Genomic DNA, 72089 nt, shown 5'->3' with positions numbered 1-72089 from the left:
TTGAAAACGGGATCCACTTAAGGCTTACCTTTTTCTTTGTCTCAGGGCATAAAATTAGCAAAATTTCTCCTGCAGCCAATCACGGCTTTCTGCAGGCTTCATGCAGAAGTGCCAGCTGTCCCTCCATGGTTCACTGTACCCCGCTCATTCTAACCTGAATGACATGGGCCAAAATGCACTGGCCATCTGTCCTGCCTGCTTTGAATTCCCATCACTGTACAGCCCGATCTTAGCAGAGGCAGGCCTGTGCAGGGAAACAGAGCTGGAGGTTAGCTCTGACCCCTAACCTGCCATGTGATATTAGACGAGGTAGTCTGAGCCTCAAATTCATCAGAAAAATAGGAGTGAACACTATTAACATCTGCCCGCAGTTAGCATCAAATGAGGGAAGTAAGGTGCATGACTGTGCACTGAAAAGTGACAAGAGGCACAAGGGTAGGACGTAGTGATGGTGACGTGTATCTTTAAACACTGAATGCAGCGTCTCTCCTCCTCGAGAGACCCAGAGAATGTAAGTGTGTAAGGCAGCGACAGCATCTACGTTCCCAAGGGAGAGGCTGTGCATGAAGACATGATAAATAATCCCGCTGGCTCAAAATAAACACTGGTCTCCCAAAAGCACTGCTTCCAGCCCCCTGGTGTGTTGGGCCCTCCCTTTCTGTGTTCTACCTCCCTGCTCTTTCTATTTCTATGGCACCTGTCACCATGGTTTCTAGGTGCTCAAATGAACACATTAAGTTGAAAAGAGCCATATGTGGGAAGACACATTCCTTATTTCCCAAAGCTGAGCTTGGAAGAGGAGTGGCCGGATAGAACTGAGTCCCCAAATGGTGGAATCTTAAGCTTTCATGTGGGAGAAGAGAAGCAAATAGCAAATAGCTATCAAATGCCCACAGGGTGTAATACTTTATTAGCTGCCTGGAGATTCAGAGTAATGATTCCGTGTTCCTTGCCCTCACGAACTTATAGCCTCTAAGGCAATAGCAGACTCTCCAAATATATTGCTCGTGTAGGGACACTGGGTTATACCAGGGCTTGTCCTTGCCAAGGGTAGATGAATATAATACAGATGAGAGCTCACCTGCAGAAAAACGCAGTTCAGTCCAGAAGTGAACTCTGTCTCATCTCATACTGTGCCAGCCACATGAGAGCTAACAGGTGAAAGCCATCATTATGGAGATGTGTTAAGCGGGAAGAAGGGAGATGAGTAAAGACCTACAGGATGGAGCAGGCAGAGCTTGCTCCAAACCAAGAGATGGTTCTTGCATCTCGTTTAGGAAAGCTGACTCCTCTTGAGCCATGTTTGTAAAAGTCTCAAATAACATCCAGAGAGAAGTCAGATCCTTGGTTCTAGCTCCTCTTCTGCTACTATGTCATTAGATAATCAAAAGTGATTACTTAATCTTGTCTGGTAAATGTGGAGTTACAGACCTTCTGAGCTGGATAAAACCCTAAAATCTTGCCCATATTTTATGAGCCATAATCAGAATATATTTGACCAAACATCTTTATTCTGTTTCCAAAATCAAGAGGCTTTCAAAGGGTTATGGAGTTTCTGGGACATGTGATGGCTTATAGTCACCATCACAGGGAGAATATTGAAAACAGGACTGTTCCAAAAAGCTGAGACAAGGGATGGGAGGATTGGATGGCTTTCCATAAGGATGTTCCTTCCCAGAGCGACACCACATCGTCAGAAGCATCTCCTTGAATATCTCCATGGGGGCTAATTTTACTATTGAAACAAACAAAAAAATCCATTTCCTAGTAATTTATTTCTTGGTCCCAATTTTGCCCTCAAATCCTACACAGGAAAAAAAAATCTCCTCTTCCAGGAACATTCTAAATATTTAAAAGAGAGACTGGTCTTTGCATATCTTCTTTATCCTAAACCTAAACATCCTTAGTTACAGCAACTGTTTCTTGGTTCCCAGGCCTGTCATCCAGGATGACCTTTTAGCTAGCTGTATGCTGATGGACCAAGCATCTTTTTAGAGAGATGCTTTGACCAGAGTTGTGCCACACATCAGCCACAAGGGGGGCGGTCAAGGCCCCCTTAGTCTGGAAAGGAAGCATCTGGAACCTGGTCAAGGGTACAGAGTTGGGCATTCTGCTGACCTCTTCCACTCTCTTCTTTAGGCTCTCCATCCCACAGAAGCACATGCCTCTAGTCAAAAGGACCAGGACTTGCCCTCTGTGTGGGGATGGAACCTGCCCTGGCCAGCAGGACCAAGGTGAAGCCAGGTAGAGGAGATAGGGAGTGACTGACCTAGAGCTCTACTCTAGACCAAGAGCAATGCTGTGGTCCCTCTGCCAGGCCTTCTCATCAAGTAAAAAAGTTCAGATAAAGGGGGCCAATGAGGTTTTTCACTTATTTTGAGGGGAAAAGGGTGCTTGAAGCTCACCCAGTCCCAAGGGCTCTCCATCTCCTTCCAACAGAGTAACAGCTGACAACCAAGAAAGAATAAGTACACTACAGTGAGGTCATTACATCCCTTGGCCGAGATGCTGTGCTGCTGTTAATGCAAACAAACCTGGCATTTACCTATTTAACCAGCTTCTGTACTGGCTCATATCAAAACCACGGGTTACAGGGAATCGTGTTTTCCTAAATAAAAGCTAAGCCTAGATCTTGTAAGGTTTAGCATCAGAAAAAGGCAAAGAGGAAAGGCTGGTTATCTAAGGATCCCCGACTCCATCACTAAGCTCTGGGTGCTCTCACTTCAGGTACCAGGTCAACACTGCACTGGTACCTGGGGGCACAGCCTTCTGTCCCAGCTCTAGTCTAAGAGTAGAACCACACCTTCCCTCATCTGGTGATTTTCTCTCGACCTTGCTAAGAACAAGTGGCACTGTCAGTATGGAAGTTGCCTCCAACATAGACAATTTGTCCCCAGAGTTCACAGGTTCTAACCCAATTCACTCAGTATGAGAGACCTATATGCTTGCCCAAGGGGTCTGAAACAAGTCTTCATGAACCTCCCTTGGGTCTCTCATTTCTACACCATCCTCCAGCCCTGCCCCCCGAGTCCCCTCATTGGCAATCTTGACATCCTCTCTCTATATGCAAAGTGAGATCACTGGCTCTGCAGCCCACTGGAATATCCTCAGACAGCAGGATCAGATTTGAGAAACAGTCCTCCTCTTTAATGGAGTGACATAATAAATGACCTCACCCTTCAGTTAGGAACCTGCCTTTTCATGGAGAGGGGTGCCCTTAAGCACAGTAACACAGTGTTCACAAGTAAAGTAGATGGCCAGTAGTCTTGGGCCAGGAAAGGCGCCATAGACTTGAGCAGTCACTGAAGTATCTCTAGCAGGGGCCACCTTTGGGGGTTTCCCCCCCACCTCTGTGGCACCCAGGACCTCCTTCATGTAGTAGGAGGTGTGGAACCGCACATGGCCTGTGACCTGTGAGCTGAAGAGGGCCCAGCTTCCTTCAGGATGTGCCTAGCCCTATAGCAGTGCGGACCATAGGAACGGGAGCCTGTGCCGTAGAGGGCTGCCTTCCGGTTCAGGAAGCCAGTGAAGTCCTGGGAATTCATCTTGTATAGGCAGGCTAATGGGAGCGGGAGAATTGGTACCCAGACCCTTGCTCTGATGGGGGCTGCACCTTCTGGAGCACTGTGCCCTCTGCCAGGGCCCCAAAGCTCTGTTCTGCTCTCCAGTTGTGTCATTCTCCTCCAGCACCAGCGGGGAGGGCCGATCTGCCAGTCACAGGGTGTCAGAACCCGTGCAGGAGGTCCTCAAGACTGCTGCCGGATGCTGACTTCATAGGCCAGGGCCCTGAGGGGTCATCACACTTGCTCTCCACAAGACTAAGATGACTGTCGTGAGGGGGGACAATTATATGTCATAATTCCAGCTTTAATAGACCTTTCTGGAAAGAGGTGAGGTTATAAAGAAATAGGCATGTGCCTACATGGATAAATACATGAATTTTAAGTACTTGGAAATGATTAAGGGCTCATTTCAAGAGTCCTTAGGCAAAACCACCCCCTCTTAAATGTATTCCCTTTTCGAAGGTGGAGCAAATTCTGAGGGGAAGCCTGCCTCGGGCTGGGAAGGTGGCCTGGAAGGAGCAGAGCGCTCCCTCAGTGTCCGTGGCGGGAGACCAGATCGCCCTCCCGAGGCCTGCTCGGTTCAGACAAGAGTTAAAGGGCGGGTTTAGAGGTCTTGCACCTCCTCCGCCTCGTCTCCGCCCTGTGGAGGCGCCGCTATGGGGCTTCTGACCACCAGATGGCGCCAGTAGGCAGCCAGCGCGCCGCTCCAGGTGCGAGTCCCGGGACGGGGCGGGGATCCGGGGTGACCGGCCTTCTGAGCCAACCTTCCCCCAACCCCCTGAATGCACCTGGGTCTCGGTCCCACCAGCCCCGCGCCTGGGGCCAAGGAGGACAGACTGCTCAGCAGAGTTGCTGAACGGTCTTGTAAAAAAATTTTCCAACCGCCCACTCCTCCCAAATCAATTTAAAAATAAAAAAGAAACTGGTAAAGGAAGCTGGCGACAACGTACAGAACAGCCTGAACCCAGGCAACAGCCAGAGGTGCTGTTTAAGAAAGAGGGGACACGTGTATGCCTATGGCCAACTCATACTGACGTATGGCAAAAGCCATTACAATATTGTAAAGTAATTATCCTCCAATTAAAATAAATAAATTTAAATATAAATAGAGAAAAGGGGGGCGTGGGTGATGGGAGTTGGCGTTCAAATCTGCTTAACAATCTTGTGTAGGGTATTTAACCTGCATATCACCTCATTGCCTCCTCTGTAAATGCCACTAATTTACATTCAGCTTACCTCATAGGACTGTTGACAAGAATTAGATGAATTGATACACTGCCTAGAGGTGTGTATTTAGTATATGTATACTTTAAATTATATATATTAAATACATATGAATATCTATACATTACATAAAAAACATCATTATATTAATATATGTACATAATATAAAGCTATATGCCAAGCACAGAATGAGCACCGATAATGTTAGTTATATATTTTAGTATGCAACTTCTATGAATTATTTATTTTAAAAAAGAGCTTTCATTCAAACAAGACAAGTTATACCTTTGGGGTTTTTTGTTAACTTTTTATATGAAAATTTTCAAACGTTTACAACAGTAGAGAAAATAGTATAATGAACCCCCAAGGACCTATCACCTACTTTGAATGATTATCAACACATGGCTAGTTCTATGTCATCTGTACCCCACATCTTCTACCCCCAGTCAGCTGCAAATCCCAAATCTCATCTCATATCATTTCATCTGTAAATACTTGACTATTACACAGTATTTTTAAAGTTCAGCGTTATTTAATATTGTCTCTGTGCAATCTGTTGTAGTCATCAGTCCCAAGATTTCCCACAATACAAGAATCTTTTCCACATCAGCATCTGACATAGAAGCTGGAACTGAATGTTGAATCAGTAGCAGTTTCTTTGCTGGAAAAGTACTCCCATTTCTCAAGAGACGTTTTCTTTCTCTCTACTGAAGGAACCGTGTGTTCAGCCCCCGACTCCCTCCCAGGGAGAATCCAAAGGCAGCTCTGGGATCCATGGTGACCCACCCCAGGCTGAATTCTCACCATCAGGGAAAGAGCTGTCTCCTAAATAGTTAGATTCCTGCACACAGAGCAGGATATGATGCATTTTAAGAAGGAAACCACTTTTCCAAACACTTGAAGATTTTAGGATATACACCCAATATTTCCAGGTGGAACAGGGTTGCACCACTGGAAACACTGTCTCCTAGGGTGTTCTTTTTACAAAGTCAGTGTCACTTTCACACTGAAATTGTAGCCAGATTTTTCCCCTCAAGGCATCTTGGAACTGTGTTAACATTTTAAATTATTGACTTAAGACACAAACATACACACACACCCCTGCCTAATATTCCTTACATTACAGATCAAGAACTGCCTAATATTCCTTACATTAAGACCCTTTTGAGACAAGAAGACAGGAGCTAGACAAATAATAGGGTTCTCATTCAATTGTTTGAAATTCACACTACTGCTGGCCATGTCACTACATAATGCCTGACCGACGATGCTGACATGATGGAAGGCCGGATCAGGCAGCACTTAGCAATGTTTTTGAGCTTCTTTGAAAAGGGTTAGCTTATTTTCTGTGTAATTAGCAGTAGCCGGCATCAGGGTGTCTGAGACCTTCTGATATTTATATTACAAGACACTTTCAACAGAAAGACTATATTTAGTCCTCACAGCCGTGTGAAGTTGGTATTATGCCCATTTTGCAAAGGAGGACACTGAACAAAAAATGCAAGGGAGTACACACACACACACACACACACACACAAACACTTTAATTTGTGGTTTGAATAAGCTAAGTGGATTCCCTCACTGAATCAACAGTGCTCTACAAACCTTAGTGCTGTTTTTCTTATATTTATAAAGTAGGCATCTGTCTTCCTCTCATTCTCAAAACAGGAAAAAAACGTGACCACATTAAATCTAGCAGAGACTGCTTAGACCAAGGAACATGATTCCCAATCCCTCCAGTCTCTTTCAGCAAGCTGCATGCATTATCACAATTACACTTTTCACACTTGCAACACCTTTTCTGATAATCATTCTCTAGTATCTGGATTAGGATGCTGAGAGTGTGATAATGATACCTCTCCAATTCCTATGGCCTCTGCACCTTGGGGATGAGATTCCTTTGGGATCAAGAGAGCTGAGCAGTGGTTGACTCTTCTTTGAGTCCATCCTTCAATCAAGCTACTAAGAGGAAAGACAGAGACATGAAGGGCCAGAAAAGATGTCCAGGACACACTTCCAGGAGAGGGACATGAAGGTGACCTTTATGCCCCTGGCTGTTGGCCAATGTACTGAAGCCTAGATTAAGAACTCCTCAAGATCCTTTTCTTCTTTTAAAATCCAAACTTTTATAAGCTTGATCATTCTGATAGATGTAATCATTCTCTTTTTCCCATCACCATGGTGATCTGGGTACATTTCCTATGACTTTGCATTAGATTTGTTGATATACTTTCAGCTTCCCCACTAGATAATGAAGGTAAGCTATTTATCTTTTAATTCCTCAGTGCCCAGCCTTAGAGAAAGTAGGTCCCCCATAAACGTTGGTTGATTTGATTATTCTAATCATGGAGGCAACTTGCTGTTGACTTGACTTTGCTCTCTTGTATACCACCTGCAGTATGGTACATGTTGGAATTTTTGTGTGTGTCATTACAACTCACCATGAATTTTGTTTGAAATATAAGTGCTCCAAAGTTAAAGTGTGAGTCGCTCAGTTATGTCCCATTCTTTGTGACCCCATGGACTGTGGCCTGCCAGGCTCCACTGTCCATGGAATTCTCCAGGCAAGAATACTGGAGTGGATATCCATTCCCTTCTCCAGGGGATCTTCCTGACCCAGAAATCAAACCGGGTCTCCTGCACTGCAGGCAGTTTCTTTACCATCTGAGCCACCAGGGAAGACCCTCCAGATCCAAAACCTCCTTGCTAGGCGAGAGATGCACTAGTTTGAAGGTCTGCTGGGGTACCATTAACCGTAAAATTCAGCAACCACTAGAGGTAGAGCTGGTGAGGAAAGAGTGATTGTACAATGTAGCCCTGAACACCTATCATCTATTTTCTCCTCCTTGGGGTCAGTTGCCCTTGGGCTGAAGTGAAATGGCCCACCTTGGTCACTCACCTACAGTAAGATGTGGAAGAAGCCAGAACTGACCATCGGAGCTCAGCGTTGTCCTTCCCGTTGGAAGGAGCCTTTCTCTGTGTGATGGCAAAGCCCTGACAACAACACACAAGTGGAAGGGGTTATGGTCCACGGACTTCAGGGTTAGAAGTGGGAATCCCTCTGCTGACGACTGCACTCTGAGGGGATCTGTTTCTCTTGTTGGCTTCATCAGCCCAAGGTGTGACTGCCTTTCAGGAAGTGTCCCTCTCTATAGCATTTCTTCCTTCCACCCTATCCCACAAAGGCTTGTTATATCGGACATCACCACCCCCATCATTCATTCCCTCCCATGTCCAGCTGGGACAATGGCACGTCTTTTGAGTAAGACAGTGTTAAAAGGGGCTGAGGATAGGGTTGGGAGGCTTGCGTTTGGTGATTCTGGGGAGGGTTCAAGGAAGTGGGGCTCTGCTCTAGGTTGGATGTTTTCAGGAAGCAGGGATGATTCTAGGATTGGTACCTTATTACTATTTTTTAAATTTATTAGTTTAATTGGAGGGTAATTTCTTTACAATATTGTGGTGGGTTTTGCCATACATCTGCATGAATCACCCACGTGTCTCCCCATGTGTCTCCCCATCCTGAACCCTCCTCCCAAGTCCCTCCCCACTCCATCCCTCTAGGTTGTCCCAAAGCACTTGGTACCTTATTCTAAAAGGCAGAAGGAGCAAGCCCACAGCCGTAATTGGTAAAGAAGCCAGAGTCACTCATATTACCCAGGGTAGCATTTGGTGGCCATTTTTGTGGTCTAGACGATTTCTTGATTTTGATCATGGTCAGACATGATTCCAGAGGAGTCTTGCTTGTGTCTCCATCCATCAGGGTCACAAAGTGGTCTTATCTGACATGGACCCTTCAGTGAGATGGTATTTAAGGAGAATGTGCCCCACACTGACCAACAGTGCGGGGCCGGCTGCTCTTCCCTTTCTTACTCTCCTTCCACTCTGTTGATGTTGCTGGCATTACTGTGCACAATTTGATGTCCCCTGTCTCCATACCTCCTTCCAGCACCATCTGGACCCTAGATCTTGCCCTTTACCGAGTTTCTGCTTCCCCCTCACAACTGGTGGTTCAGCTGGTAAAGAATCTGTCTGCAATGAGGGAGACCTGGGTTCGATCCCTAGGTTGGGAAGCTCCCCTGGAGAAGGGAAAGGCTACTCACTTCAAAATTCTGGCCTGGAGGATTCCATGGACTATACAGTCCATGGGGTCGCAAAGAGTCAGACACGACTGAGTGACTTTCACTTCCCCTCACTTCACAACTTAGCCCTCATTGTGTGTGGACATGCCCATGGAGGCTGAACCCACATCGAGGGCCCAGGCATTTCTGAAGAGTGGGGCCGGACTGGGAGGGCTGATTGCTCAAGGAGCCCAAGTGGGCCCTCCACCGGTGACCACCCAGCAAAGGGTGATGGGGAAGTGAGAGGAAAGGCATTTCTCCTTCCCTAACAAAGATGCTTCGGGAATCCAAAAGGGAAAGGGCTCTGGCAGAGCGCTGAGCACTGCCAGCGCCCCCTCGCAGCAGGCATCTGCCTTGAAAGTAAAAGTGTAGTCGCTCAGTTGTGTCTGACTCTTTCTGACCCCATGGACAGTAGCCCATCAGGCTCCTCTGTCCATGGAATTCTCCAAGCAAGAATACTGGAGTGGGTTGCCATTCCCTTCTCCAGGGGATCTTCCTGACCCAGGAATTGAACCCAGGTCTCCTGCTCTGCAGACAGATTCTTTGCCATCTGAGCCACCAGGCATGTTAAGTTCTTTTGTTGTTGCTCCGTCACTCAGTTAATGTCGGACTTTTTTGGGAACCCATGAACTGTAGTCTGCCAAGCTCCTCTGTCCATGGGATTTCCCAGGCAAGAATATTGGAGTGGTTGCCATTTCCTTCTCCAGGGTTGTGCTAAAGTCTCTCCTGTGTTAAACAGGAGAGTCTGACTCTGAAACCACTGGGTGGGTTTTAGTACAGAGCTGAGGATACTGCAGAGTAAAAGATTGAACCATATGAACCAACATACACCCACACACTGGTGAGGCCTGGGGAAACAAAGGTTATGCTTTTTGTTTGTTTTACAAGAACACTTGTAAAAAGTATAATACACACTTATTATAACAATTTAAACATTTCAGATTACAGAAAGATTAGGGGAAAAAAAAAAAACATAAGGTGGCTCAGTAGTAAAGAACCTATCTGCTAATTCAAGAGACATGGGTTCGATCCCTGGGTCAGGAAGATCCCTTAGAGAAAGAAATAGCAACCCACTCCATCTTGACTGGGAAATCCCATGGACAGAAGGAGCCAGCAGGCTTCAGTCCATGGGGCGGCAAAAGACTCAGAAATGACTTAAGAGACTAAACAACAATTCTCCCTTCCTCTTCCGCCCAACCCCATCCTCTTAAAGTAACTGGTGGTAGGATGCTGCTGTGTATCCCTCCATGCTTCTTTTACACTTATACAGAGAATTATCTATTTGGAGTCTCAGTTTTGCTTTTTATAAAAACATGATCATCCCCTTCATATTGTTCAACACTTGCTTATTTTCACTTGACAATATGTCTTCTATACCTTTCCAAGTCAATACATATAAACGTGATTCATTCTGTTTGATAATTAGATAGTTTTCCACAGAATGGATGCACCATGATTTACTAAATCAGCTCATCATCAATTTTGGCTCATGGTTATATCTGATCAGCTTTGTTTGCTGATTGTTTCATCTGGGATAGTCTTATTTTAGCTGTAGTCTCCCAAATAACCCAGAACACATCTTAAATACAAATTTCCTTCCTAGAACCTAACACATCACTGCCTACACTCATCTCACATTTGACATGACATGAATATTTTTAATTTTGGAAATGCTCATAATGTCTTCTCACTTGCTAAAAGAAAGACAGTTCTTAGGATGAGAGGCTCATATTTGGCACATTTACTTAGCAGGAGGAGATAATTTTTAATTTCCTAATCCCATATGGTCCAATTTTTCTCCATATGTCCATCTCCCTCCCAACATGTGCATATTTCCCAGTGGAAACATCCTCGTATCACTATAGAAATCCTCTAAATTCTACTTGCATACCATAAAATTACTCAAGTTTCAGAATAAGGCTCCCTAATCCTACACCTCATATTAAAGATAAACAAAATGGGAACTCCCTAGTCATCCAGCAATTAGGATTCCACGCTTTCACTGCTGAGGGCCCAGGTTCAATCCCCAGTCAAGGAAGTAAGGGCTCCACAAGCTCTGCAGTGGCGACCAAAAATAAAAATAAATAAGGATGAACAAAGTAAGGCTTGGAGGAGATTAGTAATTTGGCCAAAATCACAGGCTTAGCAAAGTAGCGGGGGTTAGGAGTAGCCACTAGGGGTTCTCTCCACTGCAGGAGATAAACCCTCAAGGCCTTTGGGTGGTTGAGACACAGCACGTAGGCAATGGCATTTTAAAGTTGTTGTTTCCTTTGTTGTGCAAAAGCTTTTAAGTTTCATTAGGCCCCATTTGTTTATTTTTGCTTTTATTTCCAATATTCTGGGAGGTGAGTCATAGAGGATCCTGCTGTGATTTATGTCGGAGAGTGTTTTTCCTATGTTCTCCTCTAGGAGTTTTATAGTTTCTGGTCTTACATTTAGATCTTTAATCCATTTTGAGTTTATTTTTGTGTATGGTGTTAGAGAGTGTCCTAGTTTCACTCTTTTACAAGTGGTTGACCAGTTTTCCCAGCACCACTTGTTAAAGAGGTTGTCTTTTTTCCATTGTATATCCTTGCCTCCTTTGTCAAAGATAAGGTGTCCATAGGTTCGTGGATTTATCTCTGGGCTTTCTATTCTGTTCCATTGATCTATATTTCTGTCTTTGTGCCAGTACCATACTGTCTTGATGACTGTGGCTTTGTAGTAGAGCCTGAAGTCAGGCAGGTTGATTCCTCCAGTTCCATTCTTCTTTCTCAAGATTGCTTTGGCTATTCAAGGTTTTTTGTATTTCCATACAAATTGTGAAATTATTTGTTCTAGTTCTGTGAAGAATACCCTTGGTAGCTTGATAGGGATTGCATTGAATCTATAGATTGCTTTGGGTAGTATAGTCATTTTGACAATATTGATTCTTCCAATCCATGAACACGGTATGTTTCTCCATCTGTTTGTGTCCTCTTTGATTTCTTTCATCAGTGTTTTATAGTTTTCTATGTATAGGTCTTTTGTTTCTTTAGGTAGATATACTCCTAAGTATTTTATTCTTTTTGTTGCAAACTATAAGCAAGGTGAAAAGACAGCCTTCAGAATGGGAGAAAATAATAGCAAACGAAGCAACAGACAAAGGATTAATCTCAAAAATATACAAGCAACTCCTGAAGCTCAATTCCAGAAAAATAAATGACCCAATCAAAAAATGGGCCAAAGAACTAAACAGACATTTCTCCAAAGAAGACATACAGATGGCTAACACACACATGAAAAGATGCTCAACATCACTCATTATCAGAGAAGTGCAAATCAAAACCACAATGAGGTACCATTTCATGCCAGTCAGGATGGCTGCTATCCAAAAGTCTACAAGCAACAAATGCTGGAGAGGGTGTGGAGAAAAGGGAACTCTCTTACACTGTTGGTAAGAATGCAAACTAGTACAGCCGCTATGGAGAACAGTGTGGAGATTTCTTTAAAAAACCTGGAAATAAAGCTGCCATATGACCCAGCAATCCCAATTCTGGGCATACACACCAAGGAAACCAGATCTGAAAGAGACACGTGCACCCCAATGTTCATCGCAGCACTGTTTATAATAGCCAGGACATGGAAGCAATCTAGATGCCCATCAGCAGATGAATGGATAAGGAAGCTGTGGTGCATATACACCATGGAATATTACTCAGCCATTAAAAAGAATTCATTTGAATCAGTTCTAATGAGATGGATTAAACTGGAGCCCATTATACAGAGAGAAGTAAGCCAGAAAGATAAAGACCAATACAGTATACTAACGCATATATATGGAATTTAGAAAGATGGTAACGATAACCCTATATGCAAAACAGAAAGAGACACAGATGTACAGAACAGACTTTTGGACTCTGTGGGAGAAGGCGAGGGTGAGATGTTTTGAAAGAACAGTACCGAAACATGTATATTATCAAGGGTGAAACAGATCACCAGCCCAGGTTGGATGCATGAGACAAGTGCTCAGGGCTGGTGCACTGGGAAGACCCAGAGGGATGGGGTGGGGAGGGAGGCGGGAGGGGGGATCAGGATGGGAAATACATGTAAATCCATGGCTGATTCATGTCAATGCATGGCAAAAACCACTACAATATTGTAAAGTAATTAGCCTCCAGCTAATAAAACTAAATGGAAAAAAAATTAAATTAAAAAATAAATAAAGTTGTTATTCAGTCGCTAAGTCATGTCCGATTCTTTGCGACCCCATGGACTGCAGCACGCCAGACATTTTAATATGAAAAGGATTTAAATGTAGATCATTAATTTTTCTCAAAGACTTTTACACAAGTAAATGATTAGCCACCCATTCCTCTGAAGAAAGAACCCTTCGCACCAGACCAGAGTCTATAACTTCTCTTCCCTCTAGAAGGGTGCTCTTGCTTCAGCTTGTGGTCTTACCCACATCCAGTAGCTAATACTTTTTAAATAATTTACTTATTTATTTGGCTGCAGTGGGTCTCAGTTGTGGCACGGGGGATCTTGGCTACCCCATGGCATGTGGGATCTTATGTGCCCAACCAGGGATCAGACTCACATCCCTTGCATGGCCAAGCGGATTCTTAAGGCTGGACTGCCAGAGTGGTCCTCCAGTAGCTAGTGGAATGATGAATATTGCTCTGTTCTTGCATTCGCACTTGAACCTTGGCATTCCACTGTGTCTTGGCCTGAAATTGAGGTTGCTTACCATCTGGTTATGAAAAGGTGAAATACAACAGGTGTGGCCAGAAAGGAAAGCCTGGTCAGGAGTGGATGCAGATTTGTCTGGCCTAAAGCTTAAAAAATGTTTGAGATAATCTTTAATGGAAAGCAATACAAAATGTCTTATTTTTACTATTTATACAAAAACATATCACTAGGTCCCCTTCAAGTGCCTTAGAAAGAACCAGACCCTGGCAAGTGATAGGTACAGAAGCTTAATTTCCTAAAACTTAAGGATAAAATTGCCCCTGGGCCTTATATGAAATGAAGTAGGACACACCAAGGGCACCCTTGCGAACTCCTCACAGGTATTTGCACAGAGCTGTCCTCTAGGAGGAAGTGTTCACAGCAGCCAGAAGCCCCAGAGTTTTCAAGACAGTTCCTATTTTAAATATTTTATCAGGCCATGTGTCAACTGATGCATCTTGACTTTTCAAAAAATATAGGTGATAATGTTACAGAATGGAAATACAAAGAAAACAAAGCAAAAAAAAAACAAAAGCAAAAACCAACCCCCACCCCCCAATAGGTACAAATAGGGACAGACTACCAATTGTTTCCTCTGGATGTTTTGTTTCCTGTCTCAAGAACAGAAAGAATGAACCCAGAAAGGACAATGACCGCACACAGCCTCTGGAGCAGACACAAGTTTCCACCTGCTAAGAAAACAGCAGGAATCTTTTAGGAAATCATCTTCCCTTACTGGCTAGCCATCATTATGTTGCCACAAAAATCTCACCTTCTTAGACTTAATGTTGGATAAGAAATGAAACACACCCAGAAAGGACAAGCTGAGTTCAGAAGGCTGGCAAATTTCCCTCTGGTTCCTGTCCTCAGCTTTTTATTCTGCAGCAACCAGAACCAAGATTTCAAAGCACAGTATTGAAGCAACTGTGCCGTGTAGGACTCCCATGCCAAAGACGCTGAAGACTGTTGCACAGACTTCTCAGAGGCTGTCAGGGAGCAGATAAAGCTGTTCACCAAGCACTGATGAATCAGCTACATGGGTCAGGAGAGAGGAGCCCACTGTGCTTTCCAGGAGACACCCCGTATTTGAGAGGTAGTGGTACACACTCCCAGGGTCAGCCCCGTGCAATCCCTGCCGGTTCAGTAAGGGTGATAATGATCTAGTCATCAGTATTGTTAACTGAGACGTACTGTATGCTTTAAATGTCTTATCTCATTTAGTTCTCATAACCTTATCAATATTCTTATTTTACCTAAAAGAAAACAAACCTAGAGATGTTAAGAAACATACCCATCTCCTACAGTTAATATGTGCTAAAGCTGGTGCTCAAACCTGTTCTATCGGACTGTAGAGGCCATTCATTTAACCACTGTGATTTCCTGTCTCTTTTATTTTTTTTCTGTCTCTTTTAATAGACAACAGATGCATTGCTGAGCCATTAATTCAAGAAGGGAAAAAAACGGCAGAATTCAGTTAAATATGTCTACAAAGGTTAACCAATCCCTGTTTACTGTCATCAGAAACATTCCTTTAGGATAAGTGCCATTCCCAGCATCAAAATCACCCGGACTCTAGTGAAATAGGCCAATTCTTGGGCCCACCCTAGGGCTACTGAGTCAGAATCTCTGAGAATGGGTCTAGGAAACTATTTTACATACCCCACCACCCACCCACCCCAGTCAGTTCTGCAGTCCAGTAAGATTTGAGAACAGCTGCTTCTAGGATGGCCAGTTTCGTGGCTCCCCTGGGAAGAACCAATCTATATCTATTGTCCTAGCATAACTATCAATTGTGCTCTCCTTTATTTTTCCTAAATGTTCCAGTTTAGACAATCAATTTGCATATACAAATTGATCTTTATCCATGGGTTCCACATTCATGGGCTTCCCTAGTGGCTCAGCTGATAAAGAATCTGCCTGCAATGTGAGAGACCTGGGTTTGATCCCTGGGTTGGGACGATCCCCTGGAGAAGGGAACGGTATTCTGGCCTAGAAAATGCCACAGACTCTATAGTGCATGGGGTCGCAAAGAGTTGGACACAAATGAGCGACTTTCACTTTCCACATTCATGGAGTCAACCAACCACAGATTGAAAATATTAGGGGGAAAAATTCCAAAAAACAAGACTTGAATTTGTGTGCTGGTAACAATATACATATCATTTACAGCTACTTACACAGCACTTACATTGTATTAGATATTACAAATAATCTAGAGATGATTTAAAATATACAGAAGGATATGCATAGGTTATACACAAATACATCATTTATATAAGGGACTTGAGCATCCTTGGATTTTGTTATGCACAAGGGCATCCTGAAACCAATCCCTTTGGGATACTGAGAGACAACTATGTATTTCTATATATTGTGTACCAAAATCAGACCTTATTATATAACTTGGATTTTTAATTTAACGATTACTACTGTTCCATATAAATAAAATTTTATCTTTTCTAATACCAATCCACATTCAGATTTCCTCAGTCATCCCTAAAATGTCTTATGCATCTGGTTTAAACAATCCACTGCAGCCTGCCAGGCTCCTCTGTCCATGGAATTTTCCAGGCACGAATACTGGAGTGGGTTGCCATTCCCGTCTCCAGTGGATCTTCCCGACCCAGAGACTGAACCCGGGTCTCCTGCATTGCAAGCAGATTCTTTACCGTCTGAACCACCAGGGAAGTCCAACACAATAAGTGTTGACCCAAGCTAATCAGTTTTCATACCTGACCCTGAGTCCATGATCCTATACTTCATTTCTTTGAGCTCAGACAGTTCTTGAAGAGCACTTAATTTATGATAGCACATACTCTGTTGCCTCTCAGAAAAGAGCTTTCATTAAGCAGAGGCAGAGCTGTTCTAGTTAATGGGCTTTCAACAAACAAAAGCCCTGTACCATGCTATGGGACAATGGTTCTTTGTGTTCTGAGCTTGACATATGATGTAGGGCTTTAAAAAGTGTTAGTATTTCTAAGGACACCGTGACATCTTCAGCAGTAGCTCTCATCCCACATGCTCTTCTTACACTGTGACTTACCCTTCTGCCAGTGAGAAGTGGGGTCTGTGTACCCTTCCCTTGAACCTGCTTAGGCTTGTGGTGTGGCAGAAGTGACACTATGCATGGACATACCACCATTTGTTCATTCATTCACTTGTTGATGGACATTTGTGGCTGTTTCCAATTTGGAGCTACTATATGTATTGCTTACTATAGCTGTATCGTAAAATTTGAAACCAGGTAGTTGTAGTTCTCCATCTTTGTACTTCTTCTTCCAAGTTGTTTTGACTCTTCTGGGTCCTTTGCAGTTCATGTGTGAGAGAATATCATAGGGCATGTTGATGGCCTGGGAAAAGATCAACGTTTGAAGTACAGTTTCTACTAAATGAGTTTCCTTTTGCACTACCATAAAGCTGAAAAGTCACAAGTCAAAACATCATAAGCTGGGGACCATCTGAGGTTGAACTTCTTTTTTTTTTTTTTTTTGAGGTTGAACTTCTTAAGAAAATAAACCTCCTTTCTTCCTCTGGGGTAAAGGAGAGGTAGTCATCTTGCAGGGTAGGGTGTGGAAGGGCCCTGTGCGTTAACTGTCCCTTATAAAGTCTTTCAACAAATCATCCCGTGATGAGCTCCTCTCCCCTCCAGCTATCTGAGGTACTTGGAGCCTCCAACTCCCGAACCTTTCAGAGTTCTGCTGTGCAGTCTGGTATGACTGTTGGCATTTTCCTCTATAGGCTAGGTCAGTTACCATTTATCTGTATGCTTCCCATTTCCTAATGTTTGCTGGCATCTCTAATTCACTGACTTCTTCTGTCCTACGTGGATTTAAGCATGCTCATCTTCTGCACAAATATGCAATCTACATCATTTTTCTATAAGTCAAACAGTTCTGAATTAACAACTAAAAACGCCTTAAATGGCAGCCCTGACCCTTCATCCCATCCAAGAAGGCTGAGGGGTTAAGTCTAAGGGAAGGAGTAATACTGAAAGATGGGTCTGGGTCACTCAATTAGTAATTTAAAAGGAGTATTTGAGGGCTTCCCTGGTGGTCCAGTGGTTAAGAATCTGCCTTGCAAAGCAGGGGACACCAGTTCGATCCCTGGTCTGGGAAGATCCCACATGCCATGGGGCAACTAAGCCCATGTGCCACAATTACTGAAGCCTGTATGCCCGAGAGCCCGCACGCCACATCTACTGACCTGGTGTGCTGCAACTATTGAAGCCCATGCACCCAGAGCCTGTGCTTTGCAACAAGAGAAGCCATCACAAGAAGCTGGCCCACTGAACAAAACTAGAGAATAAGGCCAGCTTGCCGCAACCACGCACAATAATGAAGACCCAGTTCAGTCAAAATTTTAAAACTAATAATTTTTTTAAAATAAATAAAAAGATATTTGGTAGTTTGTGAAAATACATAAGAAAGTGTAAATCACTATTTCTATAATCCTTCTATAATGACAAACTGGTAAAAAAAAAAAATTGCAACATGTTTGTAAACCAGAATGCCCCTAATGTAAAAAGAATGAAAGAACTCTTATAAATCAACAAAAAGATGAACAGCCAATAGAAAAAGAAATAAAGGTGTTTAAAATACATGAAAATATATTGCAATCAAATTTAAATAATATTAACCTAATTTTCACCTATCAAATTAACAATATAACAGGTCAACCTTTCTTGGGGTGACAGGTACAATTTGGCAACTCTGTAAAACTTTGAAATGTTAATACTTTTTGACCAAAAAATTCCAGCTCAGAGAGTATCATGAGCAAATAAATGGATGCCTGAAAAGCTATATGAAAACCCAAATAATAAGATGTTACCATCTTATCCCATGGAATACCCTACAGTGATCAAAAATGACAGTGAACTAGAAATGATTTTTCCTTGTCTGTGCCTTTTTCTTTGACTAAACCTTCTGTAATAAGCATGTCTTACTTTTATAATGAGAAAAGTCAAGAAATCCACTTTAAGGAATCAATTTTCGTTTTAATCATTTAGAAGCAATTTAAGAGTATGACCTTGGGAACCAGTAGGATCAAATTCTAGTACACCCCCTTGTTCAACCTTCAGTAAGTTGCTTGATGCCTCTGCTCCTCAATTTGCCCAACATCGAACCAAATGTAATAATATCCACACTGTAAGGTTGTTGTTAGAATTAAATACATTAATATATGTAAAATGCTTAGAACCTGCCTGGCATGCAGTAAGCATCAGCTATTACTATTTCATTTTGGAAAAACAAAGATTATTTAGTGATTTGTGTTAAGGTTATGTTAAAATGTCTTGTAATGTCAAAACAGCTGATTCAAAATGTCAGTAGTCAATCACACAATTCAAGAACAAAATTATAAGTTTAAATGTTGGTGAGAGAGAAAATGTAATTATTTTCAGATGATATAACTGCCCACCTTAAAAAAAAAAAAATCCAAGAGCCTCAACTGAAAAATGATCAAATTCCTTGGTGGTCCAGTGGTTGGGACCTGGCACTCACACTGCCAAGAGCATGGGTTCAATCCCTTTTGAGGGAACCAAGATCCCACAAGCTGCACAGGAAGGCCAAAAAAATAAAATAAAAATCAGGATTAATAAGAGAGTTCAGTAGAATGGAAAAATAAAAAATAAATATTATGAATTCAATAGCCTAACACTATAGGAGCAATAAGTAGTTAGAAAACAATGAAAGAAAATAGATTCAATTTATAAAATCAAAAATAATACATTTAGGTGTAAGTTTCACAAGACATGCACAAGCGCTACATAAAGAATATCATGAAAATACTCTGAAAGACTGAAAAGGAGACCTGAATATCCTGGACAGAACAATGTAAAAAATAATATAAATATATAATACATTTTTATATTATTACATTTATATAATAAATGTAAATATATTATAACGTTAAAAATGTTGATTCCTCTCAAATTAGTGTATAAATCTAATACAATTCTAATGAAAATTCCAGCAGGACTTTTTTTTTGGCCACAACAAGCATCTTGTGGGATTTTAGTTAGCTGAAAAGGGACTGAACCCGGGCTCTCCCCAATGAAAGCTTGAAGTCCTAACCACTGGACCTCCAGGGAATTCCCCCAACAGGACATTTTTTTTTTTTAATTGAAGGATAATTGCTTTACAGAACGGACTTTTTTTTTTTTAACTTGACAGGTTAATCCTTAAATTAATCTGGAAGAATACTTGAGAATAATACTGAAGAAACAGGACTGAAAGAAAAGTATGAAAAATAAGATGGATGAGGATGGTGTACTCTGCCAGATACCAAAACAAAAGCACCGCACTGGCTTAGGAATAGCTGACCAATGGGACAAATTAGAGAATACAAAGTCAGACACAAGCACTATAGGAATTTCAGGTATAGTAAATGTCACCACCTGGATTATTCAGAAAATTGTGTTAAGACAATTAGTTATGCATACAGAAAAAAACTGAAGTAGATCGCTATATTACACAGTACACAAAAATAAATTCTCAAACCAAAAAATCTAAATTTAAAAAAAGCCATTAAAGTATAAAAAATAGCTGTAGAATCTTAGAATAAATTTTGTCTTTCAAGATTCATAATCTATAAACCTTGTGGTATTGTTCACTCAGAAATATAAACACAAGAGTGGATAGGTTAATATACATATAAACAAAAAGAGTAAGATCCTGCTAGGCTATGAGTGGTGAGGAGTAGGGATTACAATGGACTTTTGTCATGTATTTTATATTTTGTCTGATTATCTTTGAAGCCACAGAAGAAAAAAAAACAGCACAAAAACTATATTATATACCCTGATGAGATATATCAATACACTCAGAAGACACTGGAATAGGACAAAGCTAGACGTGTATAAAATGCATCCGTGTCCCACAGTGTTAAAATTTTGTGACTCCTAGGCTCATCACTCTTACCACTAGGTGCACTTTTAATTTGCCAATGACTTTCAAAACACAGCTTTCAGAATTGACCCAATATTCCAAAAATAGTCTGGCCAATATAAAAAATAAGACATGATCTGAAAACTAATGCTTCTCTACCCTTATTTTAGTTTTAACTTCATTATAGTGTGGTTTCATATTTAGACTGTGGTTTCTGCTGGAAAATGAATGCAACAGTACTAGTTTTCCACTCCTGTCATAACAAATTACCACAAATGCAATGGCTTAAACACAAATTTATTGTCATAAAGTTCAATAGATCAGATGTTTGCCCTTGGTCTCACTTGGGTAAAATCAAAGCATTGGCAAGGTTACATTCCTTTCTACATGTTCTTGCTCATTCAGGTCGTTGGCAGAATTTAGCCCACTGCAACTCTAGCCCTGAGGTCCCCCTCCAGCGGGCTGTCAGCTAGCACTTCTAGGGGCCACTCACAGTCTTGGCTTGTGGCCTCCTTCCCCCATTGTCAATGCTAGCAACAGCAGGTAGAGTTCGTATGTTCCAAATCTTTCCTTCTCCTGTCCCCTCTCTCACTGCAGACAGGAAAGTTTCTCACTTTCAAACACATATGTGATTAGATTGAGCCCACCTGTATAATCCACCAGGGTAATTTCCCCTTCTAGATGTCAGTAAGTTTACTCATAACTACAAAGTTCCTTTGCCATGACAATTTTATACTTAAAGGTTCTGGGGATTATGACATGGACATCTTGGGGCGGGCCCAAGGGATTCTGAGAGCCATAGCAGTTAATTGTATTCATTTCACATGCTACCAAAGTAATGCTCAAAATTCTCCTAGCTAGGCTTCAACAGTATGTGAACTGAGAACTTCCAGTTCAAGCTGGATTTAGAAAAGACAGAGGAACCAGAGATCAAATTGCCAACATCCGCTGGATCACAGAAAAAGCAAGAGAATTCCAGAGAAACATCTACTTCTGCTTCATTGACTACGCTAAGCCTTTGACTATGTGAATCACAACAAACTGGAAAATACTTCGAGATGAGAATACCAGACCACCTTACCTGCCTCCTATGAAACCTGTATGCAGGCCAAGAAGCAACGTTTACAACCAGACATGGAACAACAGACTGGCTCAAAATTAGGAAAGGAATACATCAAGGCTGTATATTGTCACCCTGCTTATTCAACTTCTATGCAGAGTACATCATGTGAAATACTGGGCTGGATGAAGAACAAGCTGGATGAAGCACAAACTGGAATCAAGATCACCAGGAGAAATATCAATAACCTCAGATATGAAGATGACACCATCTTTATGGCAGAAAGTGAAGAGGAACTAAAGAGCCCCTTGATGAAGTGAGAGAGAGTGAAAAAGCTGGCTTAAAACTCAACATTCAAATAACTAAGATCATAGCATCCAGTCCCATCGCTTCATGACAAATAGATGGGAAAATAATGGAAACAGTAACAGACTTGATTTTTTGGTCTCCAGAATCACTGCAGATGGTGACTGCAGCCAAGAAATTAAGAGACGCTTGTTCTTTGGAAGAAAAGCTAGGACAAACTTAGGCAGCATAATAAAAAGCAGAGACATTACTTTGCCAACAAAGGTCTGTCTAGTCTAGCCTGCTCAGTTCAGTTCAGTCACTCAGTCGTGTCTGACTCTCTGAGATCCCATGGACTGCAGCACGCCAGGCTTCCCTGTCCATCACCAAATCCCAGAGCTTGCTCAAGCTCATGTCCATTCAATCGGTGATGCCATCCAACCATCCAATCCTCTGTCGTCCCCTTCTCCTCCCGCCTTCAATCTTTCCCAGCATCAGGGTCTTTTCCAATGAGTCGGTTCTTTACATCAGGTGGCCAAAGTATTGTAGTTTTAGCTTCAGCATCAATCCTTCCAATGAATATTCAGGACTGATTTTCTTTAGGATTGATTGGTTTGATCTTCTTGCGGTCCAAGGGACTCTCAAGAGTCTTCTCCAACACCACAGTTCAAAAGCATCAATTCTTCAGCACTCAGTTTTCTTTATAGTCCAGCTCTCACATCCATACATGACTACTGGAAAAACCATAGATTTGACTAGATGGATGTTTGTTGCCAAAGTAATGTCTCTGCTTTTTAATATGCTGCCTAGGTTGCTCATAGCTTTTCTTCCAGGAGCAAGCGTCTTTTAATTTCATGGTTGCAGTCACTATCTGCAGTGGTTTTGGAGCCCAAGGGAAAAAAAAGTCTGTTACTGTTTCCATTGTTTCCCCATCTATTTGCCATAAAGTGATGGGACTGGATGCCATGATCTTCGTTTTTTGAATGTTGAATTTTAAGCCAGCTTCTTCACTCTCCTCTTTCCATCAAGAGGCTCTTTAGTTCTTCGCTTTCTGCCATAAATGCGGTATCATCTGCATATCTGAGGTTATTAATATTTCTCCTGGCAATCTTGACTCCAGCTTGTGCTTTATTCAGTCTGACATTTCACATGATGTATTCTGCATCTAAGTTAAATAAGCAGGGTGACAATATACAGCTTTGACGTACTCCTTTCCCAATTTGGAACTAGTCCTTTGTTCCATGTCCAGTTCTAACCGTTGCTTCTTGACCTGTATACAGATTTCTCAGGAGGCAGGTCAGGTGGTCTGGTATTCCCATCTCTTGAAGAATTTTCCACAGTTTGTTGTGTTCTACTGTTTTTTTTCCAGTAGTCATGTATGGATGTGAGTGCTGGACCATAAAGAAAGCTGTGCACCAAAGAATTGATGCTTTCCAACTGTGGTGTTGTAGAAGACTCTTGACAGTCCTTTGGACTACAAGATCAAACCAGTCAATCCTACAGGAAATCAATCCTCTGTATTCATTGAAACCTGATGCTGAAACTGAAGCTCCAATATTTTGGCCACCTGATGTAAAGAGCTGACTCATTAGAAAAGACCCTGATGCTGGGAAAGATTGAAGACAGAAGAAGGGGACAACAGAGGATGAGATTGTTGGATGGCATCACCAACTCTACGGAGTTGAGCAAGCTTCAGGAGTTGGTGATGGACAGGGAAGCCTGGCATGCTGCAGTCCACGGGGTCACAAAGAGTTGGACAGGATTGAGCAAGTGAACAACAACAATAGCAGTTAAGTATTTGTTCTTTGGAACGCTCATAGGTTGGAATCCTTGTTCAACCACTTAACGATTGAGCAACCTTGGATAAGTTACACTGAATTACTGAATTACCCCATCTTTATTATATCTACCTTACCTAAGAATTACATGTGTATTTAGCAGGAGTCCTACATACATAAATGCTCAATTAAAAATTAGCTGTTGTTCAGTCACCCAGTCATTTCCAACTCTTTGCAACTCCACGGACTGCAGCACGCCAGGCCTCCCTGTCCCTCACCATCTCCTCAAGTTTACTTAAGTTCACATCTATTGCATCAGTGATGCCATCCAGCCATCTCATCCTCTGATGCCCTCTTCTCCCTCTGCCCTCAGTCTTCCCCAGCATCAGGGACTTTTCCAATGAGTCATCTATTCTCATCAGATGATAAAAAAGCTGGAACTTCAGCATCAGTGCTTCCAATGAGTATTCAGGGTTGATTTCCCTTAAGATTGACTGGTTTGATCTCTTTGCAGTCCAAATGTTAGCCATTTAAACTTAAATGAGGAACTTTTATCTGTTTAACTTCACCTTATTGTTTCCAAACCAGGGCCACAGCCTGTCAAGATAGTTTTTCATCTTGATTCTGTGGTCTTTAGTATTATAACTTCCTTTTAGATTTCCATTATCTTCCCCTTGATAAGCATGTTTGCTCCTTGCTCCTAGTCACAAAGTTAGGCAACGTCAAGCTGGAGAGAGTGGAGACAACTCTCCTCTGTGAAGATAACTGCATGTGAGAGACTGACTCTACTGGATGAGGTACTGAAAGAAAGGGGAGAGAAAACACAGATTCCTGCCCTTGTGGAGTTCAGAGTGTAATAATCTCTTCACAAATGGAAAAAAAAAAAAAAAAAGCAGGATCACTGCATAGTATCCCCCACTCTATGACAATTTAGTTCTAAATGGATAAATGAGATACATAGAAGAGATGTTAACTGCTCCATTTTATAGATTAATAAACAATCAAGGCCCAGGCCATTTTCAAAAAAAAATTTTGGCCACACTCATGGGACCTTAGTTTCCCAACCAAGACTGAACCCACACCCCCTGCAATGAAAGTGTGGAGTCTTAACCCCTGGACCACCAGGAAAGTCCCTCAGGCCACTGTTAAAGGACTTACTCGGGCTTCTATAGCTAATGAAGGACAGAGTGAGGCCATGAACCTAAGTCTCTAAGCCTCCACTCCTATCCCCTCAGCACTCTTCATTCTAAGGGTATGGAAACCAAAATGGAAAAGAGCTTTCTATGAACTGGAGTGGTTACACAACTGGCATACAGCTCTGCTAACCACATCTCAGAATGTGAAATGTCCAAGAAAAACGACAGCTGAAGGATGGAATAAATTTGGGGACTTCGGTGAAAGAAGAGCTACTTCATTAGAATAAACTAAAAAAAAAGGGGGGGGGGGACTCTTCAACCTAGAAATACTCCATCTGCAAAAAAAAAAAAAAAAAAATTCTGTCAAATCCAGACAGAACTAAGATTGCAAGGCACTGTTTTCTATAATCTAGTTGGCATCTTTCAAAGTCCTGTAAAAGTACTTCACAGAGTAGAAATGTATCAACCTCTATACTTTCATGAAGTAGTCAGAAATAGGCAGTCTACATACTAGTGAGTTTCTTGAAAACATAGTCATTAGGAACTAAATTGTTTTCCCACCGTTTGCAATTTCCCAGCAGAATGATGAGGGGTCTTGACCAAGAGAATATTTGTTATTCAGTCCCTCAGTCATGTCCGACTCTTTGCAACCCCAGGGACTGCAGCAAGACAGGTTTCCCTGTCCTTCATCATCTCCCGGAGCTTGCTCAAACTCATGTTCGTTGAGTCGGTGACGCCATCCAACGATCTCATCTTCTGTTGTCCCCATCTCCTCCCCTATTGTCCCCATCTCCTCCCATCCTCAATCTTTGCTAGCATCAGGGTCTTTTCCAATGAGTCAGCTTTTCACATCAGATATAAATAAATCAGATATAGTATTAAAATCCGTATTACAGCTCTATTCACTAAAAAGGGTTTGTGTGTACCACATCCTGGTTGCCTATGAGATCTGCATTTATTATGTCAGGTATACAAATATACATAATTTATATATATCCAATATTAAAAGTAAAGTTCTATCATAAACTTCTTTTAAACTAGTAGTTAAATTTAACTTTGCCTGCCTTTAGAATTTGGGAGGGCTTTCATCAATGTATAGTGAGCCAAGTCTTTAAAAAACTGTCCAGACAGGTTGAAATAATTTAAATCACCAACTTGCTGGATCTTCTACTACCTGAGCTATACAACTTTTTATCTATATAAAATTCCTTTGTATTGCTGAAAGATTCTCCAAGGAGCAGCTAAATATGGATCTGAAACGGCAATGATTGAGTTGTAGTGGCCTATGGCATCCTTCCCAAGAGTCAATGCCATGACAAATGCAGAGGTCTTCTCAAATGCCAAGTGCCCCACCTTTCCTGAAGATTCATGAGCATCACCAAAAGTACATATGTATTTTTTTCATTTGCTAAGTAGGTCAGATGATTGTTCTCACTTCACACAAAAAGAATCTTAAGGTTTAAAGTTCCTTAAAATGACCTGCTCACGGTCACACAGCTCATTAGGGACACAGTTTTCCTAGTAAAGTCTCTCCCATTTAATGGAGCTGTTTTTTAAAATGCCTATGCTCAATCCTTTTCACCTCTAGACAGTGAGATTTTTTGTGTGACCACAAAAGTCTGGATTTTTCTCAAAGCCACACAGCTTCAGGAAAAAGAAAAGTTCTAACTCCTGTGCTTTTTTCCAAGTCTCAAAAATTAGGATCTGGTATGGTAGGTCCTCAAACTCAGAAAGGTTGATCCCTGCAAGTGCAGTTTTTAAGATATCCAAACCCAATACTGAGAAGTACGAATACATTTATCCCCTTCCCTGCACCATAGCAACCCAACCCATATCCTGGGCTCATCCTCCCAACCTAACAGGTGATTGGTGACATTTGGGAATCCCATGGAAAGGACCCCTATTGCTTAGCAACGACCTCTTCAACTAGCTTTAGGTTGGGATGAAAAATTCACCTAATCCAATTTACCTAATAAGGTTTGTCACATGTGGAGGGGATGAGGGAAGAGGAAATGGATTAAGGCAGTCAAAACATCACAAAGGAAGTCAAATTTCCATCTATAAGATAAATAAGCACTACAGGTGTAACGTACAGCACAATAAATACAACACTGTTGTACATTATATAGTAGAGTAAACCGTAAGAGTTCCCATCACTAGGAAAACATTTTCTAATTTTACTTTTTATGATATAATGGATATTCACCAACTTACTGTGGTATTCACTTCATGATATAAGGCAAACCTAACACTATGGTGGTGATAATCATACTGGAATTTATAAACAACTCACAGTAAACCTTGCACAATATTGTCAATTACAATTTAAAACTTTTTTAAAAAAATAAGGATCATCACATGAGAATTCATAATGCAAAATGCTAGGTGGCCTAATCCTCTCCTTTATTCATTAAAACTGCTAAAGAAGCAAAATTACTAGGGAATACCTAACATGATCAATTTAAGAAACCTATCTGGGTAACTCAGGCAAGAATAAAACTTACTCAGCAACAATTTTACTTTTGAGGACAGAAAATGGGAAGTACCTGCAACAGCTGGGTAGAACTGCTCACTTGGTTTGCAAGTGTGGCTATAGGTTGGGCCTCACCTGTTGCCTGGATTTTCTGGTCAGGCTCAAGAGGTGGCTGGGACTGGATAGTACATGGGGCTCGTAGTACATGGGGCTATAAGTTCGCTTCCCTGCCCTTGCAGAGCAGCAGGACAGCAGCCAGGACCCACAAGGCTTGTTGTTCGGGAAGCTGAATCCAGCAAGTGTGCACTGAACTCCCTGAAGCCACCGATTTTGCTCTGCAGATGGGAAAGCCATGGGCTATGCTCTCGGTTCAAGTCCCACTGTAGGCAGAGCTACTGGATGGGCTACACAGCATCCCATGTACTCTGGTGAGGTTCCCAGGTCAGGCAGGTTGAAGACTATACTGAGCAATCACCAGGGCTATTAGCTTCTCTGCCTGTGTGCAGTGGGAGAAGCAGCTCTAAAGCTAGTATAGCTCTTTTGTTTGTTATCATTCCTTTTTTTTAAACTGAAGTATAGTTGATATTATCCCCTTACTGATTACAATAGCCCCTTTCCAAAAGTGGTAACTGCTGGGTCAAAAAAGAATCAGGAAAAATACGACAATTAAATAAAACTATTTTTTTAAATGTTCTGTTTTTATTTTTGGCTGTGCCGTGTCTCTGCTGCTGCACGCAGGCTTTCTCTACTTGTGGCGAGCAGTGGCTACCCTTTGTGGCAGTGCCCGGGCCTCTCACTGCAGTGGCTTCTCTTGTTGTCGAGCACAGGCTCTAGGTATGTGAGCTCAGCAGCTGCGGTGCACAGGATTAGCTGCTCCGTGGCATGTGAAATCTTCCCGGACCAGGGATCAAACCTGTGTCCCCTGCATTGGCAGGTGGATTCCTATCCACTGCACCACCAGGGAGGCCCTAAAATAGTATTCTTTAGCAAATCATGTCATCTATCCTAAACTCTCCATTGTATCAATGTGGAATCAGGTCTCTCCTACCTCAGTCTCTGCCCTTTCCTTTATACACAGTCACATGCTCACCTGCTTCTCACTGGAAGAGCATCATGGCCCATGACACAGTTCTAGGTTACAGACCAATCCTCCAATGTGTCATACCTGGTGGCAGGTATGTTGAGGCTGGGGCTCCAAGATGCTATCTCTGTACATTTTCTAGAATTTATAAACCATGTGGTCTTCATTCACACAAAACAGAAACAACACCCCAGAGCAGTTCTGCCTTCCTCAGAAACACAAACTAAGGAAAATAACAAGTTTTACTGATTCTGAGACTAAAATGTTTTGAACAGAAACTGTAGGAAGCAAAGGGTTATTACACAGCAGGAATAAGTACAACAGGCAACAGAACTATTTTAGTCTTTCTGGTCAAGTGGTAATTTCAGCACAAATATAAGCAGTTTACTGAGAGATATCATAGCATTAAACAATCACATGAGGCTTTTGTAGGACAAGTCTGATTTTGTGTTGGCAATAGTACTATCGATGTTACTTATAACAGTCTAGCAAGAAAAGCTCTACCATGACTGAGGTCATTGACATTTGCATCAGTCCTACTATACTGTATTGGGCAGAAATAGTTCAGGTTTTATCACGCATCACACAAGTGCCTAAAACAAAATGCATTTGCATTCTCATCTTGTAACCCAGCAAGGCTTCTCTGGTGGCTTCAGTGGTAAACAATCTGCCTGCAATGGGTCTAATCCCTGGGTTGGGAAGATCCTCTGGAGAAGGAAATGGCAACTTACTCCAGTATTCTTGCCTGAAGAATTCCATGGACAGAGGAGGCTGGCAGGCTACAGTCCATGGGGTTGCAGAGTCATATATGACTTAGCAACTAAACAACAAACTAGACCTTTCTGGGACAGACCCCCCTGCCTGCCTTCTGCACGCCTCTTATTTGCAAAATAACTTGAGCCTCCTAGGCCTTCCCCAAGTTCCAAACAATAAATTTAATCAGAGAAGTGAGAAAACACAGAAACAAAGGAAAATGGTCAAGCAAGACAAAATAATGATAGTTCAGGAATTAAACGATGTCAAGGACCTTTAGTTTCCCCTCAAGAGCTATAGGTAATATTCTGAGCCATATTCTTTGAACTATTCTGCAGATAATGAAACCCTCACTAGGTGGAAAAATTGTAGGCTATCCACAAGCATGTAAACCCCAGGTGGGCTGAAACCACAAGGTTGATGATGCTAACTCTTGATTACTTCACCAGCAACCAATTAGAAGAATGCCCATAAATTGAACATACACCCTGCAACCCTCTCCCTCACCCTGTCTTTTAAAATCTTTCCCTGAAAGTCATTGGGGAGTTTGGGCTTTTTGAGCATTAGCTGCCTGGACTCTTTGCTTTGTGCCCTGCAATAAACACTGTACCTTCCTTCACCACAGCCCAGTGTCAATAGATTGGTTTTACTGTGCGTGTGAGTGGATCCAAATTTGATTTGGTAACAGTATTAAATAAAAGGCTTTCTGAAGAATTTATATATTATATATATATGTTTTTGTTTCTATGTATTGTTTTCTATAAATATCAATCTCACTAAATTCCTCTTCAAGTCTTTGAAATAGCTATAGTTAGTATATGGGTGAAAATCTAAATAAAACTGGGTCAATTGGGTAAAATCGCCTCTTAACCTTCAAGGAAACTTGACTACATTCACTAATATGTCTTCCTGAAGGCTGAGACTCATTAAATCAGGGTAGCTCAAAACATAGCAGAGTCCCAGCAAAACCTGTACTGTGCAGCCAGTGCATCATTTTGGTTTAAGAACACAGACAAATTCTAGTTTGTACTCATGGAATCATCCTCTCCCCATCTCAAATGCTTGCCTAACTGCTCACGGTGCTCAAGAGCCGTCTCTTCCCTGGCGGGTGACCCACCCTGACCCACAGGGTGACTGGAGAACAAAAGCTGACAGCCAGCATAATAAGACCATAAGCCAGGTCTGGGATTACATCTGCTGGTGGGGTGCAACTAACCCACATTATCCCCACACCCTTTTCTCAACATATCTAACTAGCTACATTAAAGTGAAGTACTGCACAGGCCCTTGTTTAAACTGAAGGATTGCTGGGCCAGACCTTTTTTTTCACTGTAGTAAAAAACACATAACATAAAACCACCATTTTAACAGTTTTAAAATGTACAATTCTGTGGCACTTAGTACATTTACAATGTAGTTAACTAGTACCACTATCTAGTTCCAGAACATTTTCATTATCTCAAAGGAAATCCTATACCCACTAGCAGTTAATCTCTGTTCTTCCCATTCCCAGTCTCTGGTAACCACTATTTTTAACCATTTACCAGAGCAATTAATAGTGTGGGCTAATACGGCTAGTACTGTATGATCAAAGCAGCCTATGCTCACAGCAGTTTCCTTATGCTGTCTAAATTAAGGTGACTTTAGTTCACATGAACTTTTTAAATGAAGCAAATCTATGCTGTAGATAACTATGGAACAATGTTCTACACTCAAAATTTTCTTCTAGAAAGAGAATATCACTGATAACTACTAAGAAGCAGTTACCCAGCAACCTATCCCTGCAGAGAACAATGTAAAAACATGAAATATAATTATTGACCCCATTCAGTCATGCTTGCCCTCATCTCTCACTTCAGTCCTAGAAAACATACTGTTTAGACAATCAAATCACTAAGATGCTGTTAAGTCTCATGCCAGCTGCAACTGCAAATAATTTTTCTTTGGTAGGGTAATCCTTCAGCAGGAAAGTAGGGATTTTAAAAGGCAGCTTATATTCCATAACTCACTTCTACAGATTTATTATCCAATGTTTCATGGGATTTGGCTATGGAATGGAATTTCAGTATTAAAAAAATAAACTCAAAGCTACTATTTCTTTTTAAAAAATATTTAGTTATTTGGCTGTATCAGGTCTTAGTTGTGGCATGTGGGATCTAGTATCCTGACCAGGGATTGAACCCAGGCATTGGGAGCACTGAGTCTTAGCCACTGGACTACCAGGGAAGTTCCCAAGCTACTATTTCTTAGTAAGAGCAGCTGTAGAACCTGCTCTTACATGTTCTCTTAAAAGTTGAAAGATCACGAAGGCAAGACTGTTGTTAAGGATAAGGGAAGAGGGTGTGTCGCCAAAGCGTACACAGTGGTGAACCCAAGTAAACTGTCAGAAGCATTACTGACAGCAACAAGAGGACTGACATGCCAGTGCATAAACCAGCAAGGTCCAGCCTACCACCCCAATCACATCTGAAGAATCTACTTGTCACTTTGGTGGGGAGAAAGCATTAAAAAGAATTCATATGTAAAGTCAATACTACTTAAAGCACATATAAATTAAATAAGCCCTGTCAACCATCCACAGGTTTGTCTCCTAAAATCTTAGGCACAAAATAATCTGTAACACTGACATCCATCTTAATTTTCAGAGGGCAAGGGAAGGAGACAACTATTACACAAACTCACAAGTTACCTTTTAAAATTAAGACATCTCAAAAAATAATAATAATAAATAAATAAATAAAATTAAGACATCTCAATTTTACAACAAATGTAGAAAAGTATTTATAGAAGAGGGAAAAAAGCTTTGTTTATTGTAAAGTCAGGTAAACTTATGTATACAGCCCAGTACCATACATTTACAGAAGTTCATTCACAGGTTACCTTCAACATAACTTACTGGGTTCCATGATAAGGGTCTAAAATGCTTCTAGATTCAATTTAAAATTTCTACATCTAGAGGGCTAAAGGGACATTAGTCCACCGTTGTCAAAATGCAATGAGAAATGTTAATGTATGCTTCATTTCCATCAAAACTTTCTATTCAACAACTCTTAAAACTTTTTTAAACCCCTGCATCATTTCTAAAAGGATTAAGGCAAACTGCTTTTTTGTTAAAATTCAAAATAAAGCTTTTTCAAAAGATCTAAATGGAACTGCTATATACAAATTTGTTTAAAACTCTCAGGATCAAGAGATTGGCTATTGCCAACTATAGATTTCATAGTTATTCAAGATAGATAAAACAAATTCTCTCTTCTAATAAAGATGAAAATAAAATGCCTGCATCAGTTTTCTATTATTAAAAAGCTATGAACCTGGTAACAGATGTTAAAGTATAGTCTCTCAATACCATGCTCAGTCCTTACATCTTACTTGCCTATGTATATGTTTTGTTCCTAAAAAAAGGAAAAAAAAAACCAGATCCAGTGGAGAAAGAATGTTTAATAAATGGTACTGAAACAAATAGCTATCTGTTTGGAATAAAAATAAAATTAGATCCTTATACCTTGTACCATGTAGAAAAATACATATATTACTGATGGATTTCAGAGTAAAAAATAAAAATGCAAGTACCCCAAATTCTACATACAAATTTAGGGAGTTTAGACTCCCTAAAGCCCATCCATGGATCTCAGATTATCTAGAAGAGGAATTGTTAATTATAACTTCTATTAAAATTTCAATGCCAAATACCAGATGTGTTTTCAAGATCAAGTCACATGCAACAAATGAAGATGAACACATTAACTCATTGTTGTAACTTTATAAAATCGCCAAACTGGAACTAGAAACAGAGGCATGTCAATACAAATGGACAATGACTTAAGAAAAAAAAAAATACACCAATTTAAATAAGTTTGAGTGCATACTGTACAAGTGTATCCATGTCTGTTAGCCTTTGAGAAATATAAAATCAGCTAAATCTGTAGTACTTAAAATTTAACATATGCAATGTTATTCTCAAACTTGATTAAAATACTTAATAAATACATGTTTAATATGAATAACTGCAACATACTTAAACATCTAAACATATAATAGGAATTCTATAATATTAAAATGCAATACTTTCACCTGCATTAATCTCATACACAATGGAAAAATACTTGCAGATAATTAGCATTAAGAATGCAAATATATTTTCACTGTGGAAGAAAAATAAGATTAGAAATCATATATTTGTATAATCTACAAGAAAGTTGTAGATAGTCTACATTATGATATTCTATGTTAAAATGAAAGCAATATTTAAGTTTACAACAAATTTACTCAAGGCAAAATATTTATTACAGAACAGAATCTTAAATCAAAGCAAGGCAACATTAGATTAACCATTTTAGTTTCTTTTTTAAATGAAGTGTAGCTTTAAAATTGTAATAAAGGTAAAACATAAATTCTAACATGCTCGTCTCTTCTTATAAATGGGATGATGTAGAAAAGCAAAGCTTCAATGTATAGGGATTGGAACCATCTGTAAAATTAAAAAACAAAGTTAACAGTTTCCTTCATCAAACTTTCATGATAAAATTGAATTAGCAGAGTAAATTATTTTACTTTTTTATAGCATTTGAAGAAGGAAAATTTCTATGTAAGGTAAAGAGAAGATTACGTTCATTCATACCTACTATCAGGTAAGCTAAATGAAGGCTGGAATATTGTCCATTTTACATTCCTGTTGTTCTAAACATCATTTGACACATAGGATGCACTCATAAATTTTTTTCTTTTTTTTTTTTTAGTGAATTAATCATTATAGATAAACAGTATCAGGATTAGGCTTATCTAAGTCCATTTGCAAAATTCACTTTGCAGAAAATATCACCAACGGTAATCACTCTATAAAAGTTCATTCAAATATAGTTTGGGAAATGGAATAAGATTTGAATGTAAAAGAAGATATCAATTAGCTGAAAAAGTTCTAAGAGAGTTAAGTATTAAATCTGATCAACAGGGCATATAAATTTTTAAATTGCTAAAGAAAAGAAGGGGTGGTATAATACACAAATATACTTTCATTTTATACATTCTTCTTTAACTTTTCAGAACAAGCAGAGATAGTTCTTCGTCAACTGATTATGCAAAGAAATAATTATGTTATCTTAATGTACCAGAATTTTAGTGTTAAACAAATTCCTATAAAAGTATATATATCAGCAAGTATTAGCGAGACACTGCAGAAGATTAAAAAAAAACTATCTGTCTTCAAGGAGTTTATAATTCATATATTATATTTTGAATGTATCTCAAATATGCATATAAAGTCTTTTAAAATCTTCCATCAAAAATTTAGCCTCACTATTTATTTTTGTGACTAAGGTAAAATGAGAGGAGGTATTCCTACTTATTAATTTTTTACTAAGAAGATTTTCAATCAAGAAAAAATACATGGATCAGTATAATGAACACCCACAAAGCTTCATTAACTGTCAACATTTGGTAGGCTTATTACTTCATCTACCTATTATCCATACGCTTTTGGGGTACTGGAATATTTTAAAGCAAATCCTAGATACATCACTCCATCCACAAATACTTCAGTGTGTATTCTTCTTCCCCCCACTACCATTCATCATCACTCCTAATAAAACTGATATTAGTTATTCTCCTATTATTTATTTAGAAAGATAATGTTTCAACACCCTATAGATCCAGGAGCTAAGTAAATTACGTAGCACAAAGCTTCAAAAGTTAAATACTAGTATATTCTTTGCACTGTAAAAAAGAGGCCATTTACCATCATAAAGAGAGTGACACTTGATTTGATACAAATTAAAATAATGTGGGATACCATTTTTCATCTATCATATTGGTAAAAATCGAAAGTCTGACAACACTCAGCACTGGTAAGAGAGTTGGGCAGCGGGCATTTTCATACACCACAGGTAGTAAACTCGTGTAACCTTTTCCAAGGACAATCTAGCAACATTTACCAAAACATAAACCTTTATGCTCTCTACGAGGAAACTGCCCTACAAATATAAAACATGCAACTATTAGGATGTTTATTATAGTAATAGAAAAAACACAATTAGAAACAAGCAGTATTCATCACAGGGGAAATGGATAAATCAAGTAAACTGTGGTACATCACTACTAAAAACAGCTACTCTGTGGAGGGGGGGGAAGGGGGGGTAGCTTTACACGTGCTGATACAGAAACAAATCTAAGACACATTAAGTGAAAACAGCAAGGCACATAACAGTATGTATAGAAGAACCATTTTGTGTAAGTTTTAAAAAGGTAGATATATATACTGGGGAGGAAGAATAAAAGGAAAAGACAGAAAGGTTAGGGGTTATAGAAAGCTTTAATTTTCACTCTGTACCAGTATGTACCATTTGAGTCTTTTAACCATATATATTTATTGCTTTCTTCTAAAAAGATCAACAGGATTTATGGAAGTCAGTCTCCAAGTGGGCCTCAACGCTCTGTACCTCCTCGTATGCACAGCCCTGTATAGCCTCCTCCTACACTGTATCACAGTTGGTCGGTGTGACCTCAAGATTACAGCGTAAGTGATATCATGGCACCTCCAGTAATAGGTTACGAAAGGCACTGTGCCTTCTGTTTTGTTGGTCTTTTGTTTTCATCTCTCTTTTACTCATTCAAAAGACAAAAGAGCTACCATGAAATGGTCAACATGCTTTGACTGTCCCTACAAAGAAACATACGAGTGAGCATGGAACTGGATTATCCAGCCCCCAGTCATAAGACTTAAATGACTGCAGCTTTATGAGACCAGAGCCAGAACCACCCAGCTAAACTGTACACACATTACTGATCCTCAGAAACAGTACGATAAATAAAGGTTTGCTGTCTTTGTCTTTTTTTTTTTCATTTATTTTTAAAAAATATGGAACGCTTCACAAATTTGCGTGTCATCCTTGCGCAGGGGCCATGCTAATCTTCTCTGTATCGTTCCAATTTTAGTATATGTGCTGCCGAAGCGAGCACAGGTTTGCTGTCTTAAGCTGCTAAATGTTGTGATAATCTGTTACACAGCAAAAGGTCACTAATATAAGAATTATGAGGGTTGTGGAATTTATATGCCTTTTTAAAATTCGAACTTCTATATTATACTATATTAAAAAAAACTAATAAATGCTATCTTTAAATTATCATCAATGTTCTGACAGTAACTCCCACTGAATAATTATGACACAATCTTACTTACTTGGAACTCTTATCTGATAGTGATTTAGTGCTGTGAGGGCTTCTACTGCATCAGTTTTGCATTCCCATTCTAAAAGCCCAGAAAGTGTTTTGGCAGAAGCTGAAACAAAACAAAGAAACACAAATCCACTTTTTATTTGCTTATCATCAAATTAACCAGGAAACTTAAAAAAAGAGGGAATGTGCACTTACGTTTTGCATCAAACACTTTATATTTGATGAATGTAAGAACTTCATGGTCATTACACAACTGTCAAAGAAATGTAAAACTCCATTAAAAAGGCCAAAATAATATTCCTACCTTTTTTGACACCCCCCCCCCCCCCAAGAAAGTAAACTTTATGGTAGCATTTAAAGTTTTGAGTATGGCATGAATGAATTAAACCAAATGTTTTTAGATTAATAAGCTACATGAGAAAATCAATTAAAATGGTGGTATCCTATAAACTATGTATACAATTTTAGTGCTATACAAGAAAGCCAAGACTTGTAACTGAAACATATTCTCACAGCTGACCAGGGTTTAACTCAGTACCTAAGGTGGGGAGTGGTGTTCTGGAAAAATCAATTCTTTTCTGAAGCATTTCCTGCAGTTAGGGGAAAATGCCAGGATATATAAAGTTCTGTTATGGGTGAGATTTAAGGACATGGTAAAAGAACTTTATAAATGCAGGACTAATTATAATTCCAACTCTCAAAAATATTGAGCCACAAAACAACGGAAGACCAATGAAGGATGGAGGCCAGAAAAGTATAATGGTCAAAGGATGAACTGTATTAAGTACCAAATTAGTGAAAAAAATACCAATAATATCAAAAGCAGAAGATGAACAGTGAGAGACTTTAAAATGATGTTAAACGTCCCATATTTTAAAATAAGCCACAGGAACATCTCCACAATTCGCATTCAGTGCCCACCTTTGTGAAGGTCTCTTCTGTGACACACAGGGGAACATTGTAGTAGTGCAGCACACAGGAGGGCGGCTGGATGATATTCTTCGATGCTTGGCCAGCACTTGTAAAACGATTGTTTTTGCTCATTGCAAAATCCTTGTAGCTACTTGTACCATCCTCCAGCTCAAATATTTGACTTGGAACAACTGAATGTTGTTTAGACACACTAAAGATTAGAAATCAAAGAGGTGTAGAACATACCTTTGTTAGATAAAAGCAGCAGTTGGCAGTCTCAAACTGTTAACATATATGCCTGCATCAATCCTAACAAAAAAAGGCATACGCAGCTATTTAAATACAATTTAAATACTTACTATTCACTATTTTTAACATTTAATATTTAAAGTTAGTTTGAGTTATAATCAATCGCTCTTACACTTAGAAAAACCTACTGAATATAATTTCATATTAGAAAACAAAAAATTGCTCATTTTAACATTTTGCTTTGATTATCAAACTATGTACAAGTAATACACAAAATCTAAATTATATGATCTGAAGTGTCTAAATGACACCATTATAGCTGCTAGTTTCAGATGTGCCCTCAGGTACATTAAAATATTCTGAAATGGAAATTAATGTCTCTGATAAAAAGGATAATGTTTTTTTAAATTTACCACTTAAGATAAATAATTACCAAACATTAAGTCTTTTTCCAAACAATTTGACATTGTTAAGATGTGTGACAGCTCTTTCTACAGCATACTCATCGCCCATTTCTACTAGTGCTGTACCAGGAATGGTCTTCATAAATTTTACCTGTAAGTACAAAATCCCCAAAAGGTGAACATTTAATTCCCTTTAACAGTAACAGAATTTCTAAAAGATATTATAAGTGGTTGATGGCAAGTAAAGAAGAACACCTGGAATCTTAACTTTATTCTGCTCTTCTATTGGACACTCTTAACTCTTATCAAAATGCAATAGTTTAAAACAGAAGAAAAAAAAAAAAAAAACAGAAGACTGCAATTCTATTGTATAACACACTGAAGAAGAGCAGAGGCTTACCCTAACTCTGTTATTTATTAACTGTGTGATGTGGGGCAATTAATTCACTTCTCTGAGCCACAGATTTCCTTCTAAAATGGAGATAATGATAACATTTGGCAGAACTCATCAATATTTATTCATCCAATAAATATTAAGTACCTAATATGTTTTAATAATCATGCACTGTACTATGTACTGGGGATTTAATGGCAAACATAACAGACATGGTCTTTTTTTTAAGACATGTTCTTCTTAAAGCTTATGTTCAAGTAGGAAGGTCAGAAATGTTAAAGTAAATAATAATCACCAACTATTCAGCATGCTATTTATTGCCTTAGTAACAAACAAGATACTATATGAGAAGTAATACAAAATGACCTTGAGATAGCATTTCCAGTAGGAAGGCTTGGGCAAGGTAGGGGCAGTTTAAAAAATCGGAAATACACGTTTTCACAACATCTTTGAGAGAAGCCATATTTATCCTCTCATATTATTCCAGTTTTAGTATATAATGCTATAAGGGTTAGATGGGATAAAGTATGACTATCTTTCAGCATAGTGCCTATGCCTTGGAAAGTCCCTAAATATTAAGTATTACTAACGTTAATAACATATTAAACACAGTTCTAACCTATTAACCTCAAGGAATAGTGAGAGTACTTACACAAAAAATTGCAACATAGCATTTATATCTATCACTGCAACTATCAATTTTAATAGGCTATCCTAGTATTTTTATACTACACCTGTACTTGAACAAAACTCAGCTGTAGTGGGACTTTCCAGTTTTATTTGAAATCAATTGCGTTCCTGTGGGCAAAATTTCTCTCCCTTGATTTAATCCAATAACATTTCTACAAATATAATAGTGACCAAATATGTATGTGAAGTATGTAGTTCAACTGGTAAATCTCAAAAAAAAAGAAGAAACTTAACCATAAATAGATCTTTAAAGGACTATGATGGCTTAAAATGTATCATTTAAATTTTTTAATTTTTCGAGATATGGAGAGACCAGAATTGTTCAAATAACATACAGAAAATTTTGTTTTTATTAGAAAGTGATTTTGATTTCTAAATGAGACAATAGTTCACAACACAAAAAAACAATGCTCTAAAAATGTTGATTAAATTGCCTGACTCCAGTTGTCTACAAATGTGAAAAGCACAAACAGAAAAGTAACACTATGTAAAGAAGGTTAAAATACACAATAAAGCATGTCAATTATAAATTATGCAGTTCCTGGACCTTAACAGAACACCCAGATGTATAAGATAAATGTGTACATGAAAAACTCTGAACTACTTTTCTCAATGCTGCTAAATCTGTTCCATGTATTCTTGGCTAGTTATACAAGCAGAAATATTCCTTATGTTATTCCCTAAACCAAATATGGAATTTTCTTTTTTTCTTTTTCTCTTTCACATGGTCAAATAGGTAGCGGAAACTCTTTTTATCAGAGATGTTCCAAGTTACTGTCTCAGATCAAGGGGGCTTTAGAATTAATGAACTAAGAACTTAGAGTAGCAATTTCATGCCCCCCCACATACACTTATGACTCACACACTGTACTTTCTTTTATTGCTGTGAAAACAATACTAAAATCACTTAAAACAACAGGAAAAAACAACATACTACAGTACTGAAACTCAAATTAGCAAATGTATCAAACAACTGGTAAGACTACCAATCATTTCCCCAGTTAAATTTTCCATGATTCTTTCAAAAATAGTTTAGAACATACTTTGTGACAGGGACTCTAAGTGTTTGTGAGATATCAATAAAACATCACGGATCTGGGGAAAGCACAGAGCTATCTAGTGAAAATAAGGTTCAGTGAAATTTTAAAGATCTTCAAAGCATGTGAAATTTACATGTCTTGCTACTTTTTCAGTATAAAGCCTCCAGACAGAAAGTTTTGGACACAGTCTATCAAAGTGGGTCAGTTTCAAATACTGATTTGAGGTAAAAGCATGTTGTCCTGCAGAAGATACTAGAACTCTAGCATTTGGGAGGCAGATGTATCAATTTAGAACTCTCCTAAAATTCATAGACAGCCAAGTGCTAAGACATGTTTATGTAACCAAGCTCCAAGAAAATAACTGCTCTTTCAAAATTCCACAGTTCAATATGTTAAATACCAGAATATATCTAAAGTGATTTTAAAAGTATAGGCTTTATGCCTATAATATGCTAGTAATTGACTAAACTACTTACCATTTTAGACTTCTATTTATATTAGCGATTTACTCTGCTATTCAGCAAAAACTAACACAACACTGTAAAGCAACTATGCTTCAATAAAAATAGAAAAATATTTTTAGTATCAACAATCTACTCTGATCACTAACAAACAAAAAACAATTTCTAAATTTCTACCTAATGAATTTTTAACTCATGTGGATCACTATGGAAAGAACCTGCATGCTCTTAAATACGAGAAGACACATGTATCTGCAGCCTTTTCAGATTTTCCTATTATATATCCTAGCAAAAGAAGTTAATATAAAATGAAACTTTAAAAAATAATTTCTTAAAAAAATGAAACTTACCTTTTCAATATTTCCATATAAGCAGAATAGGTTGAAGACTCTTGAACAATTCATTTTTAGTTGATGTAATCCACTAACCATTACAACTGAACCAGAGGGATTTCCTCCATGCATGTAAGAGGAAGAGGCCTGTGGTAATGGATAGGCAACAAGCTCAGGTGTATCTCGAGAGCCCATTCTGTAACGACTCGGTAAAGGTAATAATGGACCATGGGATCCTATTAAAAACAAAACAAAATAAAACTTTAGCAGACACACTTCACCACACACAAAAACAAACTCTTATTAGCTAGCTTGATGCATATCCAAGGAAAACTCAAATGTATGAATATTCAAATATAACCTGTGGGAATTAACAAAAATCTGTATTTATTTGTACCAGATCCAATATACACTGACCTGCACACAACTGCATACACCAGGATTTAAGTTCTTATTTTTAAAAAGTGATTTTAACAAAAAAGTAAGATCAGGCTATGGATGGATGAAAAGGAATCAGTGTAAAACTTTGGGCCACTATATATAAATTATACATCAAACTCAAAAAAACCTGCCAACATCTTTTGGAGGATGGAATAATACAATAAAATCTTCAGTGAAATCTATATACAGATAACACCTTTAGTTCCACTAAGAAGCTGTCCCCTTGAATATATTTTACTATTAATGTACTTTAAGGCTAGTATTGTATTCTCCTGATTCTAATTTAGGATACAAAAAGCCTAGTTATTATTTAGTTAATAACCCCCCACAAACACACTCAGAGGTTATCATTATTCAGCAACTTCCATTTTTTGCAACATCAAGAATCCAAAAGAAGATAATGCTTGAATATCTGAATCTGCTGTCACAGAAACACACACAAACTATGTCTCTCATTCTAAGAATCTTTACTAAGAATCAACTAGCTAACTCTAGAGTAGCTCTAAGTAACTTCAATTTACTCAGTTTTCCCATCCATAAAAGACTAGAAGCAAAAGGAAAAACAAAGCTAGACTGAATGGAATAGACGGGAATGAAGGAGTCCAGAGAAACTGTGATACTAAAAGCTGGCAGAGGGCACATTTACAGGAAGAAGAGAGGCATAAGAACTGAGAACAAGCAATGAAGATGGAGAGATGTAACTCAAAAATGTAAACCCACACATCTTAGCGCTCCTGAAGTGAAGTGTTAGTCACTCAGTTGTGCCTGACTCTTTGTGACCCCATGGACTGCAGCCCACCCCTGTCCATGGGATTTTCCAGGCAAGATACTGGAGTGGGTAGCCATTTCCTTCTCCAGGGGATGTTCCCGACCCAGGGATTGAACCTGGGTCTTCTGCCCTGCAGGCAGATTCTTTACCGACTGAGCTGAGTCAGTGATTATAGAAGCATACTCTGGGGTGCATAGAAAGATTTTCCTACTGTGCAAGAAACCCATCCAAAAACCCAAGTCCTTCCCTCATTTTCAAGAAATAAAGAATATGTAATTGCCACTAGCTTTCACTTTTATGTAAGACTAAGGAACACTTACTTGTCATCTACTGAGTGAGAACTACTATATTTTGGTATCATAGCACATTACTACAGCTTATGTGGATTCAATATTCAATATTCTAAATATAGCTGTCATTCATAACAACACAGAAATACTATCACTGAGCACATGTAAATATAGTGTAAATTCCTGCAATTTTATGGAGGCATACTTTATCAATATATCATCATCAGTGTTGCCTTAAATTGGTCAAGGTTTTCAACTGCTCTTATTGTCCATAATCTAGTTTATCAAAACAATCAATATAGCTCATGGTGAGTTACTTGTTAAGTAATTACCTGTATTTCGGCCTCTCTGTATTTCGGCCTCTAATTTAGACTATTACACATATGGTGGCGTTAAATATCAATTATTCTTACCCCTACTGCAAAAATGCACATATATATTATACTACACCCAGCCCTTCCCCTAATACTACCATTTGCTTGTACAGTAATGCCACTACACTATTATGACTAAATTTTTTCACAGAAAGTGGGAAAATGTATGTTAGATGGGTAATGGAAACTTCCACTCTGCTGAAGTTGACCAAGGTCCAAAAACTCTAGATCCAATGCCATAGGTAACAAATTCAGTACAAAAGATTATCTGATATTTGTAATGACACTGAGCCAGCAGGGTTAAATTATGCTATATACACTATTTAAATCATTACCTATATTAAGAAGACTAAAAACAAGTCTCTTAAAAGCTTTCTAAATAACTCATGCAAAAAGTATTGCTGCTTCTGTTTTTAAAAAATTCACTTATATGAGAAAATGCTACATAAATGGCATTTTGAACACTTTGAAGGCCTTCCCCATCTTCAATACTTTAAAATCTGTACATTATTTTTTGCCACTTTTCAAGTATGAGGGCTTCTACCATGCACATCACATGGCTGGACTTTCAAATAAAGATTTAAAGAATTCTGAAAGCACAGATTTATACTACTATAATAAACTAGTGAACAAGTTTAATCTATTAAATAAACTTTTTCCTTTTTCACATGCTATTATAAAGGAAAAGTCACCTATGATATGACACCAAAATGCAAATGAACCTGCTTTGCTGAACTGCTGACCTGAAGGGACACAGCTACGATTTGAAGCATCTGTAAAAAAGGCTCAGTATCACGAGCACTGACTCCCATCTTTGCTCTTACCCCGGTTTCTTCATGCTACTTCCCTCTTCAGGCAATCTTGATGCATCATTATCTCCTATCCCCCATCCTGCTTACTTCCCTAGGAAAACAGCAAACTTTCCTCTGAGACAAATGTTTTAATAAACACAGCTCAGAGAAGGTGCCCCTACACAAACCCACCACAACCATCCTTCAGCAGGACTCTTCAGAACCTGAAGGATCCCTATTTAACAAACATCATTCCAAAGAGTTTTGCATCTCTCTTTAAGCTTACATCTTAAAATTTATACACACATGCTCTCTGTTGGCATGAAACCAACAGAGAATTTCACAACAGGCTTTCAGAAAATACAAAGTTCTTCTAGGGCATATAACATATTCTTATTAATTTTCATGTATTTTATTAAGTGAAGACAAACCTGAAAAGCCACACTGAGAAAATGGTTTGTGTCATCATTACTGTAGTACTTTGTCCTTCATTTATATGCTCACAGATTTTTTTCTAACTCCCTCTGGCAGAATATTTAACCAATTTTTGGCCTTAAGCTGACTGCCATGACACATTTATATAATCTACAACTATACTACAAACTTTGGTGAGCCATTCTTTTGAAACCCTCCATTATACAATGCACAGTAAATACCTAACAGGGTTTCCTTACTGAAGGATCAGAACTACTTGTATGACCATATTAATATTTACTGTTAAAGAAACAACTAAGAAAAATGATCAAGGAACACACTATAATGACTGCAGTAAGATTTTCACTTTATACTACACTTACTGTTTTGATATAACATATTGTTTCAAAATCTCTTCTGCAATACAGACTACCATAAAAAATGAACAATTAGAGACATCCACACACATGTAATTAATTCCTCAAATTCAAAAAAAGACACTAGGGATTAAGCTAAAACTCACAGCAAAGAATGGTCATCAAATATGTACACTATTTGAAAACACTTCAAACAGGAAACACTGGTGGCTTTTCAATAATAAATCCCAAGAACACAACATAGCAATTTCTGTTTTCTACCACTTTTAATAGTAATGCTAACTGTACTTCAACTTTAAACCACAGAATAGGTGGGGTCAATAACTACTGCTAACAACTAAAAAAGTATTTAAAAACACAGAACTTAGAACCAGTTTAAACTTTTATCAACAATTCTCAACATCTACTTATAAAGACCACAGCCAGATACCTAACTTTTTCCTGGAGAAGATTATTAATCTAGGTTTCATAATCTTAATTTATCAACATAGCAAACATTAAAACTAAGAAGTTTAAAAAAAAAAAAAACTAAATACAAATTTAACCAAGTGTAGAACTGAAAGAATTAGAGATCTAACCAAAATCATGTTTCCTTTTCAACAAATATCCCATTCACTCTGCCTTTTATTACTCTAAATTCCTCTTTGCTCATAACTGCTGGAAATGGAAGAAAATACACTTACTGAGCTATACTTCTTTTTGGTCTTCTAACAGTCTGGAGCTCATAACTAATCAAAACCAAAACAAAACAAAATGTAACAGTAAAAAAGCTTTCAATCCTAAACAAGAGCTCTCATTTATCCTAAAGATTATGTGATATAACAACAGCCTAAGAAAACAAAGGATTTTGGACAACTCCTTTGGAGTATATTAATAAGAGACTGATCCCATAAACCAACTCAAGTGAGCAGAAAAAAAAAGAGAGACAAGAATTGTGCCATTCTTCATCAGAAATGCAAAAATTCTAAGAGTTTGTCTATACTACCTTCCTTCTGCCTTGACAAACTTACCATAGCCATCATGTCTAAACGAAGAAGGGTGTTCTCCCAAAATGGCTTGTCTCTGGCGACCCTTTCCTCTATCTGACACAAAAGTAGAAACAGGGTTTTAACAATTTTGACTCAAGTACTTAACAGAGTTCTCACATGGGAAACACCCATTCAAAACATCCATTACAATTCATGAGAAATGTGATTCCTGGTTAATGTTAAACATCCATTCATATCCAATTTAAATACAAACACCAGAAGTTTAAGAAAATAATTCTATCTAACAAATTCCACTTAACTTGAAAATATCTTTTTGGCAAACGCCAAATACAATCACACTTTCGAATTTAAGGAAAGAATGGATACTTTTCAGAAAGTGAGGTACACAATGCTAAAGCTTGACACTGTACAGAAGTTTTTTTACCAATACATGTCTTTAAAACAAGCTTTAAGTGCAGTACTTTTGAAAGACAGTACCTGATGCATACTATTAGCTTCAACAGCAACACATTTTCAAAGTGGGCTTCTTTCAAGAAGTTCAGCATAAGCCAACAACAACCTGTATTACATGGTTTCACAATCAGTAAACACAGAGTATTTTGTATGTATATACACATATTTACAAACACCTACTGACTTGAGAGCTGGAGATTTTCACATCACTGGCCCATACTGTATCATGGATTGGCCATTGTCTATAGACCTTAACACCAGGCAGAACTAGGAACACCCCCAAAGCTTAAATATGCCAAGTTAAAGCTAACCAAGGGGGCTACATTATTGGACGAGAGTACTACAATACTCCTAAAGGATAATTTTTATGCTAACTACATCTTTAGGGGAGGCATGCCAATTTCCTCAAATCTAAGATAACAATTTAAAAAATTACTTCTAAGTTTCTAAAATAGTACTTCCTATGTTAGTAAACTTTAAAAATCATTGTGTAATATTTTGAGAAAGTTTGCTGATCAAATTATGGTATTCAGTAAGATTTTCTTTTTTTTTTTTAATGAATCTTACGAGTCTGGTCATTCTTTGAAAATTCAAAGAGAAAGGTTTTCTACATATCCTTAGTCACCTAAACAAATGAGGTTAATGGGAGATGAGAAATACTTTAATTTTCACTTCAGGGTACAGAAGTATTGTTTTAATTACTTATTTCAAGTATCACAGCATTGAAAGGGACTTAGGAGGTCATCTAGTTCAACTTTTATTCAGTGTATAAATTCTCTTCATATCATCCCTGAGACTATCAACTGGGACCACCTAGCCTCTGGTGACCCAACTCTGGTAACAAAGTACTCATTACTTTCCCTTACATTTTCAGTTAGTCCTAAATCATGAAAAAATTAATTTCTATATTGTATAGAAATTTGTCCTCTAAATATATTCTACTCCATTTAGGGCCTCACAGCCTTACTCAGTACTTAGTCTTTCTCCAAAAACTCTTTCAATTGCTTAGAAGTTATTATGATCCTCTCCATATTCCCAAAGTTATTTATTTCTCCTCCAATCTAAACACTCACAGTTCCTTCTTCCCAGTATTATCATTTAAGTCTCACTCTATCAATCCAGTCTGCTATTCCACTCTGCTAACATTCCTCTGCTCAAGAATGCAACCAAATGCTAAATTTAAGTGCTTATCTGATCTAAGAATCTTAAACCAAAACCATCATAAAGTCTTCATGGCTTGGTTTTACTGACAGTTAACTGTGTGCTATAAAAGAAAGAGCACTGAATTGGGAATCAACTAAGATTTCAACCTAACCACTAATTTGCTATATAATCATAGAAATAATCTTTATGTATAAAATGAAGGAGTGAGAGTAGATGATCTCTAAGGTATCTTTCAGCCAAACATTGTCATTATTTCTCTTTAATAATTTCTCTTCAATAATGGGAAGAATGCACTACCTAACATAAGGTCATATAAAGAAGTATAAGGAAGAGTCAGACACTGAATTTATCAATGTATAAACAGTGGTTTGTAAACTTTCATGGATTCGGTCTGAAATCTGATGGAAGCTGTGGACCTTTCTCCCCCAAAAGATGCACACACACACGTTTTGTTTAACATTTCTGGGGGGATTCTCTGGAGTCTAGGCTAAGAATTCTTTGCACTAAAATGTAAATTGACCTGAAAAGAACTTTTTGAAATGAGGTTATATTTATAAAGTCATTCTCATTTTCATAGAAAAAGTTACAATTCAATGGAAGCTGAAGTCACTACAAAAACAAAAATAAACTGCTATATGATATTTGCTGTATAGACAAATATCTGTAAGGAATCAGAAAACAAGAATTTTTTCCCTTTCAAAGTACAAACAGCTAACTGTTTTACCTCCTTTAATTATATTTCCCTATTTAAATTTCTATCTTACATTTCTAAACTTTCCTGACTATAATTTCTTGTATAAAAATCTAATCTAAGCTGGGTTTTGTAAAACTCAGCTCTTTTAAAAGAACAGAAGTAAGCACTATTAAAATAAGAAGGATGTCCATAAATATTTTAAGAAACATTAAGAGAAAAGTAACCAAACTTACTATTTCAAATGAGTTTAGAAAAACACAAAACAATGTTCGGTGACTGTGACCTGACAGAAGTGAGAGATTTCTCATCAACCACTCGTTCTGTTGTTTGAGTGCTAAGGCTTTGCTTTTCAGTACTGTATGCAACTGCACCAAGCCCAGGCCAAGCAGATTTCTGTGAGCAGTAAAAAATGTGGGGTCCAGCCTAAGCTGCCTTATCAAACTTGTTTCCAATCCCATGCATAAGGCAAGATGATTTCCTGAGAACTAAGAATTAAAGAGGTCAATTACCCCCAAATCCTAAATATTTGAACATGCAAAGGATCACCACATTGTCTCTTTTTTTTTTTTTTTGGCAGGAGTACATGCACTATGGAGTTCCTACTGACCAATATATTTTGGATGCATGAAATTTTTCCTAGTTAATTGACTTCTATGGATATACTCATCTTGGTGAGGTTTCCCAACACATGGTTCAAACACTGATATTGTAGTTGAGATGTAGCCAATACTGCAGCCCCCTTGTTTTTACAAGATCCACATTTTGATTTGTATATTCCAGAATTGCCACACAGTCAGTTGAACAATTTTATCATTCAAATCTATGCTCATGAAATCTAGCATTTATAAGTTATAGGTGAAAATGCATCTCAAATGAAATGCTCCTGTTTTCAGATTTATAAAGTTTAAATATATTCTACCTTGAACAGACATGGTACTTTCACCTACATTTGAAAGGTCAAAATTTCTAGTTACACAGATTAACATGAATGATACTCTTAAATTGTTACAAAAAGTGACAACTTATAAACAGCCACTTTACAAAAATCAAACCACACAGAAAATCTTCTTTTACATATAATGCATCTTTTCATTATTATGTTATTCAATGTCCACAATTGAGGAAAACAAAAACAAAAAAGTAATCTTAGGTGCAGCAAGTATGCATCTATTTCTTTTATCTTTAATATCTGTGTGGATTGGTTGAGCATTATAATTCCCAAGACCTGTAGATAGCTCTATTAAGGATTATATCCTCTTTTAAGGATTCGATTAACAATTTGAATCTAAGCTGCTAACAGTTACAGCAACGGGCATTAAGATTTACAACATTGTAGATAAAATGTAGTATCCGTCAGTGAAAAGTTTTAAATTCTACAACTGAAACCTTAAGGGAAATCAAACCAATATATACATACAACTTGAATAAATGGGCACAGTCTATCATGGTATTCATCCCATGCAAGTCTGAAGTACTGTTAAGTGTCCTCCTTTAACAACTTGGGGTGATGGTGCATGCAGTATGCAGTCAAGGTGAATTGCAAGTCTGAGTTTTTCAGAGGGCTTTTTGTTGATGCCGATGTTGTGCATGATGAAGTGTAGAGTCAGCCTGCTGGAGTCCTCTATCCTTCTTAATGCCTCGTCCAGCTTGGGGGGAAAGTCCTTTCCATAGAGAAGCAGTGTGCAAGTTTGAAGTTTGTAAGGAATATTCTGAATCAGTTTCCTCTCCTCCAAAGAGAGAGAGCTGCTTGGAGAAATGCAAGTCCTTGAACTGCGGGCGTGCCTGTATGTGTGGGCTCCTTGTTGAACTAAATATAAGTTAACTCAGTACATACCAGAAGGGGGCACTAATGTTCAAGGTTCTTTTCCAGCATTACAAGGCCTTTTGCAACAAAAGCTTCACCAACAAGATTTTCATTTGAATGAACTAGCTCATGTCAGGAAAAAGGAATCTAACTGCATGTAAAAATTTGACAGCAGATGTCAAGTACATCTAAAATGCATAAAATACTTACCTCGTCTTCCCAAATATGGTTTAGTGTAGTCCCAACTGTCATTGTCATTCCTGATAACATTTAGACGAGTTGGCTGTTAAGATTAAAAAGAAAGGAAGTTCAAACTGTGTATCCAAAGCATAAATAACTTCTTTGGCAAAGTGTTGAAAAAAAAATATTTACCCTTGCATATTCAATTTTTAGTGTGCAACATCCAGCATATATATCTGCTCCATTGAGAGCTGCTTTAGCTTTCTGGGCACAAAGGACTGATTCAAACATAAGCTCTATTAAGGAAATTTGGTTTAAAGTGTCCAAAATTTATTATTATTCACTCCCTAAGAAGTGGACTGAAAAAAGTCAGAAATAACTTACTTCTGAAAATGCTTTATGAAATAAAATTTCTAACAATTTTTAGTACGAGAATTTAGTTATAAGATCAAGGGTACCAAAGAAAACATAATGCAACGAAAATATCTACATTAATCCTTCTAGGTCATCGGAATAGGTCATCAGAAATACATTATAAATTGGGGAGTGGGAGGGGGAAAATGGAGCATGGTCTCATTCCCTATCAAAGGCCAGCTTGCTATCTTTTTGTTTAGATTTTTGAAGCCTTTAAACTTTTATTTTATATACAAAGAGCTAGTATCATTTCTGCATAAGTTAGATGTCTGACTCATTGGAAAAGACCCTGATGCTGGGAAAGACTGAAGGCAGGAGGAGAAGGGGACGACAGAGGATGAGATGGTTGGTTGGATGGCATCACCGACTCAATGGACATGAGTTTGAGCAAGCTCCAGGAACTGGAGATGGACAGGGAAGCCTGGCGTGCTGCAGTCCATGGGGTCACAAAGAATCAGACACAAATGAACGACTGAACTGAAGTTACATGTGCTGGATGATCCATTCAAGGAAGTTCACTTAGTCAACTTAATGAAGCCAATGTCTTTCACATACTGGTGGAAACACTGGCAGCACATATAGAGGCTGTATTTCCGGATCAGACCGTGCTGGTTTGAGACAACTGGGCAAGAGCAAGAACCCTTCCCTCTTTTTATAGCTTGCTATCTTGGAATAGGAAATACTGTACTCTCAAAGTAGGAAGAACAGGTAACTTTCTGTTAGGCAGTCCAGTGATTAGGAATCCACACTTTTACTGCCAAGGGAGAAAGATCAATTCCTGCTTCAAGAACTAAGATCCTGCAAGCCACACAGCAAGGCCAAAAAAATAAAGTAGGAAGAATATTACAAAGAATCAATATAATAACAAAAGAAATACTTGATTTTTATATATTTCTGAGAAGGTTGAGTTTATAGTCTTTATCCTCATTTTACTGGCCTTTAAAAATTTACTTTAAAAAAAAAAAATCAAACCACAAAAGTGGTAATAAAAAAAAGCAAAAATCCTCCAACTAATTAAAAAAAAAAAAAAAGGCAAAAATACCTTGCCAGAGTAATATATATAATATATATTACCATTATATATCCCTACTTTTTTCTATGCATATACATGTACACATAGGTTAGGGTTTTATGTTTTTCTTAAATTATTTTTTAATGGGATTGTACTATATATACAGCTTGCTCGTTTTACTCAATGTATAACAAATTTAATGTAGAAAAGTAGGTCTTACATAAACCATGATCATTTAAAAGATTCAATGAAAAAAGGAAAGAAACATTCTACTGATACCAACGTTTTGATACTTCCAAACTATTTTAAAGAGATTCAGAAAAGTCCATTTGAGATAAATTTCAAAAAGGTATACAAGTATACATATAATCAGTATTTTTTTTTCCCCATTAAAAAAGCAAGCAAATGGTAAGATGAAGCACTAGATTACTTAACAGTAGAAGTTATCAAAAATAGTAAAATTCTCTGTGAGTACTGCAGTCTTATTTTTAAACCTAAGACAACTAGATGGCAGGGGATAATAAACACTACTTGTTCTCAAAATTATTAAGCAGGAAAAAGATCTATATTACACAGCATTCATACACATCAATAAAAAATTTACAAATAAAGGATATTCAACCATTGCTTGTATCCCATTTCTCTTGAATATAACAATACGCTGCACTTTTCCAACAGGATTGCATACAGTATATAAAACATCCTAGGAAGGAAAGAAAACAAGACTCCATCACATCTTATATTACGAAATATAATAAAGCTAAGCTCTATTTTGTTTAACAAAAAAAAAAACCCAACCTGTCATGATGTCATTTCTATTAAGCACTAATTAAACTTTTAAAAACTGTTACACTTTAATAAATCTAAAGTTATTTCTTCACCTACACAATATACTCACATTAGAGAACTTCCAATGAAACATCTGAAAAGCATTATTACTTAAAATCTTCTAAATGAATCCTCAAATTTGTATTTTAAGTACCTAAAAGAATCTCTGATAATACAATTAATAAACCAAAGCTGTAACCAATTATATTTTTTCCCAAATGTGACTCTGAAATGTTTAATATTATAATCACTTAAATTACAATAAAAAATACTTATTAAAGAGTAGGAGTAGCACAACTCAGTATTTATTTTTCAAGGACAATGGCTATAGATAAAAGACCCAGGGAAGATCATTTATAAAGAGTTAAATTTCACCAAACAAGATGCCTGAATCTAAGAGAGAACCCTAAATTAGGAACAATTCTTCAACTTTCAAATTTTTTGAGTACCTACAATTACAGAGCCACACCATTAGGTAACTAAGGATATAATAAACAAATCAGAGTACTTGTGCTAGTTATATTCTTTTTCCCAAAACACCAAATACTGTACATATATTAATGGTGTTTATTAATAAGTCTATACAGATCACAAAAGTAAACAGATACATAGTATCTATCTAAATTTAAATAGTATCTAATGCTTTAAAAGTTTATGTTCAAATATCATATACTCTTACTAGAAATCATACTAAATGACGCTCCTCTTATTATGACATTTTACTCATTACAAAAATCAAGTGTCCTTATCACTAGTTTATTATTAAACAGCATGCAATTATTATAAAGTAGAAAACTCATCTGGCTCAGGACATGAATCCTTTCAAAATTCTAACATTACTTTTTGAAAGAGTGAAGAAGACAAGTTTTTAACAAGTTATCCCTAAACAGTTTATAATGATAAATACATCTTACTGTACCACGGCATTCTGTCACTACCTAGTAGATGCTCTTAATTTATGTGCTTGCATACCAGTGACAGAGATTTCCTGGATCATTTTCAACAAGTCTGTCTATACTTTATTATCAGAAAGAGAGTTAACAGTGAGAGTAGTAAATAAAAGTAATGTGCCTATTTAATTATGACAACTATGCTTCTGACCTTTTTACAACTTCAGTGATCACCATGTCTTTCTTTGTTCATTAAACTTGATAGTCAAAACTAAGATTACTTTTAATAATTCTTTTTTTTTTAAACCCACTATTTTCAAATACCTATATGGCAGTGAAGAAAACTACAGGTTAGTCACCCAAGGCAAATTCCAAAATCACGTTTAATTTAGTTTGTCTTACTAAAATACATACTACTGTAATTGGATAAAGAGGATTCTGAATTGACAGCAGAAGAACTTTGTTGCCTCCTGATGGATCATCAGTATTTCCTGGCCGAGTGATCCTTTTGCTTGTAGAATAGTTGAAAAAAGCCTGCTGACCAGCTATGTACACAGGTTCATCTGCAGCAAACGTCACACATTCTTTGGCACTATCTATGTTCTCAAATTCCACCAGAGCCTGCCGTTTAAATGGCATCATCATCACATAGCTGAAAGGAAGATAGGGAAAGAATACCTTAATATAGCAAGTTTAATTAACATTTTTCTCAACTAAAAGCAGACTTTAATTAAAAATGTCTCAAATCATACAGGCTAGTAGTCTTCAGTACCTACACCCAATGTTAGTAAACTCTTAAACTATCCAAATAAACTGTGGTATACCAAGTAGATGGTATATGTTTGAAAGCTCCCCTTGTGATTAAAAGCTTTTAATGTACCTCATGCCCTCCTCAAGCACAATTCTGTTATCAGTTACTAATAATCCCATCCAGTTTATTCCTCAGGCTGCCACTTATAAGCAGCATTAGAAAATATCTAGATACAAAAATAAACAGAGAAACAACAAGATCTTATGGGGAACTATATTCAACATCCTGTAACAAATCATAATGGAAAAAAATATGAAAAAGATTATGTATAACTGAGCCACTCTGGGGTACAGCAGAAGTTAACACAACAGTGTATGTCAACCATGCCTCAATAAAATAAAAAATAAAAAATCAAAAGAGATAAAAATCAACAGAAGGTTAGCAGACGGGACCCCAGAGCAACAGAAACTACCACCTCAAATGAATTTTTCCAAATAAGTGCCACACTAAGAAATGAAAAAAAAAAAAAGAAATGACTACCGTCATTCATCTTACTAAAAACAAAAAATGAAAAGATGAAGCAACTAGAGATGAAATTTCATACAATAATTTCCTCTAAAATTCTGATATTTTTAAATATTAAAGAATCCATAAAATGATATTCACTAGAATACGGTAATCATGGATGTAAAATGGGCAAGAGAATATTTACTTTTGACTGTATATTCTTCAGGAAGGAGAATATATTGTAATACATGAAATGAAAATAAAGAAATGAAGGAAGGGGATGGACTTCCTTGGTGGCACAGTGGGTAGGAATCCACCTGCCAATGCAAGGGATACAGGTTCAATCCCTGGTCCGGGAAGATTCCACATGTCACAGGGCAACTAAGCCTGTGAACCACAACTACTGACTGAGCCAGTGCTCCAGGGCCCGGCAGCTACAACTACTGAATCCCTGTGCTACAACTCTGAAGTCTACTCTCCCTAGAGCCAGAAAGTCACAACTATTGAAGCCCGTGGACCTACAGCCTGTGTTCCATAACAAGAGAAGCCACTGCAATGAGAAGCCCGTGAAAGGCAACCACAGAATAGCCCCCACTCACTGCAACTAGAGAAGGCCTGTGCAGCAATGAAGATCCAATGCAGTTAAAAATAAATAAGGCACGGGTTCGGTCACGGGCTCTGAGCAGCCCCTGCCCGATGGCAGCAGTAGTTCTAGGGGGAGACACCATGGGTCCTAAACGTATCTTCCCCAATCAGACTGAGGGACTCGGGCCACATCAGGGCCCCACGGAAGGCACTGGGGATTGGAGCAGTGAGGAACCAGAGGAAGAACAAGAGGAAACAGAGGCAGGACCAGCTGGCTACTCCTACCAGCCTCTGAACCAAGATCCTGAACAAGAGGAGGTGGAACTAGCACCAGTGGGGGATGGAGAAGATGTAGTTGCTGATATCCAGGATCGGATCCAGGCCCTGGGGCTTCATTTGCCGGACCCACCACTAGAAAGTGAGGACGAATATGAGCAGGGAGCTACAGCACTGAACAACCACAGCTCTATTCCCATGGACCCAGAACATGTAGAGCTGGTGAAAAGGACGATGGCTGGCATAAGCCTGCCTGCGCCAAGGGTTCCTGCCTGGGCTCATGAGATATCAGATGCCCAGTGGGAAGATGTAGTACATAAGGCCCTCCAAGCCCGGCAGGCTGCCCCTGCCTGGAAGTGACCACCCTGAGAGCTGCCATAATTCCCTGCATCCCAGGCCAGAACCAGCACAGGACTGAACATATCCTGGTTGTCACTCCATCTCCATCCTCCCCGGCTCCCCTCCACATCAAGGCAAATCAGACTTCTTCTCAGAGACCCACTTTATTCAGTTCTGTACATATGGGGACATCGGCCCAAGCCCAACCCACCTTAGCATGTATCACTCTGTGGAGAATAAAGCACCCTATGTACACAAAAAAATAAATAAATAAATAAAGCAGTGTGTACATGTCAAAAAAAAAACTAGAAATGAAGGGAGGTTAGCAAGAAATCAGAACACATCGATAAGAACAGGGAACCATGTCCTCTATTCACAGAAACAAGGGCCTTAAAAATATTTTTAAATACAATCAATGTGCTTTTTCTAAGAGCAGAAGGCCAGAGAAATAACATGAGGTCAGGTAGTCAGTGACAGCACTGCTTCTCAATCAGGCATCCAGGAACTAACTACACTTCAAAAACTGGCAAGTCATTTCTTAGTAAGAAACAGACCCCTTTGTAGCCTGGCAAATTATGTAATTCCTTAAGAATTTCAGCTTCCTCGTTTATACAACTGGGAGCACGGCTGTCAAGATTACAGTTCCTACATACAAACTGTTTGCCTTGCCGCATTCATCTTTACATCCTCAGCATCTAGAAACAAAGAGCCTGGCACATGACAGGTATTCAGTCAATACTTGTTGGTCTAGGAGTTTTATTAGCTTTCAGCCCACATCATTCAAAACTGAAGGATAAAACACAGAAACAGTAACGCCTGGGATTAGTTTTACCAACAATAAATGCAAGATAGAAATTTCAGGAGAGAAACATTCCTTTTAGAAACTCAAACTCCTAGTTGAGGGTCTAAAGTTTTGTATACAAAAAAATAGAAAACACCAGAATTAGACCTATGCTAAAGAAATTTAAGAATAATAAATATTCTCCCTCTCACAAATCTAAGTTGGTTTAAAGCTAAGTGGTATCACCAAGTAAATATGTTAATAATGTCCTTCGGGTCTTTGGAAAGACAGAAAAATCATAAAGGTTCAAAAAAATAAATTCTTTATTGGCCTATTATAATAGACTTATCTGTTTGTAGCAAAAAAAAAAAAATGCTTTCTATAGCTAAAATAAGAAATAAGTTAGAAGCACAGAGCTAAATGTTACACAGCTTACCCAGGAAAAGTAGTACCATATAAAGACGGGAATGGAAAATTAGAATGTCACAGGCATTTTATAATTCATTTAAATTCTGGGGCACATAATTTAAAAAAAAAAAAGTTCAAAGTACTAATATGAGAAAGACTGGAAGACCAAAGAGAGAAAAAATAAAAAGTCCAAGAAAAATAAAAAGTCCATAGACTTAAGACTATGAGAAAGACTGGAAGACTGAAGAGAGAAAAAATAAAAAGTCCAAGAAATAAAAGGGTTAGTAGAGTAGGTATGTTCAACTTATAGCTTAAAACATGCTTACTAATTTTTAAATAAAAACAAAAGGAATCAGAGATTTACTACATAAATCAGGTCTCAAAAGTTTTGTTTTAAAATTCAAACTGGTATAGCTAATCACTACCTAGTATTCTTTCCTTTTATGAAGGAGAGAAGGGAGGAAAAGAGACTTATAAGGATATATTTTTAAATATTCTTTTGATTAAATAAAGATAAAAAATAGCAATTATCCTGACTTATTTTTAACATCTTACAGTTTCTTCTGAATTTCTTTCCTATACAACTAGTTTTTAAGTATAAACTTACTATATATTGAACTTGGTGACTCATCTTTTTAATACAAGCAGTTTCTGTATAATCTTTATATTTGCCCTCATATATACCACCAAATAAATCAACAAACAAAAAAATATGGAAAGTTTCTATAAATGTGACATTTTGAAGCAAACTCCTCATAGGAGGCTATTCAAACTTCTTTCAGCTTTGGTAGCAGCTACCTCTTATTCAACATCATTTCACACAACTGAAACTCCTATTGTACATATTTATGCCAATTAAGCTCTTAATTATACACTAATTTGTTCCAATTATTTCACAATTTTTCTATCCACATAACTATGAATCTTGAGGGCAGAACCATGTACTATGCAAATTAAATAAAATTCATATATGGAACACATTACCATAGATTAAATATCAAACAGTATAGAGTCTAAAAATGGACAAGCCACTCAAAAGTAATTCAAATTAATCACAACCTTAAACAAACAGTTCTATTTCTTTAGTCCCCAACATTCAGTTCATGGTCATAACTGACATCAAAATATCAATACAATTATTTCCCTAAAGTCTCCAACTTCATTTGCTCACCAACTTGTTTTCTGACAATGCTTCAGTATTTCTTGGCTGTAAAAAAATAACTTAAAAAGCCCCAAATAAATAAGAACAGAAGAAAATAAAAATCCAGAGATAACCTCACTGTCTCATGGAGTCTTTTTATAACTCCATGAGACAACACACCACCTGGAAGTGGTGACTGGGTGAATCAATGTCAACATCCAAGTCTAAGTATCCTCTAAAGAGTCTGCTTCAATACTATGTAACTCTTCAGACAAACTTAACTTCCCATATCCACTCCAAATGACTAAGAAGTGATACAGTATCTTAGTGATACTTCAAGAAATGGACTTTTATTTATGCCTGTGTGATTTTCCAATTTGTACCTCCAAAATGTTAACAAACAAAATGTTAACCGTGGTTTCTGAGGTCCATAAGTTAAGGGTAATAAGTTTGCTAAGTCATTCACCTCTCAATGAGGTCACCAAAGAAATTAAGAAGATGCCATGATAGAAGGTATCACCTAACACCACTAATGCTCCTTTGAAGAAATAATTCCTCTCTGTTGGAATCTCTGATCTCTCCCTCACTATCTTCTTTCAATACTCAAAACTCCACATACATTTTTATAAAATTGAAGCAGTCAAATGATCTCAGCAAATATAATGAAATTTCTCTCCTGTTTATATATTATGACTTAGTCTGTATAGTCTCTGTTGCCTATAACAAAAACGCCAAATGTATTTATCAATGGAAAAAAAGTAATAAATTCTATATTATCCATACTAAGAAAAGAACAGCCAAGCATATCTCAATTTAGAAAGAATTTTAAGTGTCTATTTTTGGCAGCAGATTCATTTTTCAAATCACATTTTTCATGTAAGTCAGTATTCTTAAGTATACACCAGCTGTAAAGGAAGACCGTGAGTGAATACAAAACACAACAGGAAGATAAGCGAGGATAAAACACTGACCACTCCTGATATCACAGCAACTCACAATAAGCAAATAATACCTACCCTTAGTCTACCCACTTTTCATTGCCCATTAATTCCTAAATAGTTCAAAACAAACTAAAACAACAACAAAAAAAACCCAGTATTTAAGTACCACTATTTGAAACTCTGAAGATAAAGGGCATAGTTAATTAATTCAATGGCTTAAAACAGTGTTTAAGAAGGACTCATGGATTCATTTGAAAATCAGATTAAAGATGCAATAATCAATGTTACACACAATCTGGTTGAGGAGTGAGATGGGATCATGATCAACAAAAATTCACCTCAGAAGAATTAAAATAAAAAATTAATCTCAGAAAGACTCAGAAGGTTTCAAAGAAACACAGTCATAGGCAAACAATATATTCTATGGCTAAGCATCAAGGCTTGTAGCAAGAAAACAAAGTCTGTTCTACTGTACTGTTTTCACAATCTATATGAAGTCCCTATTGGCCTTACCATATTGTCCCAAATTTTTCCAGGGCCTCCACAAGGTCTGCTTCCACCACAGATTCACAGAGTCCTCGAACATGGACAACAGGTGAAACAGAAACTTTATGATGACTTCCACCTGCCTCCTAGCAAGATAAAATAATTTTTAGTTAAAAGTCTAAATTGCATCTTTTAGTAAATCCAACTCTGCATTAAAAAGCAAACACTTAAATAAAAATCCCAAATCAAAAAAGTGAACAAAAAGTCCCAATTAATGTAAGGGTATACACTCTATTTTTCCTGCAATATAGATTAATATCATCTTTTGACCTTGTTTAACTGATTATCTAGTTCCACCATAATTTGAAGTTACTCAGTATACTTGACAACTTAAATTTATGCAAGGTACCATCTTTGCTGAAGTACCAGTATGGATGTGAGCATTGGACCATAAAGAAGGCTGAGCGCCCAGGAATTGATGCTTTTGAACTGTAGTTTTGCAGAAGACTCTTGAGACTGCAAGGAGATCAAACCAGTCAATCCTAAAGGAAACTGACCCTGAATATTCATTGGAAGGACTGATGCTGAAGTTGAAGCTTCAATACTTTGGCCACCTGATGCGAAGAGCTGACACGTAACAAAAGACCCTGATGCTGGGAAGACTGAAGGCAGGAGAAGGAGACAACAGAGGATGAGATGGTTGGATGGCATCACCGACTCAATGGACATGAGTTTGAACAAGCTCCGGAAGATGGTAAAGGACAGGGAAGCCTGGCGTGCTGCAGTCCATGGGGTCGCAAGGAGTCGGATACGACTCAGCAACTGAACAACAACCACCACCATCTCCTGCTGAACAAGGAGGACTCAAAAATACAAGCCTTGGAAATTCCCTGTTGGTCCAGTAGTTAGAACTGGGTGCTTTCACTGCCAGGGCCTGGTCAGGGAATTAAGATCTCACAAGCTGCAAGGGCACAGCCAAAAACAAATAAACAGAAAACACAAGCCTTCCTGGGCTTCTGTGAAATACTGTGCATCTTTGAGTATGCCCAGCAAGAAGTTTTAAAATATACAGTCTTATGCTTTATTTTAAAGGGGACCATGTAGGAGAATTAGCTTGAAAATGAAAACGGCTCTCACTTACTTATTCAAGTTCTAGTAAGTCAAGATTTACACATACAACAAGCCACTGGGCACCACTCCTACATCACTTCAGAAATGACCTCCATGGCAACGTAAGTGTCCATCAACAGATGAATGGATAAAGAAGATGTGATGCGTGTATATGTGTGTGTGTGTGTGTGCACACGTGTGTGTGTGTGTATATATATATAATAGAATATTATTCAGCCATAAAAATGAAATTTGGGGACTTCCCTGCCAATCCAGTGGTTAAGACTCAGTGATTGCACTGCAAGGGGTGCAGGTTGGATCCCTGGTCAGAGAACTAAGATTCTACATGCTCCAAGGCTCAGCAAAAAAATATATATATTGCTATTTGAGACAATATGAATGGAGCTCAAGGGTTTTACATGGAATCTAAAAAACAAAACAAACCTACAAGCGAAACAAAACGAAAACAGACTCACAGTTACAGGAAACAAATGGATGTTGGGAGGGGAGGAGTGTGAAATAGGTGAAGGGGATTAAAAGGTACAAACCTCCAGGTATAAAATAAATAAGCCATGGGATGTAATATACAGCATAAAAACTATGGTAATATTATAATAACTTTGTAAGGGACTGATGGGTACTAGATTTATTATGGTGATCATTTCATAATGTATGCAAAGCCAACTCACTATGCAGTACACCTGAAGCTAACATAATATTATACATAAACTATATTCCAATTGAAAAGTTTTTAAAATGAAAGGAATGAAACCCATGTACAATTCATACATATAACCAAAAAATCTATTAAAGGAAAAGGTTTTTCTCCTACAAACGGGAAGAAAGGTTTTTTCTTCTAATCTAAAAGAGCATATTTTACCATTAAAAGTTAAGAATCATTTTAAGAAAATTAAATCCCTTTATGGCTATTTTTTTTTTATGGCTATTTTTAAAGACCTACCAACTTTGCTTTATTATAAAGGCTGTTAGAAAATACTATAACAGTCTTGTGCGCAGCTAATTAAAAATGTCAGAATCTAAAGATCTAATTTAAGTATATAAGTAACCATGAGATTACTCTGACACTGTTGTCAAAATTGAGTCCTTTGAAAATATTAATTCAGTCCTTGGAATTTCATTTGAATTGCTTATGCTGAGTTTTTTCTAAGGTAAAACCAATATTGATTGCATGCCACTAAGTCTGAAATGAATCCTATGTAATTGCACCCTATGTATACCAACATTCTATTAGCAGCCTAAACAAATGAGACTGTCTCGGTGAAACTCAACAACCAAATGGACATTATCATCATTAAGCTCTTAAATACTACTGGATGACAATAATTCAGGAAGAAAGCTCTAAATAATACCTAAAAACCTAATTTACAGACAACACAAAATACAAATAACAAGTTTTACTCTAAAAATAATTAGACAATAATAAACTACAAGAAATAAGAGCGCTGTCTCCTTTGATCCTCAGAAATGAGCTGGCAATGGTGGAAGTGTAAAATAAGCTCTATGGTCTGGGCTCTTCACACAGTACCAGAACTTAGAGGGAGGAAGACTTCAGACTGAAGAGTAAAGACAGACAACCAAATGCAATATGTGAGGTTTCATTTTATAATAGATAAAAATTGCTATGAAAGTCATCTTAGGGAAAACTGGAGAAACTCAATTATAGACAGGATATTAAATAATAGAAGTACTGATTATCTGAAAAGTAAAAGCAAAAGTTGCTCAGTCGTGTCCGACTCTTTGACCCCAAGGACCATACAGTCCATGAAATTCTCCAGGCTAGAATACTGGAGTGGGTAGCCTTTCCCTACTCCACGGGATCATCCCAACCCAGGGATCAAATCCTGGTTTCCTGCATTGTAGGAGGATTCTTTACCAGCTGAGCCATAAGGGAAGCCCAAGAATAGTGGAGTGGGTAGCCTATCCCTTCTCCAGAGGATGTTCCCAACCCTGGAATCAAACAGGGGTCTCCTTCATTGCAGGCGGATTCTTTACCAACTGAGATATCAGGGAAGCCACTGATTGTCTAAGGTACCATTATGATGGTAATGGCTATATGAAAAGCATATCCTTATTCTTAGGAAAGCTGTGGTATTTAAGGATGAACTATCATAAAATTCTCCAAGCCAGGCTTCAGCAATATGTGAACCGTGAACTCCCAGATGTTCAAGCTGGTTTTTAGAAAAGGCAGAGGAACCAGAGACCAAATTGCCAACATCTGCTGGATCATCGAAAAAGCAAGAGAGTTCCAGAAAAACATCACTCTGCTTTATTGACTATGCCAAAGCCTTTGACTGTGTGGATCACAATAAACTGTGGAAAATTCTTCAAGAGATGGGAATACCAGACCACCTGACCTGCCTCCTGAGAAACCTGTATGCAGGTCAGGAAGCAACAGTTAGAACTGGACATGGAACAACAGACTGATTCCAAATAGGAATCTGCTTATTTAACTTACATGCAGAGAACATCATGAGAAACATCATGAGAAACGCTGGGCTGGAGGAAGCACAAGCTGGAATCAAGACTGCCGGGAGAAATATCAATAACCTCAGATATGCAGATGACACCACCCTTATGGCAGAAAGTGAAGAACTAAAGAGCCTCCTGATGAAGTGAAAGAGGAGAGTGAAAAAGTTGGTTAAAAGCTCAACATTCAGAAAAATAAGATCATGGCATCGGTCCCATCACTTCATGGCAAATAGATGGGGAAAACAGTGAAAACAGTGGCTGATTTTATTTTTCTGGGCTCCAAAATCACTGCAGATGGTGACTGCACCCATGAAATTAAAAGACGCTTACTGCCTGAAAGGAAAGTTTACCAACCTAAACAGCATATTAAAAAGCAGAGACATTACTTTGCCAACAAAGGTCCGTCTAGTCAAGGCTATGGTTTTTTCCAGTGGTCATATATGGATGCGAGAGTTGGACTATAAAGAAAGCTGAGCACAGAAGAAATTATGCTTTTGAACTGTGGTGTTGGAGAAGACTCTTGAGAGTCCCTTGGACTACAAGGAAATCCAACCAGTCCATCCTAAAGGAGATCAGTCCTGGGTATTCACTGGAGGGACCGATGTTGAAGCTGAAACTCCAATACTTTGGTCACCTCGTGCAAAGAGCCGACTCACTGGAAAAGATCCTGATGCTGGGAAAGATTGAGGGCAGGAGGAGAAGGGGACGACAGAGGATGAGACGGTTGGATGGCATCACCGACTCAATGGACATGGGTTTGGGTAGACTCTGGGAGTTGGTGATGGACAGGGAGGCCTGGCGTGCTGCGGTTCATGGGGTCGCAAAGAGTTGGACATGACTGAGCGACTGAACTGATCATGATATCTGCAATTTACTTTCAAATAGTATAGGGGAAAAAAGTATGTATATAGAGATAAAATCCCAAAGGGTAAAATGTTAAAAACTGCTGAATCTAGAGGAAGGACATATGTAATTAAACATTTTACACTTTTTTAAAAGTTGGGAAATTGTTGTATTCCCAGGTGGCTCAGTGGTAAAGAATTCACGTTCTATTGCAGGAGACATGGGTTCGATCCCTGGGTGGGAAAGATCCCCTGGAAAAAGAAATGGCAGCCCACTCCAATATTATTGCCTAAGAAATCGCACGGACAGAGGAGCTTGCTAGGCTCCAGTCCAAGGGGTTGCAAGAGTCGGACATGACTGAACGACATTTAAGACCTACAAAAAAATATGAAGAACAAAAAAATGTTCATTAACTCAACACCTACTTTAGTAACACTGCCCCATCAGTAGAACACATCTCTTCTTCCTACCTCCCTTCCAAACATAGATAACGAGTATCTGGAAAATAAACTCATAAAAAATGAGTATTTTTCAAACTGGTCTCCTTACAAAGAAATGGACTATAGGACCACTTTTTAAATCTCTCAGAAGATCTGATTTTATTATTATATACTTATATTTCCTAAATGAAACAGATGAAAACTTAAGTCATTCTTTAAAATATGAAAGATATTAAATGCCATCAATATGGTATTTAGAGGCAGATATGATTATCCCACCTCAAGGCTGAGAACATATCTCATAACCCCTATATATGTCCCTTATTCCCACTCAATGACTCTGCCTTTCATGAGTTTACCTACCTTGACATTTCTCTAAATTAGTACCCTTTTCTTGAACTTAAAATTTTCTCATCCTTTCTGTAGTTTATTTAAAAAAGAAAACAAACAAACAAAAAACCCTAGGGTTGTTTCCAAATATAAAACTGATGTATGAAAGATATCTTTTCAAACTATATTTTTCACTATACCCCTCATTTCCCTCCCAAATACTAACATTTTTCTTAAATCAACACTTTATACTATATACTGATGATAAGAAATCTGAAATCATCTTCAGACATTCTTTTGCTACCCTAAAAATACTTCCTTTAAGCATCATACTATGCATCTGAATCTTAAATTGGTGAATAAGTCAGTACTGTTTACCCCATCCACATATTAATACTTTGACTATGTCTTCTAAAGCTTAAAGAGTTTCTCATATAGAAGCTCATTCTGTCCACTTCAAATGTTTAATTATCTAGGCTCTCTCCTGGTCTATTTATCAGACTAGAAACAATATTCTAAATAAGAACCCAGCAAATGGAGGCATGCCTTCAATTTACATGTGCTTGTTTTCTTTTTTAATCCCTCAATCCCTTCTTTAGGTAAACTGTGTGAACTATAACGGAGGCATTTTTTGGTCCTCACGGCAAGCTACAGACCAGTTACAAACACCTAGCCCCTCCTCAAAGGCTACCTCAAAGACAAACCCTGAGTGCTAATTTTGACTATTGCTGATTGAAAACCAGGCTCAACTAAAGAGAAGGGAAGCTCTGTAGAGTACAAATGAAGCTTCCATAATGAGAGAAATGAGAAGGGTCCACTAGTATTTCTCGATACAGTGAAACTGTAAACTCATAAAGGCAATGCACAATGTCTTCAGGCTTTTTTGCTTTCCCAACATTTCCATGCATAACACATGCGCAACACCAAACATATTCTGTCCTCCTATATAGGATTAAAAATGAACAATCTCAAATTGAGTAATTCATCCTCCAAAACCAAATGTGCAGAGAACCACTGCAAGTGATGATTATAAGTCTCTCCTTAAACACCCTCAATGACAGGGAAAAACCTTGTGAGACTACTACATTTTTAGAAAGTTCTTCATAAGACGCATCTAAATCTGTCTCCCTGTAACTTCCTATACAAAATGGCCTGTGAAGTCAGAGCAGTGTTTGAATCTTTGGACATTTACAGGCTTTGTGATCTTACACTACTTACTTAACCATTCTGAACCTGTTTCACTTGTGAAAAAAAAGAAAACAAAATCCTCATCACTTAAAATTACAACAAATAAAAAGGACAAGTACAAAATGTTGAGCACGGTGCCAGATGTAGTTACTGAACAAAAGTTCAATAAATATGAACCACTGCCACCCCCATGCTTATCTTCATTTCCCTCTTTTACATAACCTTTCTATTTGTAATGATTTCTGAAATCACAGACATTTCTGAAGTTTACCTTTCAGGCTAAATATCCCCCAGATTCTTGTCATTCCTCTTATGATTATGATCTTGAGTACCTTCTCTATCCTGGTAATTGTTTTCTGGATACATTAAAATCTATCAAAATAGTACCAAGAAATGAGCACAGATATTTAAGATTATGCCCCCCTTTTACTCTGGATACTTCACACAGGTGAAGGACCAACTAGTTTCAAGGGACAGATGCAAGTATTTTTTTAACTTCCGTCATGCTTGGAGTTAACTAGTACATGGTCCTCAAGTCAATCACATCACTCAGTCTTTTCTTTCCTTACAGTAGAGCAGATCCCAAATACGGGAAGTCCTTTAATTTTCCTACTCAAAGTTTAAGGTACATCTGATCATATAACAAAGATTAAAAATGAAGAGTCATATAAGTCAAATAACTTTCTGAAAAATAATCTACCTTTTTGCTCATGTGGTAGAAATCCTATGGTTTTGTCTACCCAAAACTCTCTCCTCCTCATTCTGGTTAAACACAAAAACAATTAAACAGAACACCTCAGTCCCACATTATTCCACTGGTACTTACTCACACAGCTGTAACTTCCCAACTCCAGAAGGAGTCCAGTGACTCATCGGGAGCAGGGAGATACTAAAAAAATGGCTTATCAGAGGGGATAGTTACAGACATGGAGGGACAGACTGTGTTCTCTTTATTTGCTAGCGAAAACAATGTAGGCCTAACTCTATTATTACCTAGAGGAAATAGGGGCTTCCCTGGTGGCTCAGAGGGTAAAGCATCTGCCTGCAATGCAAGAGACCTGGGTTTGATTCCCGGGTCGGGAAGATCCCCTGGAGAAGGAAATGGCAACCCACTCCAGTACTCTTACCTGGAAAATGCCACAGAGGAACCTGGTAGGCTACAGTCTATGGGATCACAGAGTCACAGAGCTGAAACATGGAAAGAGACAGAATCTAGTCCCTATGACTTCATCTAAATCCCTAGATCATGAAATGCCTAAAACTAGTGCCACAACTTGGCATTCATAGTTATATGGACCAATAAACTCCCTATACCTGCCCCCTTTTTGTTCTGTTTAAGCTCACCTGAGTTGGTGCTGTGGCTGCAACTGCAAACTTTGAAAGCTGTATTCCATTTCACAGAGGGAAAATAAAGTGCTAAATGATGTAGAATCACACATTTTTAAATGTGGAATTTTTTTAACTATTATAGCCCCAACACCAAGGACAGCACCTAGCACATGATAGGACTCAAATATTTTCTTTTTTAATGAGCTAAGAGATCCCAGTGATCATCTAATCCAACCATCTCATGTGATAGATAGCAAGTCGAGTTCCAAAGAGATTAAGTCACAAAGGATGCTGGTAGCAGAGCCAAGACACCTACTTTGGTTGGGCTTACGGCTCTCTTTTCACTTTTCACTTTTATGTACTAACATGAAAGAACAGTCACTTGTTAAAACCAAAAGGCAGTAAAACCTACTAATTTTTTTTTTTTTTTTGGGGGGGGGGTGGGCTCTGCTGCCTGACACACGGGATTTTAGTTCCCTGACCAAGGATTGAACCCCAGCTCCCTGCGGTGTAAGCACAAGCCACTGGACCGCCAGGGAAGTCCCAGAACCTACTACTTATACTTTTCATTTACTTCCCAAAACTAAACCTAAAATTCTCACTCTACTGCAGCAGCTTAGCTAAATAAGACACAGTACATTACTGTTACAGAAGCCTCGAGGCTCTGGCACTTACCTCTGAGGTACACATCCTTGAACTTTTTTATTCTCCAGAGTGTAATTACTATGCTCACTGTCACAGTCTAAACTCTTCCTGTGGGAGCTAACAAAGTGACTTCATCCCATCTCCCATTCTATATTCATCCCAATAAGCCATCACAGTAGTCCTATCATCACTGTAATTCAGATCATTAAAGCTTAATATAATAGTGTATCTTAAATTCAAATGAGATTCTCTATGTAAGGCAAACAGAATATTCTGTTTGGAAATCCTAGATCCTTATTTTTATCTCGACATTTTGCCATCTTACAGATCTATTTATTAAAAGTTGAGAAACTTTAACTTTCACCTCATCACCAATCACTTTAACAATTTTTGATTTGTCTTTTTAGTCACTAGCAGAATAAAAGAAAAACTTAAAAGTCTCTAAAGTGAATTAATACTCCATAAATTTTTATTGATACCAATCTTCATAAAACCAGAATTTTTTCTAACTAACCTCCCAATTCAATTCTTCAGCTGGTTTTGCCAAGCGAAGAGCTAATATTCTGAAATCAAGCTGCTTTCTGAAAAGTTTTTTTGGGGCTCCAAAATCACTAGAGATGGTGACTGCAGCCATGAAATTAAAAGACACTTGCTCCTTGGAAGAAAAGTTATAACCAACCTAGACAGCATATTAAAAAGCAGAGACATTACTTTGCCAACAAAGGTCCGTCTAGTCAAGGCTATGGTTTTTCCAGTAGTCATGTATGGATGTGAGGGACTATGAAGAAAGCTGAGCGCCAAAGAATTGATGCTTTTGAACTGTGGTGTTAGAGAAGACTCTTGAGCGTCCCTTGGACTGCAAGGAGATCCACCCAGTCCATCCTAAAGGAAATCAGTCCTGAATATTCATTGGAAGGACTGATACTGAAGCTGAAACTCCAATACCTTGGCCACATGATGCGAAGAACTGACTCATTTGAAAAGACCCTGATGCTGGGAAAGACTGAGGGCAGGAAGAGAAGGGGCTGACAGAGGATGAGATGGCTGGATGGCATCACTGGCTCAATGGACATGAGCTTGAGTAAACTCTGGGAGTTGGTGATGGACAGGCAGGCATGGCGTGCTGCAGTTCATGGAGTCACAAAGAGTTGGACAGGACTGAGCAATCGAACTGAACAGAAGCAGATAAAGATATTTACTATTAATATGATCTTGAAGGTCATACCTGCTAAATTTAAGAACACAATTTACTTCACAAGAATAAAGTAACTGCATAATACACAGCGTGAACTTCCATAAGCTTTATTCAAAATGTAGTCCAAAGAATGCAAAACACTCTGGGAGTTTTCGCTCTTCAAAGCACCAAAAGACACAAATCTGAAGTGTGTCTTAATTTCTCATATCCAAACTACAAACTTATTTCTTTTTATACCTTAAAAACATCATTTACAATGACTAATTCATCTTTAAATCAGGAGCATTTGTATAAACTTTTTCTCAAATACATCCTCTTTAAACCTAGTTATTATTAAAGAATCAAGAAAACCCATGAAAAGCCAAACAATGTAAATCTCTGAAGTCTTACTGCACACTTTTACAATCTTCCAGCTAGTGTTGAAAAGGTTACCCATCATTGTACCTAATCTGCATTTACCTAAACAGTTTGATCACGAAGTCTTCTGGGGCTAGGCTGAGGTGCAGTCAAACCCTTCTCAGTTAGATGAATTACCATATTTCTGAATGATGACGCACTAGACAATAAATTTCTATTCAGGGCATTCCTGTCCTAGTAAAATTTTATTATGTACAGGTTTCCACAGCTGCAGTGATTTCAAAATAGTATCCAAAATTACATGAAGAAAAATGTTTAAGAACAGGAAAAATAATCCTTCATTAGATTCAACAGTGCAATATTGGCTCTACTATTAAATAAAAGCAATTCACACTCTCCTAAGAAAAAAAAAGCAGTTAAAATTTGAATTTATAACTCCATCTACATACATTAGTTCCTGCCTGGGTAATTTAAAAGCTGCATTAGATCAACCACTGAATTACAACTTCAGGTACGAAAAGCACGAAGTTCAACTTTCACATTTTATAAAGAGAACTCAGAATAGTAGTTAACTGACTTTACCAAGGTCACACATTGTATACTAAGATTTTCTGACTCCCCAAGCCCTGCCCAGAGCTATTTCGACTACTACATACAATTTATTTTGAATGTATTAATTATACATTATTTTCTTCCCAACATCTATAGTATTGGCTTAATATATTTAATCTGTTTTCAACAACAATTTTTTGTAAACTGGTTAAAGTATCTTTCCAAGACACTCAATGAGACATTTCACACCACCGCACAAAAACTCAACCAAGACTTTTGGCAAAAGAATATGCTGATTCAATGCATCTAAATATCAGTTATAATATTCCAACATTCCTGTTTTCAGTTTCCACGATGGACTCTGAACTGAAACTTCCTAAGAAGAAATGCACTTCTTTTATTCACACTTCCAAGTTACACTTTGAATATTCCAAATAGCTAAGCACAGAAGTTGAAAGCAGTATCTAGCCATAAGAAAACTATTTAGAGGAATAAAAAGTTTCTTTTTTAAATGTCTTGCAAACTCTTTGTAAACTAAATTCTACTGACCAGAATTTATGTTAAAATGCAAACAAGAGCTGAAAGACTTCTGACTTCTAATTTGCCTTATAAAAGGTGAAAAACACTTTAATCTGATATTAGAACATATATGCAATTTCGAAAATTTCATGTGTAGTTTTTTTCTAATCAGTTAGAATGTGTTTCATGTTTAAAGAACACCTAAGTCATAAAGACAGCTTAAGTGCACCAAAAATGGCAAAAAACTTTTGCTTTGCTTCACGTCCTTAAACTTTCCATTCAGCTGAAGTTGAGTTACCACTTGCTGCGGATGAAACGATTTTCACATTCCTTCTGACTCTATCTAAGCTTTTTGATGCGGAAAAACAAGAATCTCGGAACGTGTGTCTGATGCAGTTCTGAGTTCAGTTTTATGGAACAAATTGGGAACAAACTGCCCAGGAAAAACTGAAGATTTAAGATTCCTTTTAAAGTAGCGGTACGCGAACACCTGCCAACACATTTTATTTTTAATCGAAGAGCCGAAAACTGTACTGAGCAATAACCATGAAACTGGGGAGCAAAGCATGGCGCCAGGCCTAGCAAGAATAAAAAAATTTTAATTAAACCTTGAGGGGAACTGGGTTGTGAGCCCCACAGCGTAATCTGTCACTTAGCCGAGGCTCTCCTCAGCACCTAGGCGTAGAGATCCCTGGGCGGAACCGACGCCACCATCCTGCGATCTAGACCAGCGCGTGGATGCTGCGGGCTGGGGGCTAGGGACTGAAGGGTTGTCCGACGCCCGTCAACAGCCTGAGGAGTTAAACTAACAAAGGGCTAATCGCGCACCAGAGCCCCCCCGGAGCGGAAGCAACGCCTCGCGCCGCCCCCCGCCCGCGACCCTCCCTAAGTTCAGGGCCGGCAATGGACTCGCAGCGGGGCCTGCGGCCAGGCCGGGGCCGGACTCGCGTTCGGGATGCTGGAAACAGGTAGGGCGAAGAATAAAAGCCCGAAAGAGAAGAGTCGGCGCTTCCCGACCTGGTCAGCGCCGCAAAAAGGGAAAACGAGGAGGGCGAGAGGCCCCGGGGCCGAGTCCCAGCCGCGGAGCCCTGCTTCCCAGGGAGCCACCAGACTCAGCTGACGGGCCGCCACGCTTTGTTACCGGCTGTGAGAAGCTCCGGCCGCCGCCGCCATCGCCCCCGCCCCGGGGCGTCGCTTCCCGGCGGTTCTCGCCTTCCTCGGCCGCGTAATCGATCTCCCCCTCCTCGGTCTTGAGGCGCTTGGCCTGGCTCTCGTAATCCCGGTCCTCCTCGTACGTCTCCCTGGGGGAGGATGAGGAGGAGGACATGGCGGCGGCCACAGGGACCGGCCGGCAGGCCGGTGGGGGTGGCGGCGGGGTGCGGGCCTCGGACGCCGCCGGCCAGTCCCCGTCACCGGCAGCGCCTCTCCAGCAAAGATCTGCGCGGACCAGCAGTCCGCGGGGGCCCCGCGCCCTGGAGCCGGGTGGCTGAGGAGGGCTGGCGGGATGGGGAGGCACCCCGGGAAGAGGCTCCGGAGCAGCCGCTCCCCTTTATCACGGGGCGGACATCCAGCCTCTCCCTCCTCCTGCGTCTCCGCTCCCAGCCCGGAGGAGCGAATCTAAGGATGGGGACGCGACCGTGGCTTCCGGTCTTCCCTCCTCCCCTAATCCGCTCCTCGCCGCCCAGGCCGAGCCTCCGCCCCCGCCTTCAAGGCAGCCGCCCGGGATCGAATCCAGCCGCAGCCCGCGGGAAGCGCCCCCCTCCCCAGTCCGGGCCTCGCTCCCTATTGGCAGAGGGAAAAGCCGACCAGGCTTCCAATTGGCTGTAAGGACCGTTCGTCAAAAGCTGCCCACGGACCGGCCTCGTCCCCCCACCCCCTCCCAGCCCCTTCTGAACTTGCGGCTGGCCTGCGAGTCCTCACCGCGTAACGCCCGCCGCGCGCTGCGCGGGAACCGTTGCTGCTCCGCGGCCGTTAGCGCTGTTGCGCCATCCCTAGGTGAAGCGCGGAGTGAACCCCGGCGGACGAAGAGGCGTGCTGTGGCGCCAGAGCTGCGGGTGTTAACCACCCTCCCGCTAATTTAAATGCTTTTATTCTCTTCAAAAGAGAAAATTCCTGCCCATACACCTCACACAGCCCTGAAACTACAGGGGGTGAAGAGAGAAAAGAGCTTAGCCTTCTCCCCATGTTATGTTCAAATCTGATACAAGTGGGTGGACTCTTTCCCCTCCCCTAAGTAGATGTTCCAGAACAGTCAACATTTCCTGAGGTGCAAGTCTGAGGAAGACGCTCCACTGGG

At 38.7% G+C, this 72089-nt stretch overlaps 2 protein-coding genes and 1 non-coding gene across 3 annotated transcripts; 1 reads left to right on the top strand and 2 right to left on the bottom strand.

Annotated features, from left to right (window-relative positions):
• Positions 1-32792: 32792 nt before the first annotated feature.
• Positions 32793-71488, bottom strand: HNRNPLL (heterogeneous nuclear ribonucleoprotein L like). The gene is made up of 13 exons (XM_043918212.1): positions 70935-71488; positions 58823-58941; positions 52995-53232; positions 51480-51565; positions 49629-49725; positions 49467-49539; positions 45163-45234; positions 40715-40932; positions 37809-37930; positions 37136-37337; positions 36410-36467; positions 36219-36317; positions 32793-33515 (listed from the first exon to the last, which is right to left on the bottom strand). The coding sequence occupies exons 1-13, from the start codon at positions 71118-71120 to the stop codon at positions 33460-33462; spliced, it is 1626 nt and encodes a 541-aa protein (XP_043774147.1). The 5' UTR covers positions 71121-71488; the 3' UTR covers positions 32793-33459.
• Positions 35892-35998, bottom strand: LOC122704222. The gene has a single exon (XR_006343823.1). It is a non-coding gene; the product is annotated as a U6 spliceosomal RNA (small nuclear RNA).
• LOC122703757 (male-enhanced antigen 1-like) lies at positions 54499-55303 on the top strand. The gene has a single exon (XM_043918215.1). It carries the CDS (start codon positions 54535-54537, stop codon positions 55057-55059), a length of 525 nt encoding a protein of 174 aa, XP_043774150.1. The 5' UTR covers positions 54499-54534; the 3' UTR covers positions 55060-55303.
• Positions 71489-72089: the final 601 nt, after the last annotated feature.

This window comes from Cervus elaphus, chromosome 11 (genome assembly GCF_910594005.1).
Source record: "Cervus elaphus chromosome 11, mCerEla1.1, whole genome shotgun sequence".
NCBI lineage: Eukaryota > Metazoa > Chordata > Mammalia > Artiodactyla > Cervidae > Cervus > Cervus elaphus.
Note: the sequence above shows the minus strand (reverse complement) of the source record. Positions and strands in the feature narration are given on the sequence as shown.

Bases quoted from the DNA above. Each gene is read 5' to 3' on its own strand.
- HNRNPLL (XM_043918212.1), bottom strand. From the start codon at position 71,120: ATGTCCTCCTCCTCATCCTCCCCCAGGGAGACGTACGAGGAGGACCGG. The intron at 49,726-51,479 runs ATATCCTTTATT...AATAGAGCTTAT, and splicing joins GGGATACAAGCAATGGTTGA to GTTTGAATCAGTCCTTTGTG. The intron at 36,468-37,135 runs GTGGGCACTGAA...TTTCTTTGACAG, and splicing joins CAGAAGAGACCTTCACAAAG to TTGTGTAATGACCATGAAGT.
- LOC122703757 (XM_043918215.1), top strand. From the start codon at position 54,535: ATGGCAGCAGTAGTTCTAGGGGGAGACACCATGGGTCCTAAACGTATC.